This window comes from Nelumbo lutea, chromosome 1 (assembly GCF_056320005.1).
Source record: "Nelumbo lutea isolate HS-2025 chromosome 1, American lotus-T2T, whole genome shotgun sequence".
In the NCBI taxonomy this organism is placed as follows: Eukaryota; Viridiplantae; Streptophyta; class Magnoliopsida; order Proteales; family Nelumbonaceae; genus Nelumbo; species Nelumbo lutea.
Window position 1 is genome coordinate 217819352 of NC_142684.1, and position 72089 is coordinate 217891440.

A 72089-nucleotide genomic window follows, 5' to 3' on the forward strand; every position below is an offset into this window, starting at 1 on the left:
TCGGCTTAGTTCTTCATCTTTGGCCGAGTTCAGCTTCAGTTGGGGCAAAGCCAATTCGAGCTCCCTCTATTGCCTTGCATTGAGAATATCTCTGTAATTGTGTTCTTTATTTCATGGGGAGATATTCCCAATGCAAAGGTGAAAAATGCTGTTAGAACGGTGTAGGCACAGCTTTGTCCTGATAGAAGCCGATCTCCCTTTGGCCTGGGCTTACACGTGAAAAGTTGTGGAGCCTAATATTAGAGCGTTGCATTTTAAGAGCATATGACATAATATTAGAGCGTTCTCATGCTGCCAGATGTAGATGGCCAACACATTGATTTCTAAGAGCTCTGTAATGTCATGATACATTTGGTAAGAAAGAAATAGAGAGTCGTCTTTGAGAGGAAAATCTTTAATCCTCACTCAGTTATCCGTGCTGCCCCAACCCCAAATCTCTTCAACAGACCCAGGTGCTGAGAAGTGAGAGAGATCAAATAACATGCCCGGCATATTCAGTAACCCATCACATCTGTATCATCAAAGTTGACGTTGATGGATCGAATAGGGATAATGCAGCTTGGGGTGGAAGTGGAAACTTTAATTCGAGAACATCAAGGTGATTTTATTGCAGGAAGAACAAACAATGCACACACCACCCACACCCCCTTGCGACAGTGATTCAAGTGCTCCTAGGCCTGAGCCTGGGCCTAGGCCTAGGCCTAGCCCAGCACAAATACGGTAATTGAACACACACCACAGCAATGCTGTGCTTTCTTTCCATCAACAATCTAGAGTGCCGACGTATTGTCTACACCTATAACCTATTGTGCTTGTAGGCTTGTAGCTAAAGCTAGGATTGAAAACTAAATGCCCAAATCCAAGGTCCAATGTCAAACCATTGAATATGGACTTCTTTTAGGTGCCATAGTATCAGTGCAGAACCCAATAATATCACCGGCTGGACGTCTTTGCCTTCGAAGGTATATATATATTTAAAGTATATACCTTCAGTCTAATATAAACATTCATTGGCTCAGATTAGCTGGTTAACACAAAATATGGACCAACTTAGAGGTGTCATGAGCTGACGTGGCATCTGTTTTTGTTCTAAAAATAAAATCATGCACATTGGCAAACACCCCCTTAATAAGGAGGGGAGAGGATTAGCTGAACTGAACACAAAAACACACACCCGGCTGAATAACCTATCACTAAGGTTCAAAGTATCAGAAATGCAAGGTGTATTGGAAAGGTAATTTTAAGAGACGTATCAAGATACGCTTTGGAAACGTATAGATACGGATGAAAAATCAAAATATGCATGGATAAACTAAAAAATCCAAAAAATATGAACAATAATAAAAATGTGTTTTATGTGATTATAACTAATTTATTTAAACATAAAAAATCATTCTTTAATAATTTATATGAAATATTAGGATATAATTAGAAACCATTAAAAAATAATAGAACTAAAATGTATGTGTATATATATTAATATTTATTAGTTAATATTTTTTTGAAATCATTTATTAGTTAATATTTATTATATATAGATTTAAACAACATTTATTATGTATACAAGTTAATATATTCCTTAATTTTTAATAAATAAATTTTAACTTGTATCCATCTTATTATTATATAAATATTAATAATCAAATTTATAGCATTTGTTGTGAAATCCACAAGGCAAGAAAAGTCCATTTAAATATAAAAAGACATGTTTTAATAAGTAATTGAGGTTGGCATAATGGTTAATAAATTAGTGTTGCAAGCAAACGACTTGGGTTCAAAACTTCTTACCTTTGGTTTGTGATTTTTAACAAGTTATTTAACTTAAATAACATTTAATGACATATTAAATGCTATAATTAAAGGTAACTTAAACGTGCATTTAATTAAATTATATTAGCATTTAATGACGTCTCAGACTTTAAGGCTTAATTAAAATTGATATTAATGAGAAGATATAAATTAAATTTAAAAAGGAGAGGAAAGTTAAATTCAGCTTATACATAATGCATATCGGCCCGTTTCGGGTATACATCGGCACGTTTCGAATTGTATCGGCCGATATATACCCGAAACGAACCGATACAAATCCGTTACGGACCTGTATCGGTTCGATACGGACGAAAAAATACGAAACCATTTAATTAGACATATTCCATGTATCGGAACTCTTCCGAAACGATACGTATCGGCAGATACGTTACGAAATTTAAAACCTTGCCTACCACGGTTGAACACGCGAGTGTTGAGCACGCACTGGCGTGTTCAACCGTGATAGGTAGACTGGTGATTTTGTCTCCAGCTCAGTTCAAATCAGCCCCCATGAGATTGCCCCCCACAGCACATCTCCGCTGTGTATTGAGAGCATCTCCCGATGATGACATCATTATTTCTGGGATTATCATCGGGAGATGTTTCCAATACACGGTGGGGATGTGATGTGGGATGTTGTGGGGGGCTGATTTGGTATCTGAATACAGAGAGCCTGGGATTTTGCAACGAGAGAAGGGTGCGGGGGGTTGGAATAACTTTTGGAAGACAGCACTACCAACAGAACGAGTGGTAGCATTCATCATTTGTATTTTTTTTTTCTTTTGAGATCCCAACACTCCAATATAGATTACATATGCAACCGCAACATGGCACATTATCATGAAAATAGTTAACAGAAACTTTCCTTCTGTACGTGAACTATGACATCATGTAACAAACACTAGTATTCAAGATCATCCAAATTGGAAATAAATCAACAAAATAGCATGTAGAATTTCATTAGTGAGAGTGAACGAGGATATACCTGCAATCCATTATAGGAGGGCCCTAGTAGCTTAAAGGTCTCTCAGATCCAATAGATGATCATCCTCAAGGACCAGAAGCTATGGTGCATGACAATAGCTTTGAACTTTCAGCCCAGACTAAACATGGGGTTCCTTCGGTTGAAATCATGAATCCATTCACTTGAAAATTACCTACTACACATAAAGCTCATCAAGGAGATTCATTACATCCTTCAGAGGCACATAACTGGATCATTCAGGACAACCAACAGATTGAAAGGTGAACCCCCCCCCCCCCACTAAGTCATGAGAAAAAGATGTGCTGATTCGCTCAAGGCTCCACATGCACCTCAATTATATGCATAAATATCTCAGTATACCCTCACATAACCCTGGATTTCTTTGATAAGCAGGTAACCATCAACTTCTCACAAAAAAAAAATTAAAGAATCGTATAATTCAGCTGGATATCCAAAATCCAGATAAACAAACTCCAGCCAATCGTTCATGCAGGGCTAGATTGTAGTGGTAGTACACAACCACTTGTATGTTGTCATCTTTCATGATGTAATTTGATTATGATACAACTTCAAAATGTAAGAAGAGGGCCATCAGAGAACTGAGAACCCAGATTCTCAAACTTTATCCACACTGCACATGCTAAAAAATTAATGAATCTATACCTTCTGTAACAGTGGACACTGCTGAAACTCAGCCTTGTGGCCAATCCAACCAAAATCATATGCTTTAGGTCCCACATTCAGATTTAACAAGCTGCAAACCATATTCTTTGCATGGACCAGACCAACAAGATGTTGCCACATCCATTTCAACTTGAGGAACACTAAGCATGTTCAAATGCCCAATAATGATCATCTCTAAGACCATATTCTGAACCAGTTGCTTGTCAAAGACGAATAGGCAATCCATAATTATGGAATGATCGGATCCGCCCATCCCAGCCTGCAGTAACAATCACCAGACCCCATGCATGAGAACTGAGTGCACCCTGGCAAGATGCCTTTAGAAATTTATACTGAGATTTACACATTGTAGATGACACAGTCAATGAGCCCAATGTGGGAAGCTTTTCCTCTGGCCACGTTGCGGAACCCTTGGGTAAGGCCTCCGAGAATAACCCATGACTTGGAGAAAAATGATCAGGCGAAGACAGAGGCAACACATTATGTGAGTTCCCATCCAAGGGGTAATGTTGCCATTTGTTTCCTTGTCTACTTATTGCCGATTTTTCTGGAATTTGAAAGGTTGATTGAGTTTCCATTGTGGTTGACATAACACCACACCAAGGAATTGCAACAGATGCATTGTCAGAGATGAAGCGCTCACAAGACCAAATGCTTTTTGCTTGGGAAGGAGCAGGTCCATCCTCACTGATGAAGTCCCAGATATATATGTTAGAATCCTCACTTGCTGAAACAATATGCTTCCCATCGGATGTGAAAGATGCAGATATCTGACTTCCTGCATTCCGTAGGCCTGAGGACAGAAAGATAAATGTTAAGGAATACAAAAATGATTATGAGTGTCCAACACCATGGATTCAACAACAATCAAGATTGTAACAGGCAGCTCCAAAACTGCTAATGGCACAATATAGGAGTAGAACACCCACCCCTGTACTTGAAGATCACATCAAATCCATCAAGAATTCGGACTTGTGAATCAGCAGAAGTGACCATTAATTTGGTTGGATCACTTGGGGAAAACTGAAGAGCAGAAGATATAAAGCAACAGCAAATCATTAAATTTTTACAATTATCTAAAAAATAAAATGGTAGAGAACTCACAAGGAATACAACAAACGTGGGGACTACCTGAAAGCCAGTTATCCTCTTGCCAGGTGATTTCTTTTTACCCTGTAAACATATTTGCTTTACTAGTTGTAAGTGATTATCTGGTCCATTAAAGGGCATAAATGAGTTGGTTTTCTACAGGGAAGTCTTGCTAAAAAATAAAAAACAAACCAACAGGATAACACAAAAAATTAAGATAGACTTCAGCAACAAGCGGATTTCCTATTTCACCCAATCAGCATTACAGGAATGTATTTGATATTTTGATGGTAATGCAAAATTTTCAATTTATAATCCTCATGTATAGAATGGACATAATGACACCTTCATATAAAATCAGAGTTTTAAAAGATGTGCCTATACTCACAGGCAAGGTGCATTTTGTAACATGCATCTAACCTGAACCTAGGTGCACCTCACCTTTCTTGTTACCACGTGGGTGTTTGGTACCATGGCATTGCATCCATTCTATACAGAATATGAAGTTTTGCACCATGGATATTTGTGCTTCTTGCTTTGTTCCTTTTCAACCCGGAATGTTTAAGTGCTATCGTTTGCAAAAGAGGAGAATAACACATATGCTTCCACCCAGTCTTATAAATTTTTATTATTTCAGAATTATGGGAGAACTTGAGATGAATATATAGAATCCCAATAATTGGATGAAATCATAAGATTGGAATGTGGACACGAACTGATGCAGAGCTACTTATGCATCAAAATTTGCAAATAAACTAGAGACTGTGGGACGAGATTATATAGTCTTAATCATAAATATGTTAGTCCATTTCAGTTAGCCACCTGATTAGCATTATGCAAAGATATGAGGTGACACAGGATGTCAGAAAACCATGCAAAGATACCTTTCTCTGTTTGGTGCTTCAATGTGCTCACTTACAGAAATCGAAACATCACACTAAAACATTCCTCGATGATCTTAACTGCCTAGGCAGAAGTATCTATCAAACTGTATCCGAGGAGCAGGGGGATACAAAAAAGTAATATACCATGTATAATTTTGCAGCATAGAAAGAAAACAAATTATCAGTTCATAATACAATGGGTACAGAATGGGAATAAATTTTAGAAAATAATAAATGCTATCAGTGCAATACAATACAATCTTCAGAAGTAAATCACTATAAGTAACCACATGGTTGTTCTATCAGTTACAAAACAAAATATTGTTCTGGTACAAAGTGTACCTGATGCATCATAAAAGCGACAATTGCCTGTCATCGAGCCAACAATTCCTCCCTAAATGGATCAAGTGCACAGGTTGTTTAGTGATAACCCCTTTCTGACTTCTCATGTTGCACTTTCAATTAACCAAGATAATAAAGCATGGAAATTGACAAACCTGTCCATCAGGCTGATAACATACAGCAGTGACTATTTCTCGTACATCAGTCCAATCAACAACTTGACAATGTGGAATTTCCCAAATGCGTACCTTTCCATCTATTGAACCACTGATGAAGTATTTATCATTGACAGGGTTGAATTGAACGCATGTCACTGCACAATATAATAACCAACAAAACAGATAAATGAGAAAAGATCAAAACAGGAGAACATGAATAAACTGATCTTAACCAGTATGCCAACAAGGGGTAACTGCCAGTGAAAATCAAACAGAAGCCATCAAGAACACACCATAGTTATTATGGGAGAAAACCTTAAGGCAGTGGTGGCAACCCATTTGCCACAAGCGGACAGTTTTATCAACAGAGGATGACAGTAGATGCTGCACAAAGTATGAAGACAATGAGGTATTTCTGCATGGTCAAAAAAGGAAAAAAAAAAAGGAAATTAGTTGCCTCTAGATAATCACTAACCTTATTATTCGACCACGATAGATCCAAGACCTCACCACTATGCCCATGGAACTCGTGCAGAGGTTTCTCAGATAACCGAAAGATTCTTCGAGGTAAAACGACACAAACTGATTCTGACATTCTACCTATACTCTTAAGCTTAACCAATCTTTCTTTATCAGGAAAAAGAGGAGCTAATTCAGATGAACTATTCACCTTATACTTATAGTATACATACGAAGGATCAATATCTGCAATATCATCCTCATTTGTTCTCTCACATTCCATTACTTGCCAAACACGCACAACACCATCTTCACCAGCCGTTGCCAGAAACCATCCATCAAGACTGAATTTCATGGTCAATATTGAACCATCATGGGCCGGGATCTCTTGTCCCATATAAAGAGCAGAGAATTCCTTTGACCGCTTCCTATAAGGACGAACCCTAACTCTTCCAACCCTTGCTCCAAAAGACAAATCAGGATCCCTAGGCTCCAAATTACAACCTTTCTCTTTATCAAAAATGCAAGCCACAGCACCTAATCTCCTCAACCAGCCATTCTTTGCTCTCTTTATCATATGTGCGGAGTTGGTTGCTCCTGCAACTTCTTTACGCATGAAGTGCTGGGCCAGAGGGGATAACCCAAGATCCCTCTGAAACTCTTTTACAGCAACTACCTGATTTGAGCCCATTTCATTAAGCCTGCTCAGCATACCATCCCGCCCCAATTCATCCACGACAAACTCGGTACCAGCATCCAAGTTCTTGATCCTACAAATTAAATTTGCCTCAGACATTCCATCTTCTGACAACTCTGAAGCTTCATTAGACCAACAAGATATGGAAGAACGACTGGATGAGAACCGATCTTCAAAGCCAGAGTACCTCAGCACAGCCCCACTATTTTCTGTAATTCTATCCATCTCTACTTCAATGTTGCTGGTAGAGGGATGTCCACAGTCCTCCATGACAGTCCGATCTGAACTTAAGCCCGTCCATTTTAAGAACTTCTTACGGCGCTCGTGAATGCTTCCTGGGTTCTGAATCCAAACATCGTATAGGAAACTACCCGAGGCCAAACCAAGAAACCCGGGATTTGAATCAAAATTTTCCTGGCAATCCGAGCCGGAATCGGACAAGGACGTAAGGTCTTCCCGGGAGTCAAAGAATCTATCCTCTTCCTCTTCGCTGCAACTCCCCATCATTCTTCGAGTTCAACCCATGAATGCCTATTGCCTACCTTTAAAAGGCCATCTTTTTAAAACCATAGGCTATGTCCTAAATTCCCTCCAGGATAGAAGGGGCAAAAAAAGAAAAACACAATAATCAAGATTAGTCCACCATCATCGACCCATAAACTAAAAGAAGAAGAACAGAAAATAAACAATTAACACGGATCCTAATCCAAGTTAATTATGACAAGTCTACGATAACAAAAGAAATCACAATTCAGAATAAGGAAAATAATAGAAACCCTAGTTTGTAATACATCAATAATCTCAAACACTAAGTTCACACAAATCAAACCGCAGAGTAAACACAAAAAACGTATAACAAGATACAAAAATTAGATAATAGCTTTTGAACTAAAAAGGTATCAAAAGGAGAATTCAACAAATAGACAATCCTATCCAATAAACAACAAGATTTAATCATTTGAAGGGACTGAAATGATAATGAAAAAAAAAAAAAAGAAAGTTAAGGCCGAAAGGAAAATGAAAGGTAAATTCATTGTTGCCCTCACCTGGGCTTTCCATGAAATTTCCGTCAGACCCGAAAAATCCATTCATCTCGGCTTTCGGGGATTTCAGCTCTGCAAGTCTCTCTCTCGAAACCAAAGACAGATTAAAACTAAACAATTTAAAAAAGAACTATAAACCATAAAGAGTAAAAGACTTCGGTATACGTGAATAATAGACGGCCCGAGAAAAGAGATTGAGAGGGGAGGTGTTTTGTGCGTGCGTACAGTGCTCTGCGTTTGTTCTCTCTCTCTCTGTAACAATAAACGAAATCTCAACCAATTTCGGTTTTCTTTCCTCTTCTTCACCGACTCTGATGGACTCTTCTCTCTTTCTCTCTCTTATTCTGCTGTTACTGGTTTATTTACAGTTTTACCCCTGGGTCTTGAAACCAGATGAGCAGCAGGAGGCCACACGACCTCCCCTGACAACCGTGGCCGTTTTTAAAAAAACGGTGCCACGTCGGATTCACGTAGGCGTTTCAACAAACGCTCATGTGTTTCATTTTTCAGTTCAGCCAATTATTAAAAAATCGAGCATATTTCAAAAATCGGGACTCCACTGATGTATAAAATGTCAAATTTGACGGTAAACTATTTCCCCCAATGTTTAACTGATATGTATCTTATATGGTGCTTATCTGTCAGCATATAAGTGAAAAATGGTAATAAAAATTACCTTACCTAACAGTATAATTCACTGCCTACATGGCAAAAACGTTATTTTATGAAAAACGGATTTTAAAAGCATGGACATTTTCTTTTAAAAATCCATCTCAAAAAATACCCACGCTTTCAAACACTATCAAAATTACAAATTATTCTCATCTTGTATTATAAGTTGGTAACGCAGACCTGCAGACTGTATACGGAAAAAAGAGAGAGGGGTACAAAGTTGGATCTTATTCCCACCATAGCCTCTACTTCATTCCACTTCCACCTGACCTACGTAAACTTTACTCCACTACATACATAAACGAACATCCTTCATGCTGTTAGATTTACTAGAATACCTCCTATTTTGTATTTTTGTTTGACCACAAACATTCACGTTATAGTGTATGTAATACACTATTCCAGCCCGCGGGCGTGTAAAAAGGTATTTCAGTAAATATGGAAGAAGAGTAAATAAGTGAGAGTTAGGGGGTATTGGTGACACCTAAAGACACTAGTTAAGAGGGGTCAACGCCGGAAGTTGGACTCTGGCTTCTGCATATAATCCAATAATTTCTATATTGACGGCCATAATTCAACAATTAATTAGTCGTGAATTTCTGTTGCGTGAAGATGAATTAAAGTTGATTTTTGTCATTGAAATTGGAATTAATATTGTGATTAGATGATAACTGGAAGGGAGAGATTGAGACAAAAAATCTATGATACGGCCTACGGGTTTATTAATTGAATTTTGGGTGTATTGACGGAGTTCACATCTCCGCCCTACAGGGCACCCCCGCCGTGTACATCATCGATATACGGCGGGAATGTGCTGTGGGGTGTAGTGGGGCGGCTCCTTGTGGGGCGGAGATGTGATGTCGTATTGACGTGAAAATCACACAAACAAATTGCAAACCGTGAGATATAAGAGGGCGGTCAACGGTCGGGATTGGATCAGAACAGCAAGTGGACGTAGGAAGACGTCGGCTGTCACGCCTACTTTTAGTACTTCTGACTTGTCGAGCAAGAAGTAAGAAGGAGCAGAGAAGGGCATAGGGTTGGACTTTGGCTTTTCTTACATTTTTTTCTCTATCCTGGCCCGGTATCTCCAACTCTGATTTTATCCCAAATCTCCAGCTTCAACCACCAGCAGGAAATCTTACCAACTAACTAATCAATCAGGCTACAGCGTTAGATTGTTTCTTATTTTATAATTATTGAATTAATTTTAATTTAATGATTAGTATGGTCATTCTTTAGGTTAAAGAGGTTTTACATATAAAAGCTTCTTTTTTGTATGTAGGATTAAGATTTAAAAAAAAAAAAAAAGTGAAAAAAGTACAAAATGCTCTTAATGGAGTGGGTTTTTTTCTTGTTTTGTTCTTTGGATTGAAAAGAAAGGGAGAATGGGTGTACAAGGGTAAGGACTAGTTTTTTTTCTAATCAATAACAGAAATTTTATAAAAAGAGATATAGAAATTACAACGAGGAGGGAGGGGTAAAAAGACTTAACCCTCCCTAACAAACTGAAAAAACATACTACATTATAGCCCAAAACAAATTTGTTCTTCCCACCTCTGTTTGGCCAAGGTATCAGCCATGGAGTTAGTGCACCTCTTGGCCCATTGAACCCTTGTAGACATATTCTGAGTTAATTAAGTAATTTTCTTTTTTTCATTAGAGAACTTTTACAAGCTGGACACTTCCTTCTGCAACCATTTAATAGTCAATTGAGAATCTCCTTCCACCAACAACTTACTAATATTCGGTTGTTTAGCTCCTTTAAATCCTTCTAGAGCTGCCAAGATTTTAGCTCTCAATGAGTCCCCCTAGCCTATAGGTCAAGAGAACATAGCAATGGTTCTACCTTCCTCATCCCTGAAGATACTGCCTATACCAGAATGGCCTGGATTTCCTTCACTGCTACCATCGAAGTTCAATTTGATGAAACCCAGATCTAGTGGAGTCCAAACAGGTCTAAGAGTTGTGAACATGGGAGCTGACCAAGTCATTTCATCCCACTTTCTAATGATGTCTCCTACTGAATAATCTTCAAAGAGCTTCAAAGGCTTAACCCAAAACCACCCTAACATAAATAAGTTCTATAATGGCTTCTTTGCTTTTTTCTTTATTGTGAAAAACTCTTTGATTTCTTTCTTCCCAAACCGTTAAACAAATAGTAGTTCTGGGGTAAGGGCTAGTTTTGGCTACAAGCTATAAGATATTTGTATTGTTCTCAATTTTTCTTTCATAGTGAAAAACATATTTCATTTCTCTCGTGGACATAGACACTAAGGCCAAACCACATAAATCTTTGTATTCTTTGTAATTCTTGTTTTATTTGTGTTTGATTGGATTTCATTCTTTTTGCTACTATTAGATTTCCAGTACTTGTTATTTTAAATACCTTGTTATTTTATATTGTGGGTAGTTGTTGTAAGGTCCCCAATAACTAGTAATCCATTCAAACAATTTTTTTATGGTCAGTTTGGTTTGTCGAGAAAAAATGAGATGAAAAAAGAATATTTTTTTTTCCATTTTTGCATCCAATATTTGTTTTCCAAGAAACATAATAATCAAAATTCATTTTTCTGTGTTTGTTTTCTAAGAAAATTTAATAGGAAAATCTATGACGATACAAACCCATAACGATACATCCCAATGTGCAACCAGATTTGGAAGACACTTATTCAAATAAGCATGAGCAAAGACCCATAACGATGCATCCCAATGTGCAACCAGATTTGGAAGACACTTATTCAAATAAGCATGAGCAAAGACCCATAACGATATAAACCGGAGAAGCATCAGATACAGACCAGAGAGGTAGGGGAACAAGTAAATCAAATATCCATAACGATAAATCTTAAGAAGAGAGGGAATTCTTACCTTCCTACAGTTGAATGGAAATACTTAAATCCTATAAACAAAAAAAGTGGATAAGTATGTTAGATCTACAATATCGCAGATCTGTAAAAAACATAGCTTCATACCACCCAGAACAATGGTGTTTAGTCGGCAAACGACTGTGTATTACAACGAACGGGAAAGAGAGTGACAAAGCCAAAAAAAAGGGAAGAAAATAATCACCAAGGTTTAGGGGTTAGATCTGGCTTTACCTTGGCCAGATATGACTAAGACATCGTCGAAAACTCGACCGTTGTCAAGATGTTGAGGTAATGAGAGGACGACTCTAGTCACAGCCGAAACAGCCCGGGGTCACACCATATCAACGTAACCCCACATCCTAATTTTGTGAAATCATATATCACATTTTCGCATCCTATTGCAACAACGAAACGTATAAAATTAAAAATCTTATAAAAATATTCTCATTTTCCCATCCCAATCACACAGCAACCAAACGCAGCATAAACGTAAGTTAAGAATAAGAATGAATGAATCCATGAGGGCAACTAATATTAAATTAAGTAGGTTATATCAGGTTAGATTGTAAATTGATGATGAGCATCTATCCTACTCCTAGTAGCAAGTACTACAGTGCCATGTGGATACATCCCTGGCCTACCCTTCCATTTTTGTTCAACACTACATCTGAAATTAAATGAAAAACTGACTGTTGGCACTGTGCAGTTGAGACTTGAGAGTGATTTTGGGAATGCCACATCATCATGAGAGTGGGTAAATTAGTAAATGCCCCTAAAACGTACCAGCCTAAAACGCTCTAAAGGGCCTATGCTATTGGGTCCAACGGTCAAAGTTATTATTTTTTATTAATAGAACACATGGCATCAAACCCATATGACATGTGGCATGTTTGGTGACGGCATTTGAATTTAGGAGGGGCCTAAGATGGTGAATCGAATTTTGTTCCAATCTTCTTAGAGAAGGAGGTGTTTAAGTCCAACCACCACCTAAACCTCAATTGGAGGATTTTCTCAGTAGTACATCGTTGAACTAAATGGGGATGGGGTATCCACTTACCGCCACCTCATGCGAGTCTGACTGTGGACTCTAGATCTGTCGTATTATTTATTTATTTATTTATTTATTTAGTCACTAACACTGTATTATAATAATAATAACAAATAATAGCAATAAAGTTTAAAAGTAAACTGAAATGTCGCTTCCATGTTTAAGACTTTGTCCACATCCTAAAGCCTACAGGCTGACGACGGTCCTCTTATAACTCCATTCTTTAAAAAAAAGTGAGTAGGAAATTTGGGTTGTGGCATAGTAAATGATTGTTGGATTCAATTGGATTGGTTAAATTTTTGCAACAATATTGAAAGGAAATAGAAGTAATAAAATAAAACAATAAGCGTGCATTAAAATTTAGATATGGTTGGGTTGTTGTCTCTCAGTCAAGAAACAAATCTTGAATTGGGTTCATTCCCACGTTTGGCCGTGATTCTTGTCTTTTAGGCTTTTAAATAAATTCCCAGTTCGTAGTTGCACGCAGGCTGCAGCAGACCACATCATATTTTATTCCTCTTAAAACTTTAAAACCCTTAATGCAGCAGCGGACCAAAGGCTGTTAACAGTTGACTTTTCTTGATTTAATTTCTTGTAGGCCCACCCCTTCTCCACATGTATGCTTCCAACTCCTAACAATTGCTAACTCTAAACCCACTAATCCTGTCTCTTTATATTAATTCTGACTTAAGCCTTTTAATTTTATGTATATATTATCAAAATCAGTTATATATGGTTTTGCACTAAGCTTTACAATTCACATCCATGGATGGCTCCTTCAATCACTCCTAAATATCGTTCACCGACCAAATTATTTAATTATAATAATTTTCATTTTTCACACATTCTTTGTTTGATACAATTAATATAAATATTAAAGATATGCTAAGATTTTCTGTAAATTTTATGATTTTTTTTTGTTTTTTACTAGGAGAGAAATGTAGTTCAATTTTTTTTTTTTTCAATTAGTGGTTTTTATCTCATAGCCAAATCAATCGGTTCAAATACATCATCCACTAAAAATTCTAGGTTCATTTACCAAACTTGTAAAGGGATTCTAGGTTCCAACTCCTCTAAATGCATATAAAAATAATAGAGCTTTTGATATGATTACACATGAAAACAGTAAAACTGTATGATGCAACTACTCCCTTTGGATTTCCAATGGTGCCATGGACCTTTACAAGGAGACTTATGATGCTACATAGTACCTTGTATTTGTGCTTATTCTACGAGTTAGGTTTCCTTCTTACACCCATTTCATAGCATATTGTAGCTGCATACCAGTAACATCTCGTGTACTTGTACAATTGAAGAGTATTGACGGAAAGTAGAGATTTTGGCTTATTTCTGATGCATGATATTTCATAGCATATTGCGCCATAAAACCAAGGAGGCTAGAGCCTCTCTCATTTCAGTCTCACATGAAGAACTAAAACAACCAACTAAAAGAAAAAGAACAATGGTAAAAACAACAAAAGCAACCAAAAGAATATTGATCATAGCCTTTTAAATTTCATGGAAGAATTGTTCTTGTACATTATTTGAATTTCAAATCAACGTGACCCCCCCCCCCCCCCCCCTTTCTTTTGGTGATGAACTAATTTATCAGCAAGGAGCAAGAAAATGAAAAATGCAAGAATTAAAAGACAATATACTAGGGCGTTATTTCACCTATTTGAGTTCTTCAAACAAGAGGCATTGGTGTTGTTTGCTGAGCGGTCAATGTGGATATATAGAATTTCCTCATGTCTTCAATGGAATACATGATTGCTCAAGATGAATGTCCTCAAAAGAAGATGGAGTCAGAACACTTTTCCAAAGTCATTCATTTCCTATTTCTATTGGGATTTGTGGTGAAGAGTATAATTAGACAAAATGCTGTGTTGGATATTCATGTTCATGTCCATTATAGTCATGGTACAACCTCTCCCCCTTTGGTATATCTCTGCTTGCAATCAGAAAAACTCGGCATTCACCATTGACATTGAATCTCACACATTTCAGATTTTGCTTCTTTTTTCCATCATTTTTCCTATAAAATATTGAATTCAGTCAAAAAGCAAAGCCTTTTTTGCTCTTGTCATTTCTTCTTCCAAATACCTCTAGCGAAGAATTTCTTCTCAAGTGGGAATAGGTGCCTTTTATAGGCATCAGTGCTCAGGGCCCTCTTAGTAACGGGCCTCAGCTTTTCATGGAGCTGTTTTCGTTTTATTTGGTTCGTTAATGTGTTAGTTGTGAAATCCCCGTGGAGGTTACGGTATGCTTGAGTAAAGTCGAGGTGTGCGACACGACGGACCATTCTAACGGTCGGGGCATCGGCACTCTTGGCGGCATACTGCTGGAGTGGTTAACGAGCTCTCCCTTGTAGGTCGTTTTGAATCTCTGTAGCTCGGCCGGCTCCTAGGACAGGTCGCTGCAATTTTATGAGGTCTACTAGTTCGGTCTTACTGAGGAAGAGGCCGTCCTAGGTGAGGTGCTCCGAACTAATTTGCCGAGCTGGTTTGCTGACTCAGCGCTGAGGTATCGACAGGAGGCCACGTGTCATTATTCAATTGGGAGGATCAAATTATCCCTCATCAGTGCTATACACCAAAATTGCTGCATCTAGTATAGGAAATTAAAGGTCATAAATCCCTATTCCATGAATTACAAGTGTCCGGTGGATCTTAAAACATCTAACCTAAAGGACTTTCAAAGAATTCCCAAAAATTTTTCAAAGTCCCTTTCATTTGAGCAACAACTTGAAGAAACTTGTAAGTTAGCCTGAAAATGACAACCACAAAGAGGTTAGTTCATACAGGAAGTAGGCATCATTAGTATGGAATTCTCATGGTATAATGCCTTGCTTGATATTGCTCAACATTCCTTGGAGAGAGAGCATGTAAACTCAGTACATAATCCAAGAGCTCACCTTAAACCTACCCTCCTTTGCTAGGCAAAAAAAGCAGCAATTACAACTACAGTGTTTCCTCTAGTAGTGTCATGAGCAACTTCTTCACAGGTGCTTTGAACCCCTATTTCCAATCAAGTACAACCATAGAAAGCATTTGCCAAAAATGAAGTCCAAGGCAATTTCTAGCCTCTTGATAGATTAAAGATCATGAAGGACTTCAACTAAAAGTCACTTTTATTAGTCCAACAACCTTGTGAAACATTTATAAAGTTAACTTGAGTTTATAGTTATAGTTTGTTGCATGTGGCTTGATAAGTGAAGCTCTTATAACCATCATTTTTAGCCTTTTCTTCCATTTGAGGTATTAAATAACAGGATTTCTGAATTGTTTTGATTTTTTGTGCTTCTATGGTGCACTTAAGACATGAACTGGTAAAGAGAAATCTGTTTATCTCAAGCTTTCTATAGAATACTTCGAAGGATTAGTCGATTAGACAATTATAGGTGATCTCAATGTAAAGGATTTGCTGTAAACCAATAGGTCCATGAATACAAGCTAGGAAAGCTTGCTAAGAAGATGATGTTTGATTTTCAACATTAGCCATTGGTTGTTTACAGAATTTCAAGTTTAAACCTTCTATTTAATAAATAGACATAGTTCAAAATCAACTAAAATGTTCAAGTTTGTCTCTCCTTGAAATTGCAAAGTGAAAAGAAAATTAAAATGTCAAACTTCAAAGTCTTACTTGTTCTCACATTATCACACTTATATTTTCATTTCTTTTCTTGGTCTTTATATATTGTTTAAGGGGATTGAACGTCAGCAAAAGCATTTAGCAGATTTATAAAAAAAAGGCATTTGGCAGAACCTCACTAATGACACTTTCTTATATGTTCTAGTTTTTTCTTAATAGGTTCTTTGTATGAGTTATTTCACATTGGTTGTATTAGAGTTTAATCATGTATTAATTTAGAGTATGGTTGAAGCTTATGCAATGAATTTAGAGTATAATTTTGATTCTTAATTTAGGTCATAAAAGTTATGTAATTTGTGAATGAGAACCTTATTTGATATGGAGAATCCTTCCACAATTATCTTCTCCCATGCCTTATTGATAAGGTTAAGGGTCCAAATTAAAATTAGGGTTGTAATCAAATTAGAGACAGTAAAATTTGAATTAGATTGGATTGATGTCTAAAATCCGAATATGATCGTATTGGGGATTTTGAGTTAGGATTTGGATTTTGATAACCCTATATCTAAAATCACCAGGATGGGGAAGAGTGGGGTTATGAGAAATTCCATGACATAGTCCCGGATTTAAAAAGAGATTTCCTTAAACAAATTGTCCTTGGATGAAAAATCAGAAGTTAATTTGTCTGGCAACATTGGGGTTTATAGTCCCTTTTTTTGCTTAAACTAATGACATTATTGTGCACAAATTTTGGCAAAAGGAAAATATGGAGATTTCTCATTACTCTCATGTAGTATTTACAAAGATGATAAAAAGAGCATCTTCCATATGAGCTTTAGTATTGGCCTTTCATTCCAGTTGCACTGCTTTGCTTACTCCAAAACTTTGCATTGTGGTCTACCTTTCTACCTTTGCTCCTGTCTTGTGATCATAGTATTCAACAGCGGCAGCCTTAATTACTAAGATAGCCAATGTAAGAGCCTAAACAAGTAGCCTCTACAATCAATCAAATTAAAATAATCACTCTATGGCTAATAACTGTAATATAACAAACACCATCTGACATGCCAATGCAATTTTTTTTATCTACTTTCTAATAACCTACCAATGCAAATGCACACTCATTCAATATCATATAATAGACAAGTTCCCAAGTATTAGGAAGGCTCAAATAATGAATCAACCTAGGTCTAATTAATCTCGTAAAAAGCAACATTTTAAAAAATGATTCGGAAATGAAATCATTATAGTCATCGGTTTTCGGGTCAATAGTCCGATTGTTCGGTTCGAACGAATGGTTTGTTATGATAGTAAAATTAAAAAAAATGATCAAAAACCGTTGAATGGATCGACAACTCGACTGCCTAGGTCAACGGTTTATTGACTTTTTTAATGGTTTTTGACCAAATTCTAAATTTTGAGTAAAACGGAACCAATTGCCTAAATGATTCCCAGGCCAAACGATCTGACCGTCCGATTCAACGGCAGTTCAAAAGCATTGGTAAAAAGCTTAACGAAATCAACATTGCAACAAACCTCACTTTCTTAATGACATCTTTTGTACCATTGAAGTAGAATAAAAACTAAACTACAATGTTCACTTGGACTTGCCATAGTTGAATATAATTACATAGGATCTAAAAAGACCATTAGTGCCCCAAGGCTATTCTCCATGTAAATCATGTGCTTTTATCAAAATACCAAAAAGAGAAGTCAAATGGTGATTCATGATTAGACTTTTCAAATGGCCAGTTCAACTCCCCTAAGTAAGACATCGTCTTTATGCATAGAATGAGGCCCAATCTCCATAGTCTTTTCTGCCATGGATGATATATAGTTCATCAATTGTTAAACATACGAGAGCGCAAAAATATAGAATAACTAATCCGAACTCGTTCAACCTCATTCCCAAACGAACTGTATTTTATTATTTTTCAGTTGTTTCTGTTTCCCGCTAAAATGAGCCGGTTAGTGATTATTCTTGATTTCTTTCGGTTTCGGTATCAGATAAGATTGGAAGGGTGGGAGACTGGAGGGGTAAAGGATTAAGATACAACCCCCTGTCGTTGTTGTGTCTGTGTCACGTATGGATCCGAAACGGCCGAAACCTCTAAAGATTCACTTTGTCTCCTCGACCGATTCTCCTGAGTTCAACCGGCTGAATTGGGCTTTGAATCGTTCTTCAGTAATAGGACTCGACGCCGAATGGAAGCCTATTCGCACTCAACAGTCATCTTTCCCCACCGTTTCACTTCTCCAAATCGCTTGTCGAATCAAAGATGACGGTGCAGAGGAGACCAATTCGTTGGTTTTCCTACTCGACCTGTTAGCGCTACCTCTCCCTTCGGTATGGGAGGTGTTACGGGACATGTTTGTGTCTCCTGATATTTTGAAGCTAGGGTTTAGGTTCAAACAGGATTTGATCTACTTGTCCTCTACTTTCAATTCTCATGGCTGCGCTACGGGCTTCGATAGGGTAATGTCGTATTTCCGTGCTTTGACCCTTTGCATCATGAATCTTCTCATTTCTCCTGATTTTTAAGTCTTATTTTTCTGCATATGTAAGGCATTTTTCTTGAATTTCTTTCTTTTTTGTATTCTTTGTAGGTTGAGCCCTTTTTGGATATTACAAGCATTTGCCATTACCTGCAACACAAGCAACCAGGAAAGAAATTATCAAAGGAAACCAAAAGCTTGGCAGCCATATGTGAAGAAGTGCTTGGTGTTTCACTTTCAAAGGTTTGGTTAAGGGACACATTCCATTTACTTAGTTTCAAGATTTTAGCATGACCCAGTTCGCCATCGTTCTCTTTATTTATTTATTTTTTCAACTTTCAGGCTACTTAGTTCAGTAATTAATTATTAATTGTTTATAATTATGTGACTGAATACTCATTTATCAAAAAAAAAAAAAATTATGTGACTGAATACAGAACACCAATTTGATCATGTATGAATTCATTAGATTCACTTGCCTTATAAATTATCAAATCTGCAATCTTAAAACTAAGTACAATGTTTCACAAAGCTGGGATAGGGGACTACTACTGGCTTGGCCCTACACTGAGGAAATCAGCCTTGCTTTTATGAGTGCTCTTAAAAAAGAATCCAGAGAACAGTCATAAGCATGGAATAAACAAATGACTGTTCTCTACGTGGTGAGTTTTTTAAAATAAATAAATAACCTAAATCCTATTGTAACCCCTAGGCTTCATAGCAACCAGCTATCATTCTCACTAGTAATTACCAATAAACTTCATTAAAATAGTACAGCATTTGTATCAAAATGTAGAAAATCAACATATTCATGGAAGAAAGAAAAACATAAAGAAAGAAAGAAGGAATGAAAGAAAAGAAAAGAAACTACTTTGCAATTTGACTGTGCCAAAAGAGATATTCATGAAGGTGCCAGCTAGCTTTCCAGTAAGGTCTGTAGCTGGTTGTACAATAGACTTGGGGTTAGGGGAGAGCTATGTGTAGCCCATTTACCTAAGGAAGGGGTGGAAGATCCTGGTAGCTATGTAACTATTGTAATTTCTTATTGATAGGCATTAGAAAAAGAATATAGTGTAGGGATTATTATCCAGAAGAGAAAGTGAAGAGAAGAGAGAAGAGAGAAGGAGAGGAGAAAAGAGAGATCTGTGAGCAAAGCTCAGTGGTGGCAGCGCTAGCTTTTTTGGTATTTATATTAGGGTGATCATAACATAATATAAAAGAGGGGGAATTACAATAGTACCCCTATGATACTAAACAGAAATAAAACGAAAGACAAACAGCCTATAAACAGCCTTTTAACACTCCCCCTCAAGTTGGGACATAGATGTCAATCATGCCCAACTTGTCACATAGATCATTATGCTGCAAGTGATGTAACCCTTTTGTGAAGATGTTTGCAAGTTGATCTTCGGACCTGACATAGGGGGTGCACACTTCTTCTTTGACAACCTTTTCTCTAATAAAATGCTTGTCTACTTCAATGTGCTTGGTTCTATCATGCAGTATTGGGTTAGCAACAATATTTATGGTTGCCTTGTTATCACAATATAGAGTCATAAGTCCATTGTTTTCAAAACCGGACCGGACCGGAAAAACCGGGAACCGGTCACCTGACCGGTTCCGTTTTCCTCCAAAATCACTTTTTCCCCCAACACCGTTGATTTTGGTCAGCAAACCGTTGAACCGGCCAGTTAACTGTTCGAACCGTTCAAACGGTTTTGATTGTATTCCAAATTTTTAAAATTTTTATTTATTTTTTATTTTTTTGTCAGAACGGGCCAGTTCGGGTCGAACGGTCCGACAGTTCGAACCGGTAACCGGACTCCTGACTGGTTCGTTTTTAAAAACCATGCATTTCTCTATATTCAACTTTAGCACTAGACCTAGCCACCACATTCTGCTTTTTGTTTCTCCATGTGACTAGGTTTCCTCCCACAAAGGTACAATAGCCATTGGTAGACTTCCTATCATCCAGTGATATTGCCTAGTGTGCATTAGTATACACTTTAACTTCAAATGCCCGTGCTCTTGGAACAATAAACCTGCACCTGGGAATTTCTTAAGATATTTGATAATTCTTTCAGTTGCTTCAAGGTGGGTGGTCTTAGGGGCATGCATGAATTGGCTAAGAACACCCACTGCATAAGCAATGTCTGGCCTAGTCATGGAGAGATATAGCAGTCATCCTATAAGCCTCTAAAATTGCTTCACATCTTTGATGAATTCACCTTGACAATCACTTAATTTGTGATTATGATCAATAGGAAAATCAATGGGTTTCACTCTCAATTTTCCTGTATCCTGTAACAAATCTAAGACATACTTTCTCTAAGAATGAAGATACCCTTTCGTGAGTGGGCAACTTCAATTCCAATGAAGTATCTCAAAGGACCTAGATCTTTTACCTCAAACTAAGTAGCAAGAAATCCCTTCAATTTTTGAATTTCATCTTTCCAATCACCCGTGATAACTATATCATCAACATACACTATTAGGGTTGCAATTTTCCCTTTCCCTCTTTTCACAAACAATGTATGACCGGATTGACATTGCTTGCAGCCTTTTTGTTGTATAGCTACATAGAATCTGCTGAACTAAGCACTTGGTGATTGTTTCAGGCCATATAATGACTTCTTCAACCTGCATACCTTTTGTTCATTACCTTGAACCCGGAAACCAGGGGTTGTACCATGTACACTTCTTCTTCAAGATCACCATTTAGAAATGCATTCTTGATATCTAGTTGGTGAAGGTCCCAATTGAAGTTAGCAACTAAAGAGAAAAGAACCCTAATGGAGTTCATCTTAGCAACCAGTGCAAAAGTTTCTACATAATCTACCCCATAACTTGAGCGAACCCTTTTGCCACTAAGTAAGCCTTATACCGCTCCACTGTGCCATCAACCCTATGTTTTACTATAAATACCCATTTACATACAACTGCTTCCTTCCCCTCATAAAGATCCACCAATTTCCATGTACCATTTTGATGTAATGCATTAATTTATTCCTTCATTGCATCTGTCCATTCAGGCACCGAGAGAGCTTTTGCCACATTCTTAGGAGTAGGAATAAGAACACTATCAATGGAAGAGAGGAATGCCCGAAAGGAAGGTGAAATGTTTTCATAAGAAACAAAATGGGAAATGGGGTGCTTAGTGGTGCAAGACCTAACACCTTTTTGGTGAGCAATAGGAAGGTCAAGATCATAAGCACTGGAGGTATCAATAGCAATAGGGTTAGAAACATCAATGGGAACTAAGGTTCCTGGCTGGGTAGGATTCATCCCCGGAGAATTTGATGGCATTGGTGGTACAACTTCTAGGTGCTTTACAACTCTTGAACTTGGTTGGCTTTTGTGACGACGATAGAAAACATGGAAGGGAGGAGGATCAGGAAGAAGAGGGATCTAAATCTGAGGCAGAGGAGGAAGCTGAACCTATTTTTCCTCGTGCCTACACTCCCCCTGAGGAGAAACATGAAAGAAAGGTTTACTCTCAAGAAAGGAGATATCCATAGAAATATGATATTTTCGAGAGGCGGGATCAAAGCATCGATACCCCTTCTGAGTTGTAGGGTACCCCAAGCAGATACAAGGAATAGCACGGGGATCCAATTTCCCATGAGTGGGTGATAGGTTTTGGACAAAACAACAACAACCAAATACACGAAGAGGAATTGACAAAGAGGAGCCTTGGGAAACAGAAGTTGATGTGGGGCTTTGTACTCTAACTATCGAGAGGGCATGCGATTAATGAGATAAGCAACACAAATGATAGCTTCAAGCCAAAAACATTTGGGCACATTCATATGAATCAATAATCCCTGAGCCACTTCAAGAAGGTGGTGGTTCTTTCTTTCAGCTAAACCATTTTGTTGTGGTGTTCGGGCATAGGAGCTATGGTGGAGTGACCTACGTGAAGCAAAGAACTTCGTGAGATCATTATGAAAGTATTCTTTGGCATTATCGGATTGAAGATTTGGATTTCGGTTTGAAATTGGGTGAAGATCATCTTTTGAAAATCTTGGATAATTTTTGGTACTTCATCCCTAGTTCGCATGGGATTCACCCATGTGTACTTGGAGTAGTCATCAATAAAGGTAATAAAATACTTGTAACCACTTTCAAACGGTAAAGTAACTGGGCCCCAAACATCTGAATGAACAATATGGAAAGGAAATTCAGATTTATTATTCTTTGAAGAAAAATGAGTTCTGTAATGTTTACTCAACTGACAAGTTTGATGTATCAATTCTAACACTGACACTGGCTTAAACAACTCTTGAAACACAATCGTTAAGGAATCAAAGGATAAGTGACCAAGACGACTGTGCCATAAATAGGCTTGACTCTTACTAGACTGACTCTTAGACTCAGTGACTACAAGACCAGCCTTATTCTCCAGCAAGTAGACACCATCCATCATATGTCCTCTACCAATCATCTTCCCTGAGGCCAAATCCTGAATCACACAATAAGAAGGGAAGAAGGTTACTGAACAATACTACTAACAGAAAACAAATAAATAGGGAATTGTGGAACGTGTAAAACATTAGAAAGTGTAGGACCAAAAGGAAGAGAAATGATTCCTTGACCAGCTATGGTAGAGAATGAACCATCAACCAATCTCACTTTGTCTCTTCCTGAGAGAAGATGATAGGGCTAAAAGTAAGTAGACTTACCAGTTATATGTTTTAACGCTCCAGAATCAATTATCCAAGGAGAGTTAGAGGAATGAGACGATACATGGAGAGTTGTGGTAGAATTACCTGATGTAAACACATATGAAGTTGATGGAGGAGGAGCATCCATCTGACGAATTGCCCTACTATAGAGTTCTAAATGGTCACGTAAGGAATTAATGATATCCTCCCTAGTGTCAGAACCTGAGGTGTATGTCTGAGTTGTGGTAGTAGTTAGGGCTGGTTCTCCTAAGTGGCCATGTTTGCTGTAGTGAGCTTTCTTGAACCTTGCTGTCCTAATTTCTTATTCAGATCTGAACCCTGTTTCTTACTCAATTCCTGAGCCCATTTTGGCTTCCTATGAAGGTCTCAGCATGTGTCACGAGTGTGTCGAGACTTCTAGCAATGGGTGCACCATAATTTTTCTTTGTCATCCACCCTTTTTTGAGAGTCTCCTTTCGTTGCCAACACAACTGCATCTCCCCCAGAATTATTCATAAGATTTCTTCTACTTTCCTTTGATTGTACTAGAGCATATACCTCTTGGACAGATGGGAGATCCTTGGTTCCTTGCTTCCAAGGATCTGTGCTCTAGTGGATTCATACATAGGGTTTAGGCCAAGGAGGAAGGCAAAGACTCGCTGCTGTGAAACTTCCAATCTACACTTTGATAGTGATCCAACTCCTTCCAAATGGAAGACAAGCCTGAATAGTACATAGAGAGACTCCTCTCCCCTGTTTACAAGTAGAGGATTCTGCCTGTAACTGATAAATTCTTGCATAGTGGCACAATTCAGAATGGGTTGACTTTGCTTGTTCCCAAATCTCATAAGTTGTTTCAGCCCACATAAAATTTCTTCTCACCTGAGGTTGCCTAGACATTAAGAGCCATGACATTACTATGCTGTTTTCTTGGTTCCATTTGTCATGTTCAACACTCCCAAAATTAGGTTCTTTAATTCTTCTATTTATATATCCTATCTCTTTCCTTGCAGTAATGTATAACCTGATCCCCTTCGACTATTCTAAGTAATTGAGACCATTAAGAGGTATGACAGCCATAGGGAAGGATAAATCCATACCCCCACTCAGTCCATTCTGCATTGAGGAAACACCGGATTTGGCAGAATCGTCACTATTCATGATAATTGGTTCAGATCACACTCAAAAGAGTTCCAAAAAAGAACTAGAAAAAAATACAGTCCAACCTGTTTCCCTTTCACACACTGTATTATTTCTGAAAAAAAATTTGCACTAGGAAGCTCGAGACAGCCACCTTTTAATTTGAACATCTTGACAGGCCGGCCAGAATTAAGAGGAAGAAAAGAGAAGAGAAGAGGAGAAGAAGAGAAGAGAAGAGAGGAGGGAAGAAGGGTTTTGCAATGTAACAGTGCTGGCGCCCGCCAGCCTTTATTTTAATATATATAGGGCGGAAAAAATAACAAGGGAAAAGACCCTTGTGTCCCTGAGTACAATAACAGACATAACAGAAAGAAAAAATAAAATAAAAAAACACTTTAATTAGCCAAACAGGCCCTAATATCAGCAACTAAATTATTTTAACATTATTTTAACAGAACACAGTCCTTCAATCACCAAAAAAAATGTTTTACTGCTGTTATGGCACCTACAGGTCATCACTGACCTACAAACTAACACCAGACTGATGTCACAGCACACACAGGTCATCTTGGACCTACAAACACACCACAAAGCTGCTGTCACAGGCTCACAACACATACTAGTCACCTCCGACCTACAACCACCACAAGGATCACTCGATCCTACAAAAAAGGAAGGTACAGGTGCTGATCACCTCACATCAGTTGATCGATCCCCTTGTTTTGGTTCTGTCCTGATACACGATCAGGGAGAAGACAAAAGAGTGCTTTCTCGATCTCCTTTCAGATCAAATGGGCCTGATCTGATACCATATTATCCAGAAGAGAAAGTGAAGAGAAGAGAGAAGAGAGAAGGTAGAGGAGAAAAGAGAGATCTGTGAGCAAAACTCAGTGCTGGCAGCGCCAGCTTTTATTGGTATTTATATTAGGGCGACCATAACATAATATAAAAGAGGGGGAATTACAATAGTACCCCTACAATACTAAACAGAAATAAAACAAAAGACAAACAGCCTTTTAACAGGGATGTCCATGAAGGAGGATAAGGTGTGCTTACTGGGTGTTACTTTATCATAATACCTGGCATAATTTGATATATGCCTAAATAGAAGTCTTTAACAGCATAGACATTTCAGATGGTGAAGATTTCTTCAGTTACTAGAACCAGTTTTACTCTTTAGGCAGGCAACAGAGATTTCTCCATCATCTGGCTATTCTGCAATAAATGCTAATTGGTTGACAATGGGAGAACCATTGATTTGGTGCCAAACTGACTGCCTAATAAAAGATCTAATTTGTTTTCTGGAAGTGAATATGTTTTTATCTTCACGAACTGCTTTACTTCCTAGAAAATACTAACAATTTCAAATTTGTATATCTTGGAAAAATTGGATATTAAAATCTTATTAGAAAAAAAGAAAAATGGATATTAAAATATCATTATAGAACTATATAAATCAATCTGCTTGTTTGAATTACCAGAATTTCTTTGTCTGACTCCCTATGTCTTTGCTTGACTTTGCTCACTTTACTTGGTTGAAAACATCTTGCTTCAATATTCCTATGCCTGTGATGTTTGACGGTATTTAAAACCTGAAGGAGGATAGACTAACTGTACGTGGGCTTCTTGATTAGTTCCTTCTGTTTTCAAGGGCTAAGATGACCGCTACCGAAATTATCCGAGCAGGTCTGATGTAACCTGAATCTTCCTCCAGGAACTCCAATGTAGTGATTGGTCATGCCGCCCCCTTACAGAAGAGCAGAAACTGTATGCAGCTGCAGATGCATACTACCTATTGGAAATATTTGATGTCTTTCAGGGAAGCGTTGTTGAAGGTATACTTTTTACGATGCTTGTAACGTTTTTAATCGTTTCACCTTGTTAATCATATGACATAAAACCAATTATAGAAAAAAGGCTACGGTATTACTGTCTTGATGCTTGATGCCCAAAATTGTGTTATCTAATAAAGTGGGAGGGCCTTGGAGATTAAGTCACTATCTTGATGAGGCCAGGGACTATTTGGACTTCCTAAATGTAAAGTTAGTTTGGATTCCAAGGGAATACAATCATACAGCAGATGGCTTAGCTAAATGTGGAGTGTTCTTAGAGCAACTTAATAGTGACAAGCTTCCTCCTTTGTAATTTACAGGGGTTCTTCCCCTGCTTTGTACATCTTCCCATGCCCCCCTTTTTTTATTAATGAATCTTAGTTAACGTTTCTTAAAAAAAAAAAGTTGCATCCAGTTTTTTTTTTTTTTTTTTCATGTGCATTTTAGTTGCTTGCAATATGGAACAGACATGGCAAACTTATGCATGTTGAATTTCTATAGAAAATGTCTGTCGCTTGCATAGTAAAAGGTTACAGAATGATTGCCCGTACAACTTTGACGATTCCTTTAAGCCTTAATGCAGATCAATTTGTATGAATTATTGTTGTGATATCTGGAGCATCAAGATGAGCGAGTACTTATCTTGAGAATGTATCTACTCTTACTGATTTTGAATCCTCATCTTATGATTCCAAATTTTAATTGGCAGTTAGGGCCTGTGCTTGCTTTTGTGGCCCTATGAAATGTATAGTTTTTGTGCCTGACACTGTGAAATCACTGTAAATTCGTTTTGTATATGATCTACGAGGGTTCCTCACCTTCTTTACATTAATAGAATACATATTCCCTTATTACTTGTCAGAAAAAAAGGGCCATGTGACTGCTTTAGCATCATCACATGAAGGAGGCTAGATCTTTGGCTTCTGGTGCAAACACTTAATTCCACTGGAGACAAATATGAGTCTCTTTTGAGAAGATATGAATCAATTTATGAGCCCACAGTTTGATAAATGAAGGATTTTATTGGAGATAACTATATTAGGTCAATAGTCCCAGGATAGGCTCTAGACAAAATGGGGATTTTTGGATCACTAATGGTAAATTGTATTAATTATGAAAGAGGGCCACCTAAAACTGGTCTACCTTCAGTCTATCAAGGTTCTTTTGTGGAATGTAGGCAAGTTTTGGATTTGGTGTTGATTGCAATCACGATTTTTGGAAGTGTTGGTTCATTGAAACAACACCATATTTGATTGGTTCTTTGCATGTACGGTCATATTTCTGCTGTCTATTTTGACATGAGGTAATCCTAGAGGCACCTGACTTTTGTCATTATATCTTGCATTAGCAGTAATGGGTCTACAACCATTTGTTGGATTTTGCCTACCAGTCCCAGACCAATTTTAACTTGTTTTCTCTGATGGATCTTCCTACTTGTATTTTCATATTGTGAGGTGCTGAAAAGCTCCACTGTCTTTTTACAACTTAATTTCATAATTTGTAATCCATTTTGTACTTTAGACTGAGTTTGGTAAGATGTACTTTAGGCTGAGTTTGGTAAGAATGCAAACCCTGAATGAACTGTTACAAATATGAGTTCTGGTTCAGGTTTGCAAGCGTTTGTTAAGAGTGTAAATATACATTGAAAATCAACATTTATCTGCAATCTTGTCAGAGTTTACTTCTAAAACGTGAGCAAAGTTTGCATTGAAAAATCAATGCATACTTTGCACTCTTCGGTCAATGCATACTGTGTAAATTTTTGCTCCCATCTTAGCTTCTTCTTCCATAGAATTCCCAATGATCAAGCCAACAATGGATATTTCTGATCATCCTTCACAAGTGACAGTGACTGTTGAGAAACTAAAATCCTTGCAAGATGTTGCATGTTAGGTCAATCTTGGTTCTCATCTTCTTGATTCTGGTTCTAGTGTTATCCTAACAGTAACATCCATCTCCAAATCTTGGTTCTCATGTGCAAGACGTCATGTACAGCATTAGACACAACCTTCAACTTTCATCCCTGGAGGAAGCATTGCAGATGCGCTTTAATCAACTCTCTCTCTCTCCCTCGTTCATATCTGAGATCCTCTTTTTTCAGATCAGGGTTTGTTTTCAGATGAATCAGATCTATAGGTTTGTCTTTTGTGTTTTATGTTTTGGACCATCTAGAAAATATGAATAAAGGTAGGTTTATTGAGTAGTTTGGCAAATCAAGGTAGTTATTTGAGATCCTCTTTGATCCTCTTCATAATGATCGCTGAATTTATGGTTAACCATTTGGACTCCTTCCTTTCTTTTCTCTGTCCTTGCAATTCATATACAACCCTTTTGATCAAATTGACCAAGATCTCCATCGAATGGAGAGCATTGAATTTGTGGTTAATCTTTCTTTTCCCCTGTTCTGTTAAAACCAGAATGTCTTGAGATTGCAGTAGACTAAATCAGGAAAATAAAGCCTCACTAATTTCCATTTGATGCCTCCCCTACAGGATTGTGCATTGCATTTGTAGTGATTTTTTGTTTGCAAACAAAAGGTGACAAAAATGCATTGTTCTTTTGCATCCTTCCAACCAAACAACAGTGCAATCTGCCATTTAAACCAGTTTGCATTTTGCATTTATATGAACCGAAGTATTTTGTATTTGTACCATATAATTTTGTGTTTACACTTTTGCCAAACATGGCCTTAGACTCATTATGCAACAGGACCACCTTTCTTTGCTTTCCTTGCTTGCAATCTTAGCTTTTCCTTCTTTGTGAATGAACATAATTCCTAATGGAACTGCACAACAAATACAGAATGCATCAATGTAATGTTGCATATATCAAATATGCAAAGCCTCTTAATTTTCTTTAATCTTTTAAATCAAGGCTATATGGTATTTTTCACTTACAAAAACCTCTTGCAAACTGTATTTCAGGAAGTTCTTTGCACAACATAACTGAATTGCGGTATCCAAATACAGCACTTGGACTGAAAGAGGTCCTTCAGAAGCCTGATGTTGTTGATAATGTTTTAAGGACAAATTTTCGTGAGGCATCAGATATCATCAGATCTATTGCTATTTCAGAGATACATCTACAAAATCATACAGCAGTGGCATCTATTTCTAGGTCATGTAGTACCAATCCTCTAGATGAATCACTATCAAAGATCGTCAGGAAATATGGTGAAAAGATCTTGTTGAAGGATTCTGAAAGAAAACCTAGAATGACTAGAAAAAAGGGGAAACGACATTCCAGATCAAATGTAAGTTGCAGAGATAAGAGAGTTGAAAATAACAGTGATTGGCAAGGTCCCCCACCATGGGATTTATCCCTGGGGGGTGATGGATGCCCCAAGTTTCTGTGTGATGTGATGGTAAGTGATTCTCCTCTTTAGCTCTTGTTTTTCTTTCCCCCCTTTTTTTTGTGGGGGGTTGGGGGGTTGTGATGAGCCTTGTATTTCGTGGTGGGTTCTGATAATCCTGCTCTTCTTATATTGGACATGTTTTAATGGGGAATATATTCAATGAAATTATTGCATGAGAGACAAATTTTGAATATGTATTCTGTGCATGCTGGGCCATAATCTTAGTTCTTGAATATTATTCAAATAAAAACCTTTCTTTCTCTCTTTGACAAAATAAATATGTAATGCATCTTTTATATTTGTAATTTTTTCCAAAATTCCACATCCACAATGTAGTTTGATGGATTGAACTAACATTGTATGCATAATGCTAATGAAATGTTTTCCAGGTAGAAGGTTTAGCAAAACACTTGAGATGCGTTGGGATTGATGCTGCAACTCCAGCTTCAAAAAAGCCTGAACCAAGGTGTTCTTCCTCTTGTGAATCGTGATAAACTTTTTGCTTGGAGTTTCTGTTTAATGTTCTATAAATGTGATAATCCATTGTTTTGGTTGTTAGGCAATTAATAGATCAAGCATACAAGGAAAAGAGAGTGCTCTTGACACGAGATACTAAGCTGCTGAGGCATGGATATTTGATAAAGAATCAAATCTATAGAGTAAACAGTCTTCTGAAGAATGAGCAGTTGCTCGAGGTATGCATCTTCCTCATCTCAGTGATGAAGAGTTGACTTCTTGGACTATACATTAAGAGTTATGTTGACTTATTTAGGTTGTGTTTGGATAAGCTTTAGGATTTATGCATTTAAAGCACAAAGCCCCATTTTTAATGCCCATATGGGAGGGCTGTCATGCAGTGGCTTATGGCGTTCCAAGGTAGGCCCCATGCGGAAAGCTGTGAAGCTATGTTTAGTGAAGAACCTGGAAAGCCTAAAAATGCCTACAATGAGCTGAGAATTTGACTTTCCAATGAAGCTAGTCTTGGTAGCTTCTTCAAAGCTGCTCGGTCAACACAGCTCAATCAATGCTGAAGCCCTCTCAAATGGGCCCTAGGCTTTACGCTTTAGGGATTAAAAGTATTTTGGCTTTGGATTGTTATGTTTTTTTAAAAGCACTTCTTTTATCCAAAAGAAAACTTAGTTATTCTTTAATTCAATCTGATACTGAAGGTGTGTGCTAGATGGTCTAGCAAATTTGGATTTTGAACTCAAGCTTTTGATTACAGATGAATTTTGTGTACAATTCAGTTGGACTAGCAGTGATCCTTTCCATTTGTCTCTCTTTCTATCAGAAACAGAAAAGTTGGTTTGACATTATTTTGGAATGACGCAAGTACAAATTCCACAATAATCAATACAAAAATAACCCTGGAGGCTATTCAGTGGCCACAATTAAATCCCTATACAAAAATGTATGAAAAGTTACATCTCAAATTAGGAAAGAAGTTCCCTAAAAAGCTTACTCTGTAGTATTGGAAGTCTACCTAATTGCTGATTTAGGAAATCATTATTAGCATTCAAGGGCTTTTTAGACATATTCTTGTCTGTCATCCAGCCTATCACTACCTATTGGTCGGCCCCTCAGCTTATATCTATTAACAGCTTACAGAAACTAATATTCACTTGACAGAAACACTAGTCTCACAGAATCCCTTTCCCAAGCCAGTCCTAAGTATGTAATAACCATCATATGGTCATGCCATCTATGTTTCTGTAATATCTGATTCCCGATGGTTTCTGATTTTGGTTGTGGAACATGACATTACCAAAGCTCCTTATGGAGAAAATCTAACAATCCATTGGATGATGTATTAACTTTTCTGAAACAAGGAAAGTGATATTATAATCTATTGGGGAATTTTCATCCTCCATTTTCAAATGGGGACTGAATAAGAAAGAGTGCAAGTACATAGATTCAAGCTATCTTCATCTACAATGCAAACAAACAAAATAAATCATAAGCTGAAACAAGAACAAATAAGAATTTACATTTAAAACATCTGCACTACTGGACCTTGCAGTAGTGCAAATGAAATTTCACTACAAACTGAGCCTTAGTAAAAAACCAATGTCTTTCAAAAACTCTGTTTTTAAGGCTAGGGTAGAAATCAAATTGCACCCCTTGCTTGTATCACATTATCTTATAATTTTTCTTTTTAGAACAAGCCCTACATTATGATATTAGGAAAACCATCTTTAAACATCCAACATCCTTCATGGTGTCATAGCAGTTCTCCCTTGGGAACTTCTACTTTGGTGATACTTTTCAGATATTCATCTGATAAACCTCGGTCAAAGGGATTCCCTTCGACATATTTTAATAATCTCTAGTCATATTTAGAAACTGAAATATAGTTAAGCTACTGATTTAACACTGAAATTTGAAAGCTTTCAGCATTAGAAACTATTGGGCAGGTCATCATGTTAGTTGTTTTGAGTTGTGACAGGTCCTTTATCATGGCAGGTTTTTCATATTGATCACATATCCTTTTCCCTAATAAACTGTTGCTGAAAAGAATTCCAAGTCTGACAGATTAAGGTATTTATTGCAGGTGATCGAAACTTTCCAATTGAAGATCTCCGAGGATCAGCTAATGTCAAGGTGCACCAAATGCAATGGGAGGTTCATTCAGAAGCCACTAACGACGGAAGAAGCCATTGCAGCTGCAAAGGGATTCCAAGTAATTCCTAGTTGCCTTTTTGACCGGAATTTAGAGTTTTGGCAGTGCACAGACTGCAACCAGCTTTATTGGGAGGTAAGGTCCTATAACTTAGTTGTCTGCCATGTGATGTATGTCCTGTGTTTCATTTTTCCATATTGCCGTAACTTATCTGCTCTGCTAACATGTAGCGTCCGTTTGTATCACAGGGAACACAATACCACAACGCGGTTCAGAAATTCATTAACATTTGCAAATTGAACGGGTAGTCTAGCTGAGAGAGAGGCGTACACGTAAAGTGGTGTTTGTTTTGTCAAGCACCATCGTCAAAACCCACGTTTGTTGAGACTTCATGAAGATCCCTGAACCAATTTCTGCCTGGGTGTAACAATATTTGTAACTTGTATCTCAATTTTACATGTATGAAAAGAAATTGAATCATCAAGGAATTTGATATTCTATACGGCGGGGGTGCTGGCTGGTCCATATAAAGCCGGACGAGGGGAAGCTGTCAATGTTGAAATTTATTGTTTGGTGATGGTTGGAAGCCTCAGAAACTGAGTGTTTGTTTTGGATCCATCATCCATGTGTTTAGTGTTACTACTTATCACTAGTCCAAGCCATGGGCCAAGGGCTATGCTGCGCTTCAAATCAATGCAATGCCCCACCACCTTTGAACCCACAGGTCCTCCCACATCACAATTCACATGTGACATCTAACAGCCATTCTGGAGGGTTCACCCAACAACAAGCTTGTTCTTCAACAAAATTTAGCCCTCTGAGATTAACCCACGAGTAATGCTATTGTCCTTTTTCATGACAGTGATAAAACTTTCTCAAGTTCGTAGGGATGGATTCAATAAGCAAAGAACTCCAGCCCATTTTATTAGCAAAAACAATCACCAAGAGCATGTTTTGGTATTGTGACTTTATTTAATAAATGTTTTGTATTTAATTTATCTTGAAAAACAAGAAAGTGGATCATTCATCAAGAAAAACAAGAAAGTGATTGATAAATGTTTATTTAATGTTGTTCGACAGCTAAATGTCGTTAAGCGTTATATTAAGCTAAACAGGAAATAAATGGTTCGGTATCGGAGAAAACGTTAAAAATGGTAGTTGCCCTACCGTTTTGGCTATCAGTTTTTGGGTCAATAGTTCGATCGTCTGGTTTGAATAGACGATCCGTTTTGACAAATAAATTAAAAAAATGGTCAAACATCATTGAACAAGTCGACGAATCGATGATTCGACCGCTCGAATCAATAAATTGTTGACTTTTTCAACGGTTTTGACTAAAAAACAGATTTTGAATAAAATAGAACCGATTGCCTGGATGGTTCCCACGCTGAACGGTCCAACCGTCTGGTCAATCCCAGTTCCAAAACCTTCTGTATCAACCTGTGATATATGTCATCATTACGTGATTGTCATGTGTCATAGATTAGATTCATGTCATTATTTGATGGCTATCACATGTCATATAACAACACAAGTTCACACATGTTAATATTATACATGTGTCATTAGCACATGTCAGTCACGTGTTTTTTATATGTATTTATTATGCTTTTGCCAAATGGTAAAGGCTGCCTTTATTTTGAAAATTATACTTTACAATTTTTTTTATCTAAATAGATTTCAAAATAGAAGTATTGAGTCAAAATATTATATGTACGTTATACTTCAATACTTTTAAAAGTATCAAAGTGAAAATATATCCAAACATCTCTCCAGTTGTAAGTGGGTCGCGGGTCCACCTAATCGGGAATGAAGGGACACAGGTCACAACTACTCCATCCATCGCTCCCCACTTCATGTTGCCCTTGTCTTCTTCCCCCTCCCTTTTTCTTGTTTGAGTCTCTAAGGAGGTGTTCTGTAGTGTAAATGAGAAATTGGTAAGTGTGGACTAGTCCACACCACACCCTGTGATAGAGACCAATCCACACCACACCACACCATAGTCTACAATTATTTTGAACTGTGGACAAACTGTTAGATTGGACTAGTTTACACCCACAATGGTGTTCTATGATTCATTCCATTAGGGCTGTTTATAAGAAGATACAACCCGACCAAACCAACCAACCCAACCCGAATCGGTCGGGTTTTCTCTAGCACCAGTCGGTTTCGGTTGTAAAAAATCATAAACCAATGGTTCGGGTCGGTTTCGGTTTTCATATGTAAAAACCAAAACCGACCCGAACCGAACTGACTTAGTAGTTAGTAGTTAGTTCGTAGTTAGTATTTACAACCTACTTAGTTCCTACTTAACTAAGTTGTCTCTATCCTAGTTACAACCTAACTTAATTTCTAGTCTTTTAGTTAGGAATGACATTAATGGCAAGTATTGTAAGACAAGTAGACAAGGAATTTTTTTGAAAAACTTTAAAAAATGAATCAAAGGATCTTAGTTTTTATGGTCTTTTACACCCAATAGGCAACCAATTACAATTAGAATTATGTGTCCTTTTTTACTTAAACTAGTAGGCTTCTTGAAATATACAAGTTTCAGTTTTCTTGATAACTTCTATTCTAACTTGGTCCGCTCCCTACCAATTTCAGTCTTCTTTCTCTAATAGAATTAGGTGTCATTTTTTACATCAAATTTCAGTCTTCTTTCTCCAATCTACCAATTTATTACAATGGTTGAACTTAGAGTCGAAACCGACCCAAACTGACCCAACCTGACTCAAACCAACCAGGTCGGATTTGCTTAACATAGGGTCGGTTTCGGTTTCAATTTCAGGTAACCCGACCCGTGGACAACCCTGCACACCACACTTTTTTGATTCCATGTATCTCATGTACATGGAATGAATGGTATACACAGTTAGTTGTAAATATCTAATTTTTGCATTTTATAATAAGTGTTTTAAAAAATGCATCAATGAATTAATATTAACCAACAAATATCAATTTATTTATAAAACAATAGTAAAATAATTATAAAATTATAATATATATGTTAAATATTTAAAAAAATATTATTTCATTGATAAAAACATTAAAAAAATTAAAAAATTAAAAAATTAAGTAATGATTTTGTGCAAGAAAAAACCTTAACACGTATTGACTGAATATACTCGCGAAGTTGCGGTGGCCGGTGATTAACTGATTACCAACAAGAAAATAAATGAATGGAAACAACCCACCTACTTTTCTACACTATGTTCCAAGGACCCTTTTTCATAAAAACAAAAACTGGTGTTTGGTTTAAAACATTGGCGTGTTAACATTTGATTGGGTCGCAGGAAATCTTTTCTTATCAGGGAGCATTGATAGAGTTGTCTGGCATGGGGACAGATGTCCTATTACGTACACATGTATAAATCCCATGCATGCATATAACAAATCAAATAACATATCTAATGGAACACCTGTTACAGACCAAATACACAAGCTCGAGACTGTTAGAGGATACTGACTTACAGCCTAGTAATTTTCAAAATATAAAGGACATTGTTTAAGACCCGGAAAGTTCAGTATCAAGTAGCAGCCACAGCCTCTGGGAAAGTGGTCACAGTTGCAGCCTTAGGGGGTGCAGCAGTACCGGTCTTAGCATCTTTGGCAGGTGCTGGCGCCGGAGGTGGAGAAGGCTTCATGTGAGGAGGCGGGTTCTGTTTGACCTTCATAAGTATCTGGTGCATCCTTGAGAGATTAGTCGGTTTACTGGGCTTTGGCCCTTGAATCACAACGTTAGAAGTTTTTTTTTTTTTATTGATCCTTCTTCCCTTTCTTCTTCACTATCGCAGGTACTTCGTGTGGGATGAGCTCCACAATTCCCTCTCGTCTTCTCTTCTTTTCTATCGCCAGTATTTCGGTGGAGTACAGCAGAGGAGACCTTTGGTGGAGCGATGAAGAGCTTGGACAGAGGCGAGCTTCGGTGGAGCACAGTAGAAGAGACTTTCGGTGGAGCAGTGAAGAGATTGGACGAAGGAGAGTTTTGTTGGAAACCTCCCGTTGAGACTTTGGCGGAGGAAACCTTCAACGGTAAATAATGTAAGTTTTGGAGAGTATACGTGAAACATATTAGTAAATTGTGGATCATTCACGAAAAAAAAGCCTTTAAGACTGATCCACGAGATAGTATGAACAACTCCCATCCACAACAAACCGAATCCCGCGGCATGGACTGAAATGATCCATCTACGATAAACACACTGTCTAACAACACCTATGACCGAATAAAACTGAATGAAACCCACCATTTAACGTTTACAAATAAATTTTAGTGATTTCTTTGGTCAATTGCCCCTCAGAAATTGAAATATCAAATAGGCTGGTACGGAAACCGAAACTCTTCGCCTTCAGCCAGCAAATATAAAAAAATTTTCAACTCTTCCCCCCACGTCAGCGAAAAAGTTGTAAGCTTTTTACTGTTATACCCCTGGATACAAAAAAGATGGGAGAAGAAAACGAACTCTGTTCGAAAATGATGACTTCTTTGTTGCTCCTTAACGTTTTCTTCTCCATTTCGAACGTTGAAGTATTTCTCAAAGGAAGCTTCTTGCATATTTGGTAGAGATCCCGACCATCTTCCCACTTTGACATTGGTCCATTTGTTTCGAAACCGAAACTCTCGCCTTTCTAACAGTCTTTTTCCCCATTTCGAACATAGGAGGATTTCTCAAAGGAGGCTCCCTTCTCCAAAAGTTTCGACTGTTGGAAATTGAAGAAAACGAAAACATCTGTTCGCTCCCGACCATCTTCCTCATTTCGAATGTTGAAAGATTTTTCAAACACCCTTCTCCCAAGTTTCGACTGTTGGAAGAATTCTCAGAGCTGAAGAAGAAAACGAAGTTCCTCCCTTCCCTCAAAGTTTCGACCGGAAAAGAAGAATATATTCATTCTCTTCCCTATCCCAAAAAAATAGTAGACTCACTTCTTTCAAAGTTTCGACCGTTTGAAGGATTCTTAGAGCCCCTTGTGTTCACCGGTCAACATCCATCGACGACACTCTACATTCACCATTCGGAGGAAGCTCGAGGGTCAGTTTACTGTACACCGGCCGTCAGAGGCGCTCTGTGTTGACTGTTGGAAGGAAGCTCAAAGCTGGGTTTAGAGGCCATTGGAAGGATTCTCAGGCCCCTCCGTTCAACTGCCTTGGAGGTCCCTATGTTCCCTGTGTTTCTGGCTCAAGCTTGACTATAAGCTAGGTTTTTTCTAAGAAATAAAAAGTTATACATATAAAAATATATTTATTTTATATACAAAAAATTAAGAATTATAAAAATAATTTATTTTTATACATAAAAAATATACATATAAAAATAATTTTATTTTACATACAAAAAAAAAAGAATTATAAAAATTTTCTATTATACATAAAAAAAAATATTATTATATATAATAAAAATTATTTATTATATATATTTATATATGTATATGTATGTATTGATATAATAAAAAATTATTTATTTATTATATTAGGTTTGATTAGGCTCGTGAGTTGAGCTTCACTAAGCTTGAGCTCGGCTCGATTAGTAAACAAGCCTATATATCAGGCTTGAGCTTGGCTTGAAGCTCAGTTTAAACCGAGATGAGCTGAGCTTTTCACGAGTCGAGCTCGAATAGCTTGTGAGAAGCTCAGCTTGTGGCCACCCCTAGTCATAAGTCAATGGTTCAATTATTCGGGTTGGACGAGTCAAACTGTGACATGGGGTCCATTTATATATATAGAATATAAGGGCTATTCGTTTTTAATGTTTATAAATATAAGAGCCGAAAATTGAAATTTGAGGCCAACAATTGATTTTTTTTTTTGTATAGTGGAGCTACAAAGTTCACAAAAAGTTATCCAAAATAATAATAAAAAAGACAATTCCCAATCAAGCAACTGAGAAAAAGTTAAATCCACCAAAAGTTTTCAATACATAGTATATTGTAACCTATGACCCAATGATTGGGACAAAAGGGTCAATGGTTCAATTCAACTACCCAGGTTGAATAGGGTGGTTTTTAGGAAACCCAAAATTAGAAATAGGGTCAAATGATAGTTTGAATGGTAAAACTATTCTGGGTCAATGACAAGTTAAAAACATTAATAAAATATCATAAAAATTATAATCCATTTTTATTTCACTTGAAAATAATAAGAATTGATTAACCATAGTAAAAAAATTTGTAAGTTACCTAAATAAAATAAAAATATCAATTTAAAATTATTAGTTTTTAATTAATTTTTCCTCTTTTAAAACCAACTTAAGTTCCACTAAAGAATAAAAACTTAATATAATTAATTAAATTTAATAAGAATTAATAAAAATTATTAATTTTAAATATAGTGTAATTAATTTAAAATCAATTTATATTCTATTTAAAAATAGGGAAAATTATAAAAATCATCTTGGGTTTCCTAATAATTCTTTGAATTTTCTTTATGATTTGACCTTAACGAAAACGTCCCTTGTTGTTTTGAAAAAGGGTGCAAATACCTTCCTTTCATTACCATTCCAAATAAAAAATGTTGATGTAATGCATTATTTTTTTATAAATACCATCTTTGTTCTTTACCAACTTCATTACATGCAAATTTACTAAAATAATGCCTTAACAATGACAAGGGTATTTTGATAATTTTAATGTATTTGTTACTAAAAAGCTAAGGGAAAGGAGGTATTTACACATTTTTTCAGACTATAAGGGAGGCCTTTGTAAGAGTCAAAACACAAAGTTGGTTTTTTTATAATTTTATCTAAAAATAATACAAAAATAATAACTAACCAGGAAATTGGCCACTCTCATGAAAACACTAATTAGATTGTAATGGGATAAACTAGATATAACCCCCAAAATATTACTTGAATTGGACTTACATGGGCACTGTTTAATCGGAAATATCATAGAACTCCATCCACAATTTTACAAGATCGGCTTCAGTGCTCACAAGATCATGCTCAGAATATTCGCACAACTTTTTACAGTCATGCATTGGAAATAGGGATGGCTACAAGCCAAGCCTTTTACAAGCTATTTGAGCTCGACTCATGAAAAGGTCGATTCGACTCGATCAAAACTAATCTTCAAGACGAGCTTGAGCCTAATATATAGGCTCGTTTGCTAATTGAGTTGTGCTTAACCCCAATAAAGCTCAACTCATGAAGCTCACAAGCCTAATTGAGTTTTTACATATATGCATATATGTATATACATATACATAAACATACATGTACACATACATACATACATACATACATACATACACACACACGCACACACACATATATATATATATTATACACATAAAAAATAATAAATATCAAAATATTACACATAATTTTTTAATAAAAATATTATATATATTATAACTAATTTTTATAATTCTTAATTTTTTATATGTATATATATTTTTTATAGAATGTTTGGCTTATAGTCAAACTCAAGTTGAGCTGAGTTCAAAGTTACAAGTTTTTGACTCGATCTGAATTCGAACTCAAGTCTTGAGCTCGAGCCCGAACCTGATGGTTTATTGGCGAGCCAGGTTCAAATAGCTAGATATTCGGCTTGATTGGGCTCAAATCCACCCCTAATTTGAAATATCTTCATATTTGTGTGCTTTTTTACGGAAAGATTATCCAAATGCAAAGCTCAAAGTTGCAAGGGACTGTGAAAACGGTTTGAACATGGTCTTATAAGGACCAAATCTAATTTCCAATTTTACTTATAAATAAATATCGTGCACTGCATGTGACGGGATCTGCTCCTCACAAATGGGCGCCTCACAGGAAGATCACCGTGCATTGGGAACATCTCCCATAAATAATAACTAATAAATACAGGAGATGTTCCCAATGCAAGATAAGATGTGCATGTGAGGTGCCTGCCTATAAGGCACCAGGTGTGAGGAGCAGATCCGGTCTCGCTGTGCATGGGGCTTGACTAGTTTTTCCTAATAAATATTCATTGCATGTGATGGGTCCAAAATATTCATTGGATTGGATTAGACCTTGTCCATTTATAATGGACTCACATTGGGCTAGATTGGATTAGACCATATCCAATCCAATTGACACCCCTAGATCCCCCCATCACCTCAATCAGACATCTTCTATTTGCCACCAATCTCCTCCCTCCTAGTCCTAGTTTGGAGAGTATTGCTTCCAACTTTCAACTGTGTTTTTGATGGCTTACGTTATGGGATCTATCGATTGCCATTTGGCAACTTAGACAAGGGGAGATAAAAAGCACATCTCTATCTCTTTTTCTTGTATTTTTGTGTAAGCTAATCAGGACCCATGTAATGCACACACTTTATTTGTAGGGTATGCAAAATTGAAGATGGAGAATTGGAGCTTTATGACATTTATAATTAAACGGTGTCCATCTAAGTTCAATTCAAGTATTATTTTTTGGGGTTATGTCTAGTTTATCCAACTACAATCTAAGTTGTGCTTTAGTGAGAGTGGTCAATTTCCTATTCTCTAAATAAATTTATATTATTTTTTGTATCTTAATGCTATTTTTATTAATTTTTATTGGTTTATTATTATTTTTAGGTAAAATTATAAAAAGCATCCTCTATAACAATTCTATAAACCATCTTTGTCTTTTAATCCTAACAAAGGCCTCTCCTATAGTTTTGAGAAAAAAAGTGCAAATATCTCCTTTCCCTTAGCTTTTTGGTAACAAAAACATTGAAATTACCAAAACACCCTTATCATTATTAACACAGTATTATACATAATTTAAAGTTTCAACCTTACCTTTCATCAATTTATTTTGCAAGATAACTTTCAAAGAAATATTCTCTTTACTCTTCTTGGACAAAGTAAGGTAAAAAGGCTGAAGTGAAGTAAAATTAAAGCATTACGTTTATTTGGAATGCTAACAAAAGGAATGTGTTTGCACCTTTTTTTTAAAACAATAGGAGAGGCTTTTAATAAGGTCAAAACACTGGGGAGTTCCATAGGATTGTTAGAAATCCCAAGGAGGTTTTTATAATTTTTCTTATTTTTAAATGGAAGTTAATTTGATTTTAAAATAATTAAACTATACGTAATATTTTATGGAACTTAAGTTGGCTTTAAATTAATAAAATTTAGTTACAAACTAATAATTGTTTGATAATTTTGTATTAGTCTTATATTAATTGTATATTAATAAAAATGTTTTTATGAATAACAATATTTAATATATTTTTTATTTATTTAAGTATTATTTTAAAATGGAATATAAATGGATTATAATTTTAATTTGAAGTAGATTTTTTAGTGCAATATTGAATATCTCAATTTCAATATAATTAATCTTTACTAATAATTATAGTTTGATGCAAATATATCTAATATATATATATAAATAGATAGATAGATAGATAGATAGATAGATAGATAAAGTTAATGTATTTTATGCAATTTAATGGAGTTATGGAGATGAGAGAGAATTAGTGGCATGCATTATCGGAGGAGAGAGAGTTAATTGCATAATTAATGAGGAGAGATTATTAAAAGAGCTAAGGAGAGAGAGAGAGAGAGAGAGTTAAATGTGTATTAATGAGAAGCGTTAAAAGTCTTAAAAGGTGATTATTGGTCATTTGAGTTATTTTGTTCAACTTTAAAATTAGAAAATTCAAAAAATAACCAGAAAAAAGATATGTGCCTTTAAGAATAAACAAAAAAAAAAAAGTGACTTTGAGGCCCTATTCGCTTTTTGGTAAGTTACTTATCCGAGTAAATGTAGTTACCTGAGTAAGTTTTCCTAGGAAACACTTACCCGGGTAAGTGCATTTACCCATGTTCTTTTATTTCTCATGTAAATCAGGCAATGACCATTTTATCCATAAAAATCCATTATTAAAATGGGCATTTTTGTCCCATTCAAGTGTTGGCAACTTTCTCCCTAGGTGGGAAAGTTATTTGCCCACCTAGGAGATGGGTATCACTTACCTGGGTAAGTGGTACACAAGAAAGTAAGCTTTCCCCGGTCCACACATAAATCTGAAAAAGGAACATGGGATTCTTGGTCAACGGGAACCAAAATCCTATTGACCAACTTTTCCCCCTCTAAAAATTCTAAAAAAAAACGCCCCTGAAAATAATCCACAAAACAGGCAAGTGCCAGCTTGGTACATTCCATTTTAATATATAAATATAAATTTGATTTTTTTTAACAAAATACCAAAAGCCCATAAAGCAATGTAAATTTGAATTTGTATTGAATTATTAGTGGGTCCTGTTCTGTATTTGTGAGATCACATTGGCGCCTCACATGCACATCTCAGCGTGAATTGGGAACATCTCCTAGACTTATCATGGGAGATGTTCCCAATGCACGAATTGGAGGTGCTGTGGGGCACCAATATGATCTTTGTATTTGGGACCCCAACACCAAGTGGGTCCCAAATGCAATATTCTGCACACGTGGTCTTAAATGCAATGATGAGGGTACCAAGATACTATTCCGCTTGCCAACTTGAGTGGTGGCTTGGTTGGCAAGTTAGTTGGTAGTCTCGATAGAGACGGGGATTCAAGTCCCACTATTTCCACCTACATTGAAAAGTTAGTGTGTTGTTTTAAATATTAAAAAAAAAAAATGCTACTCCGTTTAATTTTACAAAGGCTAACACCCTTAGTTAGAGATAGCGGTGGTAATTGGGTGGGTTGGATTGGATTTGGTTTAGGTTGAACTTCAACCTAATTCATCTAATCTGCCAATCCATTAATGACCTAGTTATGTAAAATTAAATGGGTTGGGTTCAATCTAAATCCGCTTTAATCCAATCCAATCCGTTCAAACCCATTAATTTTATATTTATGAACATAAAAAACAAACTCTCTCATAACAAATAAGTTGGTCATAGCTTGGTGGTAATTATAGTTATTATTTGCACAAGTGGTGAAGGTTCAAATCACATTATATGTATGTTATTTTTACACAAGTAGCGAAGCCATTTGACTATGTTCAGATTTCGGGTTTGACCGAACCGCTTGAGTTCAAACTAGTCAAACCAACTTGAACTATTTAATTGGATTATCTTTGAGCTAATCATATTAAGGCTGGGTGAACCGTTTAGATCTAGATCAGTCTAGTCGGACGGATCAGACCGGTTCAATCAATGGGGGATTGACTTGGACCGGGCCATATCAGGTTTGTGCACGGGTTTGGGACCGAACTGACTAACTTGAAACGGGCAATGTAAGTAAATTGGGTTAGTTCGGATTCAAGTCGGGTTGTGCGGATATTGGTCGGTCGAACGGTCCGGACCAAAGTATGCGGACATTGAACAATCTTGCTTGGAAGAGTTTCGGATTCGGGGCGACCTAGATCGGCTTGTATTGGGTCAGACAGGACCGTGTGAATATTGATTGAATCGATCAACCCAAATCGGGCAGAGCAAGCAGTACCGAACCATTCCGCCTGGGGATCTATTTTGGATTCGGGTTGACCCGGATCAACTTGTACCGATCGGGTCAGACCGCGTTGGCTTGGTCTGAATTCAGATCAAATTGATTTGGATTTATGTTGGTTGAAGTGTGTTGATTCAAGACAAAACTAAATTTAGTGAATAACTAATAGAAAATTAATACATTAATTATAAATTATTTAATTCAAATGAAGAAAATAAAAAAAAGGATAAGGAATTAGTACTTATGTCTATAATGGTTAACCCAATGGTTATCCTCAACCCAACCCATTTGAATGGGCGGATTGGGTGATGGGTTGACCACACAACCTGCTAAGTAAATGGACGGGTTGGGTGGGTTCAGCGGGTTGGGTGAAAAATTGCCACCCCTAGCTAAGGATGCAACTTTGGCGGGCCCAGCTTGAGCTCTAACCCACTCAACTAGAAACTTTACACAGGTTGGATTTGGATTTTCAATCCTCAGGCTATGCTAGGGCCCAAGAATTTGGGCTTTATTATTATTATTATTATTATTATTATTATTATTATTATTATTATCGTTTTGAGCTAGCCTTTAGGTAGCTTGAACTCAGCCTGAGCCCGGCCCAACTATACACATTCATTCATTCATTCATTTATACATACATGCATAAATACAAATATACAAATATACAATATACATACATACATATATATATATATATATATATATATATACATATATATATATATATATATATATATATATATATATGTATGTATACATACATGTATAATTTTAGAATGGGTTCATTGACCAACTTGAGTACATCAAATTACAATACAGGTTGATCTTAGGTTGGGAACATTGGACTTGACCTCGGACTCGGGTGTTAAGCCCAAATATATATACTTGTGCAATGCATGAGATTTATTAAGCAAACAACAAAAAATATATATAGAAAAGGCATTTATTTTTTGTTAACTTAATATTGATGGTGCGCAATCCGGTCACTCCTAGCTTGCACTTGCGTGGCTCCTGAAAGGTACCTGAGATGGAGAAGATGAATCCCCGGGGGCTTACCCGGCAGGAACACTCTGACGCTTAAGTTAGAGTTCTGTGAAAGATGCAAAGAGAGAACGAGAGCTAAGAGTGCAGATAGCGCGAGTATATGGAAGTTACCTCTGTCCTTTGGGATTGGGCTACTTATAACAGAACTCTATCGAATCAGGCCCACCTGCCTTTGACAGGGTAGGTATAACCGCCACTGTCGTCTTGCCGCAGCCGTTACAGCAGGACTGAGGTGGCACGTGAGGGGTTGTCCCTTGTAGGGTATGTACCTGTCAAGTGTAAGACACCTTCTAAAGGTGGCAGGCACAACATTGTCTGACGAGAGACGTGGGTGCATTCTCCAGGTTTGTCGGGTATGGTGGTTGGGTAGGAGGCCTTCCTGTGATGTGCCGAACTGCTCTTCTGCGAGCTACCATGTACTGAGCTACCCTGCAAGTGGCGAGCTGCCTGTGGCAAACTACACCGAGCTGTCTGGCCCGAGGTGTCTCTACCTCGGGGGTATCTAGAGACAGATCATGGTGTTCCTGTTTGAGAGTGGCCTAAAATCCATTGGGAGGAGCACGAGCATTAGAGAAGGTCAGGGGGCCCCAAGATCGGAGGTAGCTCGGAGTGCCTCAGCCTTGGGAAGGAGGTGCAAACCAGGTGGATCTCAGCGAGTAGCCTAACCCGTCGAGTTGCCAGACTCAGCTCGGTGAGCCCTTTCCACCGAGTTACGGTTGCGCTTGTTGTGCTGTCATGCTGAGTCATCGCTTAAGCAAGGTCACGCCCATGTGTACCCGTGCTACGAGGTCGGGCCAAATCACTCTCCATCAATTGCCCCCCACTCCTTGTGCTGGCGGTGTTGACCCAGTGCGGGGAGTTCATGACGTGCTGGGTGGGTTTGGCTTCGGTACTCATGCCACTCCATCGTGCACTTCGCCTAGCTGGACCGGTCCAGTGCCTGGCTCGATCAAAAGAAACCCAAGTCGCGTTCAGTTTACAGGCGGACGTCACGCGATTTGGATTTCACGGATGCCAAAAAATGCACTAAACTAATTTCACCTCGAGGAACTCGTAGCCGGTTTCTTTGAGAGCCATTGGATCATCTCAATCTTGACCGTTAGTGCCCAAATGCAGTGGCTATAAATAGTGGGGGACCCTTGGTCATTTCTTTGCCACAAAGTCTCCAACATCAGTATTGAGCTCGCGTCTGAGGTTCCTAGTTCGGGTCTTCTAGCTCTATTATTCCCTTAGTTTGGTTTGTGTTTCCTGCGTTGAGTCCCCGAGCATCCTTTTCTTTTCTGAACATTCTTTCCTTTCCGCATTATCATGTCATCTAGTGTAGATAGCCTTATCGACGAGCCCAAGGTGGGTACCTCGGCTCGGGTGCCAGATCAGTTCGGCCCTTCCACCATGACTCCGAAGAGACTCTAGGACCTCATTCAAAGGTTCCACCTTCCTGGGGAGTACTCTTACAATCTTCCTACCGGCAGCTTTCCATGGGAGCACGGTCCCAATGAGATCATGGTCTTTAGGGAGCAACTGGTCGTCGGGTTCTGTCTTCCTCTTCACCCTCTGATTGTTGAGGTGCTGGAGCACGTTAACATTACCTTGGACCAGCTTCACCTGAATTCCATACGGAATGTGGTTGGGACCATTTCCCTCTGCTTTGACCGCTCCTTCCCCATTGACCTAGATATCCTCAGTACCATCTTGGCAATAAAGAAGAGTGCTTCGGGCGCTCTCCCCGGGCACAGGTGGGCTTACTATCTGTCTCCATTTAATGCATAAGCTCCCCAGTAAAGTCCCGGCCTGGAAGCGGGACTACTTTGTAGTTCGGAGCAGCACGGAGGGGCCCTTCTCTACTGACTGGAGGGTGGCCGTTCAAGACCCCAGTGTCATCCATGATGGGAAGACTAAGAAGTCACTTCAGTCATGGGCTCAGCTCGGGTTGAATTACAAGGACTTCACAGTCGAGGAGAAGCTCATCCATGCTGGCTTTAGCCCAGGTAGGTCTTGTCCTTACTTCGACTTTCTTGTTCGCATACTTGTTTCAGGGTTACTAACGCCAAGCTTCACTGCAGGTCCCATGGAGGTGGAAAGGATAGACGGTCAGAGGCTCTTCCACCAGATGAAGAGGAAGAAGCATGTAGCCAAGAAGGTGCGCGTTGAGTCCCCGCAGGCCTCTGCCGAGGTTCAGCCTCCACAGGCCCCGGCTCCGGAGACTGAGCTCCCCGATGCTCCACCTGTTATCGACTTGGAGGGGGACGTGGCGCCTCAGGGGCCCGAGATGGCAGTAGAGCCCACCACCGAGCCTATTGAGACTATTGCTAGGGACGCCACTAGAGCTATCATCGAGGCTCGCCCTGCAAAAGCTACAACCGGAGCTCGTCCTACTGAAGTCGCCGTCGAAGCTTCCGAGGAGTCCACTCATGCAGCCGAGATGTCGGAATCCAGCTCGGGGAGTCAGGGGGGTCAAAGCATTTTGAAGCCCCAATGCAGCCTTCAGAAGAGTAAGGAGGCTGCATACCCGAAGGAGGTCGCAGAATGGGCCGATCTTACTCCTGATCAGCTCGGTGCCCGAGCTGCTTCTCATACCATGGTGGTGAGTTCCTGTGAAAGATTCTCTTTCTGTCTTTCTTTTTTTTTCTTTTTTTGATTGGTCTCCTTTTTGTAGGTGAACTCAGCCGTGCGTGCCTTAACCTTTCAATCTGATCGGCATCTGAAATGGGCAGCTCGCGGCTAGATCCACCACTTGCAGAATGATGCCTCAGCTCAGAAGAGCTTCATCGAGGTGCTGCTGACGGAGAAGAGTGAGCGGGCCCGAGACAAGGACAGATTGAGGGCCGAGGTGAACGGGTTCAAGGTTGGCCAAGAGGCCTTAAGGCTCGAGGCAGACAGTCTCAAGGCAGACCAGGATGCCCTGAAGCTTGAGGTGCAGGGTCTCAAGGAAGCAAAAGAGAAGTTGGAGCACGAGGTGGAGTACCTCCGAAGCGACATCAAAGAGAAGACCGAACTCTTTGAGGATGCCCTCAAGGAGACCAAGGTTCAGGCTGTCATTGACTATGTTAAGTCTTCAAGGTTCGACGACGTGATGACCGAGGCCTACTGCAAGGGTTTCAAACTCAGCCGGTGGTTAATTAGGCACATCTACCCTGGTCTTGATACAAGCGCCATCACTACTTCGTGGATTACTGATGACATAGTGCATTAGTAAGCAAATGATCTAGACTCTGAGGATGAAGGCACCCATGATGCAGAGGCCACCGGCCTGGTTAATGCCCCTGAGGAGGTCCCTAGTAAAGACGATGAGCCTCTGAAGTAGTTCAGCCCCTATACCTGCGAGCTTGATCTACTTCTTTTTTTTTTTTTGTAACAATCTTTTGTAATGGGATATTTGTAATGAAAATACACTTCGCTAATTGTTGTGCAATTTTACTTTATTTGCTGAAGTAATTATTTTACCCCGAACTATTAAGCTATCAAGCTAAGTACCCGAAGCGAGGGTTTCTCGACTGTTGTCACCTTGGACCGTCTCCCAGTACTTAACAGGGATAAACTTATGTACATCGAGGTGAGCAACGTAGTAGGGTATATGCCCAACCTGTCTGCACCTGGGTTAAGTTGACATTGGTTGTCCCTAATGGGTTCAACCTGTTGTATGCCAGGGCGGAATATGCATCACAAGGTTTGTACCCAAGCTGCTTGTGCCTTAGGCATTACAAGTACTTAGCCTATGCCGATGAGGTGGCTAGGTCTTATATGGTGCTGAGGTCTTTTATTAGCTCGACGTTTTAGCCCTTAGGATGGGGAGCAGCTTATAGTCCGCTCTCCTAGAGTTCACCCGTGCCGAAGAGACGACAGGGTCTTATAGTGCCGAGGTCTAGTTAGCTCGGCATTTTTTGGCCCTTAGGCTTTGGGAGTGACTCGTAGTCTACTCAGTTGTTACAGGTAATACTATCTTAAGTTGACAATATTCCATGCTCGAGGTATTTGTCTCCCTTTGAGGGTTTCGAGCTCATATGTTCCTTCCCCGAGCACTCGTTTCACTCGGTAAGGTCCTTCCCAGTTAGACCCGAGCTTGCCAGCACCGGGCTCAGGTACCATAACTTTACGAAGGACCAAGTCACCGACGCGAAGGTTCCGTTTCTTGACCTTGGCGTTATAGTACCGAGCTACTCTTTGCTGGTAAGCTGTAGTCCTAATGTACGTGAGGTCCCTTACTTCATCGAGTAGATCGAGGTTAGTACATAGTTCATCTTCATTTGTCTTGTCATTATATGCTTCCAGTCGCAGCGTAGACACTTCGATCTCTGCTGGGATAACTGCTTCAATGCCATAGGTGAGGTTGAAGGGAGTCTCTCCTGTGGCAGTTTTTTCCGTGGTTCGGTAAGCCCATAGAACACTGGGTAGCTTGTCTGCCCACAATCCTTTAGCTCGATCCAAACATGCCTTCAGTCCGCAGAGGATGGCTTTGTTTGTGACTTATGCTTGACCGTTTGCTTGAGGGTGTGCAACTGAAGTGAAATTCTATCGGATCCCCATGTCTTCGCACTAGTTCTGGAATTTGATGTCCTCGAACTGCTTGCCGTTGTCAGAAATTAGTACCCAGGGTAGCCCAAAGCGGCACACAATGTTCTTCCAAAAGAAGTTTTGGACGTTCTGGGCTGTGATCATTACAAGAGGTTCAACTTCTACCCACTTGGTGAAATAATCCACTACTACTACTAAGAACTTCCTCTGGCCTGCCGCTGGTGGGAATGGTCCAAGTATGTCGATGCCCCATTGTCCAAAAGGCCACAGGCTGGTGAGATACTTGAGGTCGGCAGGAGGCTGATGGTGAACATTGGCATGCTTCTGGCATTTGTCACATTTTCTGACGATCTCGATGGCATCTGCCTTCATTGTTGGCCAATTATACCCCTGCCGTAGTGCTTTTTGGGCGAGGGCCCTGCCCCCCAAGTGTCCACCGCACAGACCCTCATGAGTGCTGCAGAGTACGAGCTCGACTTCGGTAGGTCGCAAGCAACACAGGTAGGGGAGCATGTAGGATCTCCGATATAGCCGTTTGTCTATCATGACGTATTTGGCTGCCTAGCGCTCTACCCTTCTGGCCGCATTGCGATCTGCAGAGAGGGTCCCGTGTAGCAAAAAGCTCGCGAGAAGCTCGCGAGCAGGTCGATCCAACTCGACTCTACTTGAACGACGGGAGCGACCTCCTCTGCCCCCCCAAGAATGCTAGGCTGAGGTAGGTCCTCTATGTACACAGTTCTCATGGTGATGTCATTGGTGCTGGTTAACCGGGATAGGGCATCAGCCTCAGTGTTCTCCGACCTCGGGATTTTCCTAATGAAGTGTGACTGGAAGTTGAGCAGAGCCTCTCTTACTTTGGCTAAGTAAGCAACCATGGTTGGTTCGCGAGCTTCGTAATCTCTTGTGACTTGGTTGACTACGAGCTGGGAATCGCTGCAGATGACGATGTGCTTGGCTTTTACTTCTCTGGCTAAAGCTAGTCCAGCTATCAACGCTTCGTATTCTGCTTCATTGTTGGATGCCGCAAACTCAAAGCGTAGTGCGTACTCCAATTTCGTACCACTTGGGCCATGCAAAATTATCCCGGCTCCGCTACCCTACTGGTTTGAGGAGCCATCTATGTGAAGGATCCAGGGCTCCTCATTCCAGTTCGTGTTTGGCCTAAGTAGGAGAGATGCCACACTGGCTGCTACCTCATGGGGCCCGGGCTCAACTGGCCTAGGAGCTCTGGGCTCGCCCGGACTCGGGGCCTCGTGCTCAACCGGCCTGTTGACTTCAGAGCTGAAAGTGCACTCGGCAATGAAATCTGCTAAGGCTTGGGCCTTAATAGCAGTTTGCGACTTGTACCAGAGATCATACTCGCTGAGCTCAACGGCCCACTTCGTCAATTAACCAGAGACCTCGGGCTTAAGTAAGACTTGCCTCAAAGGTTTGTCGATGAAGACGATAATAGTATGAGCCTGGAAGTATGGACGGAGCTTACGAGCTACGATGACCAGTGCGTAGGCCAACTTCTCTATCTCTGGATATCTCGTCTCTGCTCCCTACAATACTTTACTAACATAATAGATGGGTCATTGGACCCGATCTACTTCTTTTATTAGTACCGAGCTGACCACTTCATCACTTGCCGAGAGGTACAACTCTAAAATATCACCCTTTTCAGGCCGGGTTAAGATTGGCACACTAGTGAGGTATTTCTTGAACTCGTCAAATGCAAGCTAGCAGTCTTGGGTCCATTCAAACCATTTGCTTTTAATTGCCTTGAAGAAAGGCAGACAGCAGTCCACTGACTTGGACATAAAGCGGCTTAGGGCGGCTACATGGCCATTCAACCTCTGAACCTCCTTCAACTTCTGAGGTGGTCTCATATCTAAGATGGCCTTAATCTTATCCGGTTGGCCTCAATGTCGTGCCAGTTAACGATGCATCCTAGGAATTTTCCCGAGGTGACATCGAAGTCACACTTGTTTGGATTCAACTTCTTGTTAAATTGTCGCAGAATTTGAAGGACAGAATGCAAGTCTTGTATTAATTCGTGTGAGAACTGAGTTTTAACAACCATGTCATCTACATAACACTCTATTTTCTGTCAATTAATGGCTCAAATAATTTATTTTCAAGCCTTTGAAAGGTTGCCCCAGCATTTTTCAACCCAAAGGGCATAACCTTGTAACAATATAGACTGAACTCTGTGATGAAAGCAGTCTTTTCTTCGTCAACCGAGTCCATCCTGATCTGGTTATAGCCTGAATAAGTGTCTAAGAAACTCAGCAACTCGTGCACCGAGATCGCATCCACTAAGCGGTCGATTCTGGGGAGTGGGAAGTGGTCTTTTGGGCAGACTCGGTTTAGGTCGGTGTAGTCGACACACATGCGCCACTTGTTATTAGCCTTCTTTACCAGAACGGGGTTGGCTACCTAGCTCAGGTAATGGACTTCTCTTATGAAGTCGGCTGCGAGGAGCTTCACGACCTCCTCGTCAACTGCTTTCCATCGCTCCGGGGCTAGGTTGCATTTCTTTTGTCTAACAGGCCTAACTACAGGATCAGTATTGAGCTTGTGAGTTATAACACTAGGGTCTATACCGGGCATCTCTGCCGCGGACCATGCAAAAACATCTAAGTTTTGAAGTAGGAAACTTACTAGTTCGGATCGCAGGGGTTCCTGGACGGAAGCACCGATCTGAAGGATCTACTACTGAAGTCGGAACAACAACTATTCCTTCTATGGGTGCAGCTCATTCTTCAGCTTGTTCCATAGGCCGCTCCAGTTCGAGGTCGTCAGCCACCTTGGTCTTTCCCTTGAGGGCGGTGACATAGCACTTGGGAGACTCAAGCTAGTCGCCCCGCACTACCCCTACTCCGAAGTCTGTAGGGAACTTCATTGCCAAATGATAAGTGGAGATCACTGCCCATAGGACATGGGTGATCGGCCGGCCTATTATGGCATTGTATGGGGAGGGGTCGCAACCACCAAGAAGTCATGGTTGAGTCTGACTACGTTGGGCCATGTGCCGACTTCCACAGGTACTATTATTTTCCCGAGGGGACTAACTTCTTCTCCGCTGAAGCCCACCAAGGGAGTATTAGCGGGCCTTAAGTCTTTCCCTGCAACTGAAGCTGGACGAATACGGCTTTGAAGAGGATATCCGCTGAGCTACCCGAGTCAACGAGGACGCGCCTGACCTCGAAATCATTGATCCTTACTTTTATGACAAGCGCATCATCGTGGGGGTAGTGGATCCCGTCGCTTCATCCTCCGTGAAGAAGACCGGTTCCTCTGTCTTTGGCTGTTTCAGAGGATTTTGTTCTTTCCTGGCAGCTTCGCGAACTAACGTCCGAGCTGCCGCCGAAGTACAACCTATAACGATTGAACCTCCAACTATCATGTGGATGGTGCCCCGAACTGACCTCTCTTCCGGAGGCTGCCTCTATGACTGCTCTACCAGCCTACTGCTGGACTCGGGAGCATCCTTAGTGTGCTCCCCTTGTCAATCTGCTTTATTATTATTATTATTGTTGTTATTCTGTACAAAATTTCTTAGATATCCGCGATGAATGAGTTCCTCTATCTCGTCGCAGAAATTCTTGCAGTTCTCAGTGCTATGACCGTGGTCTCTATGAAAACTGCAATACAAATTTTTAATTCTTTCATTGAGATTCCTCCTCAAGTGGGGCGGCCACTTCACGTACGGGGCGTCCTTGATGGCCATCAGGATTTCGACCCGCTTCGCGTTCAGTGGGGTGTAATCAGTTCGGTCCACTACAGGAGCTCAGAATGGCTGACCTGGCTTTGCCCCCCAAGATACATCCTTCTTCTTTCAACTGTCCCCTTGGCTGGAAGGTTCTCCTTCTCTCTTTCTCTTCTCAGGTGCACTCTTGCCCTTCTGGTTGATCTTTTCATCTGTGGCTATGAACCTGGCCACAAGCTTGAGGAATTCAGTTATGGTCATCGGCTGGTTGACAACCATGTGCCACTTGAATTATTTGTGCGTCACGCCCTTCTTGGCTGCTGTGAGGTGCACTACGAGATCCATGCGCGGTATCTGCATGCATGCATCATTGAACCACTTGATATAGCCCCGGATGGACTCTCCCTCTCTCTGGACTATGCTGAGAAGGCTTTCCTTAGTTCGTGAGCACCGCTTGCTAGTGATGAAGTGGGACGTGAAGGTTTGCGTGAACTGTGCCCAACTTCTTATAAATCCGGGTGCAAGGTTCCAATACCATGTGTGGGCCACTCCTTTGAAAGTGGTGGAGAAGGCCACATGCATGCAAGACTCACTGGCCCTGACCAGGTGCATCTGTGATTGGAAAGCGTCTACATGATCATTCGGGTTGAACGACCCGTCATACTTGTCGAGAGGGGGGAGCTTGAAGTCCTTGGGCATTGGAACAGCCAAAAGCTCAGGAGACAAGGGGGATGGAACAGAAAGGAGGGGAGCTTTAACTTCACCCGAGCTTACATCTTCCCTACCTCTGAGCTTGGGCAGGTTGTGAGAGGTAGTTCGGCGAGCTTGGTAGCAGTGTCTTTTCTTCTTGGCAAGCTCCGCATTGGTGCTGCTCACCTCCGTACTGTCAGAAATAGTTTGCACAAGAAGTAGCTTGGGCTGCTGGTGATGGCTACGGACAGAGGGGTTCTGCTTAGAGTCTGCAGCTAGGATCTCAAATTGGTTCTCCAGAAGCGGGGCTTCGAACTTTGATTGCTGAGGTGATGTAGACCTGGCGAGCTGGGGTCCTCCCGACCTGACTGTCCGTGGCGAGACCGGAGTGGCTGGTCTTTCCTTTCTACCTCGAGAGGAGGCTTGGCTCTTAGGGGGGTTCTAGGAAGCCTCTTCTTGGCGAGAAGGGCGATCATCCTAGCGGCGAGACCTAGCTTGTCGCGAGGCTGGGTGCCGAGGAGAGAGCTGAGGTTGAAGCTGAGGCAGTTGAGGGAATTGCTGCTAATAGTGATACTAAGAGACTTGGTGCAACACTTGCTGCTGGTAGAGCTAGAACTGCTGAAACTACTGCATCTGGGCTTGCATGGCCCGCACGGACTGCATCAAGCCATCAAGTTGGTTCTGGCTGGTCACCAGAGGGACAACAGTTGGTTCAGCAAAGGTAGTCTCGACAGAGGGGGGAAGGGGAACACTCACTGGCGCCACTGCTCGTGGCACGTTCAGGCTAGGTACTCTGTCCACCGAAAAGGGAATGGTGAACTGCCCAATGCAGACCACGGGGGCTTGGAGTTGTTCCCTGGCGATGTCCATCTTCATGCTACGTCCGACATTGCTTGAAGAAGCCATGGGTGCTAAATTTTCAGAAAAGAAGGAACTATGAAAGTTTAGAGGGAGGCTTTTAGAAGCGTATCTGCCACTTGCGTGGCTCCTGAAAGGTACCTGAGATGGAGAAGATGAAGAATCCCCGGGGGCTTACCCGGCGGGAACACTCTGACGCTTAAGTTAGAGTTCTGTAAAAGATGCAAAGAGAGGAAGAAAGCTAAGAGTGCAAATAGCGCGAGTATATGGAAGTTACTTCTGTCATTTGGGATTGGGCTACTTATAATAGAACTCTGTTGAATCAGGCCCACTTGCCTCTGACAGGGCAGGTATAACCGTCACTATCGTCCTACCGCATCCGTTATAGCCAGGGATGAGGCGGCACGTGCGGGGCCGTCCTTGTAGGGTACGTACCTGTCAGGTGTAAGACACCTTCTAAAGGTGGCGGGCATGACACTGTCTGGCGAGAGACGTGGGTGCAGTCTCTAGGTTTGTCAGGTACGGTGGTTGGGTAGGAGGCCTTCTTGTGATGTGCCGAACTGCTCTTCTGCAAGCTACCCTGTACCGAGCTACCCTGCAAGTGGCGAGCTGCCTGTGGCAAACTACACTGAGCTGCTTGGCCTGAGGTGTCTCTACCTCGGGGGTATCTAGAGGCAGATCGTGGTATTCCTGTTTGAGAGTGGCCTAAAATCCACTGGGAGGAGCTCGGGCATTAGAGATGGTCAGGGGGCCCTGAGCTCGGAGGTAGCTCGAAGTGCCTCAGCCTTGGGAAGGAGGTGCAAGCTAGGCAGCTCTTAGCGAGTAGCCTAACCCGTCGAGTTGCCAAATTCAACTCGGTGAGCCCTTTCCACCGAGTTGCGATTGCGCTTGCTGTGCTGTCACGCTGTCATCGCTTGAGCAAGGTCATGCCCACATGTACCCGTGCTACGAGGTTGGGCCAAATCACCCTTCAAATATTATTCTACTAAATTTCTCTTATATTAATATCTAGATTCTAGAAGAAAATATTAAGAGAACAATATGAACAAAAAACATTAAAAATGCATTTAATTTTGTGTTAATATTTTCTGATAATTTTCTATTGATTCTATACCATTTTAAAAATTCTTTATTCTATTAATACTTAAAAGAAATATTACCACAAAAATACTAAAAACGACATTTAAATAAAATGTTAGTTTCAAAATATTATTATTAACGGCCAATAATAACTAAAACGGGTAAGAAACATTCGGATGAACATAGCGTCTTTGGGTTAATAAGAGGGCCCCTGACCAGATTTTGATGCTAAGCCTCCGAAGGAGTACAAATATAAAATACAAAAAAATATGTAGAGCGTAAAATCTTATATTTGTATTATTTTATATGTATTTGTACTCTTTCTCTCTTTCCAAACTAAGGCTAATGGAAAAACATAAACATTAGACACTTTGGATACGAGAGTTGTATACTTATATATTAACGTGAACGGACGGTCCAGACCCGACTCACTTTAATGCGATTGTCAGTTGCAGTAGTAGGACTGAATTTGAAGGATGGCGTGGGAGACCCAGTAAAGAATTTTTGGATCTTATTCATCTCTGGAACTAGTACCAGTGCTAAAGATATTTGCGTCACATGAGGATCGATCTTTCTGTGATTAAAATAGGTAATGGATGAACTGAAAAAGGTGGTGAGGCTTTTATGATTAAGGGAAGACCGGAGCTGGTACCAGTGCTGGAGACATTTGCAGCACATGAGGGTTGATCTTTCTGTGATTAAAATGGATAATGGATGAACTGAAAAAGGTGGTGAGGTTTTTCTGATTAAACGGACAAAAGTAGAGAAGGAGAGTAGGGAAGACTGAAAGAACACCGTTGCAGTTGCCGTTAAAATCTACAGTTGCCGAAGGTTAATAAATTATTAAAAAGGTGGTGAGGTTTTTCGATATCATTTTTTTTAAATTAATAAATTATTAAAAGAAAAAAAAACATAATAGTTTAAATAAATAAAACAAAAATTACAATTATTTTTCAACTATTTAATCATATATATACATGTTTAAAAAAACAATTGGATCGCATCCAAAGATCCAAGATTTCTAAGTAAAGTAGTGGTAGACGGAGAAAGAATCAACGAAATTGCTATGCGCATTCATTATATCAGTATATCACGTAGTTCCGACTTCTGAGTTGCTTTTTAAGCAAACTAGAAAGTATTTGGTACGTTGGTGTTTATTGGGGAGCATTTATCTGATAAATGTTTAGATGATATAACATTAAATTTAAACGTTTTTCTTTATTAGTAATTAAAAATTGAAAATTAATAAAAGTAATAATATGATTAAAAATAAACTCAAATGCTTGTAGTAAATGTACACATGCATTGCATGTGAAAATTTTAAATTACAATAACTATTATTATTATTATTATTATTATTATTATTATTATTATTATTATTATTATTATTAAATTTTATATTCCATTTTTATCATAAATAAAAATAATTTTTATTTTAATAAACACTTTTATCTATTATGATGAATATATAACATAATAAATGTTCTCAAATGCAACAAAATTCTATATTTTTCATTGTTTGAGTTCTATCTTTTTTAAATATTTATTATTCAATTATGACATCATGATTTTTTTTGAAAAGTTGTATCGTTTACCCACCATCTAGATCAGAAAAATAACTTTTCTTTCGGATCAGTTTTAAATTATATATCATCTATATTATATAAATAATTTTTAATTATCATACTTAATTTTTGTTTGATATAATTAATATATAATTTTTTTATATATTCTCTTGATTACTTGTACTTTTTATTTTTTAAATATTTATTATTTAACTATCATATCATCGATAAATCCATTTGACCTAAACCACTAACCCACATGCAACCCAAAAAGGAAAATAGTTTGATTTCTATGTTGACACTAAATTTTGTATTGCATTTCCACCATTGATAAAATTATTTCTATGTATAATACGTAATTCTGTTCAATATAATGAATGTATAATATTAGAGACGTACCCAATATTTATTTTTATGAATATATAACATTAGATATGTGGCCAAATTTTTTTATATTTCTTTTATTTTTGTTGACTATGACTTTATTTCATTTCTCGGTTGACTTTAAATTTGGCTTTCCATTTTAATCACTAATAAAATTACATCTTACATTTCATATGTATTTTTGTTTAGTATAATAAATATACAATTATTAAAGATATGTAATATTTTTATTTTTTGTATTATATATTTTAACTATTTTAATTTTTTATTATTTAATTGTGACATTATTTATTTTTCCATTTGACCCCAAATGGTTGAATTGCTTACCCACAACTGGGAGGAAAGAAAACAGTTTTGTTTTCAAATTATTTTTCAAAATATTTATTTTTATACTATTAAAATTAATTTTGTGGGTTTAATGAGAGAATATACCTTAGTATGAGATTTAATGAGAGAGAATGAAAAAATATTTTTATTTCTAATTTGTTTTAAATTTTACATTTCATTTTCATCATTAATAAAAATATTTCTTATTTATCATACTTATTATTGTTTAATATGTCAAAAATATGGTGTTAAAAATGTTCTCATTTTTTTAAATTTATATATTTATTGCATTTTATCTATTTTGAATTTTCTATAGTATTTAATTTCTTATCACCATCTAGATGAAAACACTATTTTTTCAAGTAGATTTTAGTTTTTATGTTATTGGAATTATTAATTTATTATGCATGAATTTAATTAATAGAATTTAATGATGAGAAGAAAAAAAAATGCCTTAAATATATGATTCAATGAAAGTGAATTCAAATTAATACCTTAATTGTTGGGTTTAATGAGAGAAAATTGAGTGCATTGAATATCTTATAATTGTCTCTTCTCAACTCATTTAATATCAATAATTGATTACTCTTTTGTCCTCACTTTTTATCAATAAATTTAAATATCGAAGGGTAAATTTTGTCCCCAAAAATTTCAGAAATATTCTTAAGGCTATTCATGCTTTTTAAAGTAGTATAGATTTGTTTGGTTGGATGTTTTTTAGGCGTTTCAAGAAACAACCCATAAAGTTACTTTACAACTCAGCAAAAATAAACATTTCTTCATGGTTGGCTATTTGGCTGGGTGTTTTAAGAAACGACCATATGGGTGATTCGATGTGATACTTTTACTTGATATTTAGGACACATTGAGTCAATCCAGTCTTGCATATAATGGCCAATTTTGAGATCCAACGGTGGATCTTGAATGCAAACCACATCCAACAGTCAAAATGTGTGGTGTAGGTCCTCAAAGTGTGAACTTGATATATAGTGACATATATTATATGCAAATTATCATTTTATTTCTCTTAACCATCTCACCAACTGCCATCCCGGTAAGACCCCTCCGTTCAGTTTGGCCATAGCTTTATACAAGAACAACTAAGGCCAAGTTTGACTGTAGCTTGCCTTCCTCACCAAACCATTGCTCCTAATACACATGAAGCTCCCTCTCTCTGTGTTAGCCCCACAAAATGGAAAATGTGACAGATTGTGAATCTATTGTCCTAGCCCACCAGCAATTCCTAGTGAACCCAGATGACCTCTGGGTCTAGATATCTTGTGAGTCTTATCAGAAAAGGAAAAAAATCACTTTTTGATTTTTTTTTTTATTTCCCGGTAGCTAGGTGCTAACATCGTGGTTACTTTCTATTGCTGATTAATTGCCGATAGCAAATGTTCGCCACACAAAGCAGTAACCCAATTTGTCGCTGTGGTATATAATTAATTTCAAATTTTAAAAGTGGTCTAATGTAAAAATGACTGATTTTGAAAGCTGGAAAAAAATATCATCATCTGCAAACAAGTTGCTTTTTTACTAATTATTTTGCTTACCTATAATTCCAATTAATGTGTGACTTGAATTAATCCATTACCGAACATGAAAAAGACAACAAAACAAAAGATGGGTAGATATAGAATTGATCATACATAATGTTAGAAATGTACCCATAATTTTTTAATGCATTTCTATTTTTTAAAAATGGATCATATCCCAACTCAAATTTGCTTATGGGCCTTAGTGTGGACCCTTTCTATTTAGGCCTTGTGGACATAGACCTTGGTATTTGGCCATCGCTATTGCAAATCCATTAACATAAGAGGTGGGTTCATATGGGACCCACCTTGAAATATTATAATTCAAATTCAATTTTGAGCTACAAGTCTTGATGATTTATGGAAATAATTCCAACCAAACACCCTCTCATATCCTAAGAATGAAAAAGAAAATAATTAAGGAAGATTATTGTATCCATATATGGTAATATGCTAAACTTCTTATTTATAAAAGGGAATTAGAGCTAATTATGGTCATGTTTGGTTCAAATCTCATTTTTTCTCATTCTTACCCAAGATGAAATTCTAAAATGGACAAGAATGGGTAGAATGAGATAATATTGTTATAAACCAAACACTTTTATTTTAAAAATGAATTCTTTTCAAGCTAGACAGTGTCCTATGTTGCTTATTTTCATTTTTAAACAAAGCTGTGTTAGTAGTCATAAAGCACCAACCTATGTCTCAAAAATCATCGCATAGATGTTTACCAGTGGATAGTTGATGATCAATGCCAGTTGGTATAAGTTTTCCCGACAGTCCACCAATAAACATTAATGGTGGTGGTTTTGTAGACTTAGGATGGTGATTAATGACCACTGGCATAGAGTTTTTTAAAGAAATGAAAATGAGCAAGGTGGGGCATGATTATCGTTTATGCTACAGGATGTCTCAATTTTTGTTGATTTTTCATTTTGAAAAGAATGATGCCCATGGCAAGAATTTTATAATCAAACACTCTAATGTTATCCATTCTTGCCCATTCTTGACTTAAATGGGTGAACCACTAACTTGCCACCCAAAAATGTTTTCATTTCCTAGTTTTTTTTTTTTTTTTAATTTTGTATTCTCATTTTCATCATTAATAAAAACATGTCTTATTTATCATTGAAGGGGGGGGGGGGGGGCTTATTTGTAAAGGTGTATGGGAGGGATAGGGATAGGCAACATAGGTATTTTTAGAATACCTATGTTTTATGAGATCACATATTTTTACATATAAAAATGCATTTTGTATTTTTATTTGCTAACTTTATTGGGTCTCTCAAGTAGACATGTTCATGGGCTAGATAGTCCAGCAGGCTGGTCCGCCAGCCTAATTTTGGTCGGGTTTAGACAAAATTTTAGGCCTATAGGCTCAGATCTAAAACACTAGGCCCACTTGATATTCTCTTCTCTCAAGTCATAATGAGATTTTTCAGTATCTTCGGGTTTTGAGATCAGTTTTATTGTTGAATAAAAATGAAAAAAATCTTCATACACAACTTGGGCTCAGGCCTAGACATATTCTGTTTATATGGAGGCAAAGCCCACCCTCGCTCGCCTAGACTGAATAAAACCCTTACCTTCATTCTCTATTTCCACCACACCAAGCACACATCTCCCATTCTCTCTTTTCGATGCATCAAAATTGATCTTCTAGTCTACTACTAGAATTTTTGCACCGGACTTGAGTGACTCTGTTTGACAAATTAATCTAAGAACTGTCTTTCACAAACCAAAGAAAGAAACTCCAATTAAGAAGTTGGTCCTAGCCTTTTCAAGTATCATTGGAGGAGATAAACAAGAATGGTTAGGTATTATGTTGTTTCTATTTCTTTTCTTAAATACCATAATATCATACTAATATTTTCGAGAATGTATTTACTCAGATTCGATCCTCCCCAACTTTTATCCGATTCCACCATTCCGGCAGTCGGAGGTCTACCGATAGCGACGAGCACTTGCGAGGAGGAAATCCGGATTCGGGTTTAGGAGGAAGCAGCAGCCGAGCCGAACAGTCAAAAACGCCACGTGGATTAACATCGGTGCCTACATTCTGTTTACGGTTCAGAGATTACACCTTACCCTTCCTCACCAACTTTTTAGGGTGGTGGGGGCAGCAGCCAAGATCGCCACTCAGATTTGGCGGTTTCAATAAATTCAACCTATCCTTGTCACAACCCCCTCCCTAAGCCCTAATTTTTATTTCCTCCTCTATTCCCACTCAGCCACTCTCATTAACTGGGTCCCACCATGGTTCTTTTGTCGCCTCTTGCCTTCCATCTTCCCTTTCTCGACGGGACACATGACAATTGACACACCCTCTCCTCGTCTTTTTCTCATTTACTAAAGATTCAGGTTCAACGATCTATATCTCTTGTACCCCACCAATCCAGTGGATAAAAATTGATGATGGGTTTCCTTGTTGGGCTTGGACATCGAGGTGCCAACATGACTAAAGGTCTAGGAATGAGCCTGCCTGAACCGAATTTCTACCAAATACCAAGCTGAAGAGAAACCCCAATCAGGCAATTCCCCAAAAGGAGAATGGGAAGGGAAGAAGAATCCTGACTTGCCATTGCACTATAGACGATAGTGTATATATACACAACCCACCCCATAAGTCAACAAAGAATAAAACCCGCATGTGAATAAATTTTATTTATAAGATAACAAAAGAATAAAATATGCTAATAATATCAGGGTTCATGGTAGGTGTTTGTGAAGAAATGTAAACAACCCATCTCTCTCTTTCATTCATATAGATATAGTAAGCCAATGCATAAAGCCACCGCACAAACCATATCAGACATTCTTTCTTGCTCTAAGACCCTTTTCCACGAATTAAAGAAGGTGATTTCTTTTCTTTCTCGGAAGACACGAAAGACTCTTCTTCTTCTTCTTTTTCTGCCATGGATACTGCTCAATGGCCACAGGTATGGATCTGCTTTTTAGTTCCTCATTTCAATGAAATTATATATAGGATTTCTTTTCTGGGACCTGGTTTTCTAAAGCTACTCCAGATCAATTTGAATTGTTTTGGAAGAAATTGTTGTGGATGATTTCTTCTTTACAAAGAGTTCCCTTTTTTCTCCAAAAGGGGAGAAAGAAAAAGGAAATAAGATGATGGCTGTTTGCATCTAGTGCAAGTCCCTGCTTTTTTTTTTTTTTTTTTTTATTTTATTTTATGTGGGTGTCATTTAAATTTTTCACTTGTTGAAAGTAATGCACTTTATCTTTCTTTTCGCCAATGTGCAAAAGCAACGGAAAAGGTAGTTTTTGTTATTGTTATTTGCCTTTTTTTTCTCTTTTTCTTCTCTCCTTTCTTTTTGCTGGTGTAATCTTGAAAGTTAATGCACCATCGTTTGGTTCTTTTGTCTGTTTGTTGCTATTATTTTCTTGCTTTCATCTTTTTATTAGATGTTTGAGTTATGATCTAGATATGTGTGTGTGTGTGTGTTGTTTTTATTTTTATCATTTCATTTTTTTTGGGTTGTTTGGGTTCCAGGAGATTGGACTGGTGAAACCAATGGAGGAGGTGGTCTCTAATGCATGTTCGAGGCCTATGTTAGAGAGGAGAGCCAAGCCTCAGAAAGAACAAGCCTTGAATTGTCCAAGGTGCAATTCAACAAGCACCAAATTCTGTTATTACAACAACTATAGTCTCACTCAACCAAGATACTTCTGCAAGACTTGTAGAAGGTACTGGACTGAAGGTGGATCACTCAGAAATGTTCCTGTTGGAGGAGGCTCAAGAAAGAACAAGAGATCTTCAAATTCGTCAGCTTCAGCCTCCTCAAAAAAGCTGCCTGATCTGACCCCACCAACCAGCTCTACATCCTCTTCTCAAAACCTAAAGATCCATAAAGGGCAAGACCTCAACCTGGCTTTCCCATACCCGCAAGATTTCCAGGCTATCTCCGAATTTGCTCGAGTACCCAAGATTGAGACCACCACCAACGAAGACAGCCCTAACCCTTGTTCTTCTTCCACTGCTACACCTTCACTTTCGGCTCTTCAGTTGCTGAGAAGTGGAATTACTTCAAGGGGGTTGAATTCTTTCATGCCGATACCAATTCTAGATTCGAACTCGTTTTACCCAACTGGATTTGCTTTGCAGGATTTCAAGCCAAGCCTTGGTTTTTCTCTTGATGGGCTTGGAGTTGGAGGTGGGTATGGAAATCTCCAAGGGGTTGAAGAGAGTAGTGGCAGACTTTTATTTCCTTTTGAGGATCTGAAACAAGTCTCAAACACAAATGATACTGAGCAGAATAAAGGACAAGGAGATCCAACTGGGTATTGGAATGGGACGTTGGGTGGAGGATCATGGTAAAGTAGAAGCTGAGGTGAAGAAAAAAAAAAAAAGAAAAAGAAATCCATAATTGCACGAGGAAAGGAAGAAACTGGTGTTTCTCTTCTTCTTACATGGCTGGTGACTTGTTTGGAGTTGTTCAGACTGCTAACAGATGGGATACACGGTTTTGTTTATTTCTTTTTCTTAATTATTTCTCTGTACTCCTTAGCCATTGTGAATACTTGAAGCTCATTTTAGGTTGGCTTCAAAATGGGATACTTGCTAGGGCAAGAAGAAAAGGTCCAGGAGAACCGGGATTTCTTTTTTCTTTAGTCCTGTTTCCTTTTGCCGGGCAAGACTACTACTACTGCTTCTAGGGCTTGCACTAAGGCCTAAGATCATGCTTTCTCCTATCACAGGAGGAGCAAATGGGCACTAATAGTTTTTTCTTGTTTTTGGTTATTAGGATTACAATTACTACAACTTATGTTCATGCATGTTATAGGTAGGAAGAGCTTGTGAAATGTATGTGGAAATTGGTAACCCTGATGGACAGAAGAAAAAAAAGACTTGTTAAATTTGAATGGATGATGGCTTTCAATCGTTTGTAGTTTTTCTCTCCTTTTGCCCCACCTCGCCTTTCTTTTGAAGACAAACAGGCTTCAGTGAATGTCAAGTCTCATCAGCACCACTACTAGATCGAGATTCCTCCAGCCCAGAAAGCACCTCCATTAAGCAAAGTATGTAGTAGGAGTTATATTGGAGGAGAAGTAGAACAAAACACAGCTACAACAAGGCAAAGGTATGTGACCCATGATGATCCAAATTCTTGCAATCACATTCACATGGTACAGTAGTAGGACAGAGAGCTGAGCTAACGCTAATGCTAATGCAATTGCAATAAAAGAAAGAAGTGGAATGTGAATGTGCATTGGTTGTTTTGAAAACCAGCCCACCGGCCTCACCCAAACGCTCACCTAAACCCTTACTTCCATTCCATTCCACTGACTGGGAGTTGCCCGGTTTCTTCGAAAGATATCATTACTTTGATGCCATCTTTCCCTCCTTTTCCATATTTTAAACATTAAAAAAGGAAATTCTTCTGACGGATCAATGTGATTTGGTCTTTGCAAGGGACCCACAAACATTCTTCTGGGTAAGCGTGTCCAGGAGAATAATCTTCTCCATTCCATTTCCACTCACTCACCTAATCCAATTATATTTAAAGGGCACCCTTTTGTTTTGTGTCGTTCACCGCTTTGTGTACGAGGCAACGTGGAGATGCACCAACCTGGTCGGTCCGGATCTGCTACACGGGCTAGTACGACAACAAATTGCAAATCAACAACTTAGCCATCCCTACTGCTACCAGGTGTAACGGCAACTGATGGGTTTATTTGTGCTTTGGTGTACTACTCCGGATTATATACATCTTCGGCTGGGTAAGCCTAAACCCAACTCGGGGGTTGGATTGGGTCGGATTGATGGTTCGATTAGGGTTAGGGTTAGGGTTGATGAAGTTAGTCTGATATTGTATATATGTAGGGCCTATTGGGATTTTGAGAGGGGAAAATTGATCAATTTTTTAGGTGAATAATTAATTTCCTCACCTTGGGGAGAGTTATCAACGTTTGGATGAAACAACTTTTAATAATGTACTTTTATGATAAAAATGGCGATTGTCATATTTACTTAGAATACGATAAATGCATTTACCTGGATCATAGGTCATAAATACCAATAGACAATATGGTTAGTGATAAAGGAAGATTTGGCCCGACCTCTTTATTATGAGACACGTGGCAGCAATGACAGCTCGGAAAAAGGGGCCAAGCCTAGGCGGGAACAAGGGGACACACTTCGCCGAACTGCCACCTTGTAACAGTTCGGGATAGACCGCCGAACTAACCCACCTTGTAACAGCTCGGGATAGACCGCCGAACTAACCCACCTTGTAACAGCTCGGGATAGACTTCACCGAACTGCCACCTTGTAACAGCTCGGGATAGACTTCGCCGAACTGCCACTTTGTAACAGTTCGGGATAGACTTCGGCGAACTGCCACCTTGCAACAGCTCGGGATAGACTTCGCCGAACTGACCCACCTTGTAACAGCTCGGGATAGACTTCACCGAACTGACCCACCTTGTAACAGCTCGAGATAGACTTCGAGCTCAAGACCGCCTCGCTCAGCACTTCGCATCATCTTGTGGGCGCCAAAGCCAAACAAGTCGTACCATGCCTGACACCAGGGAAGTCCGTGCCCGACGGCGCCTTGCCTGACTGACTTGGGATTTGACGTTTGGCAGCAGCACTCTAAACAGCCACCTGCCACCGCCACTGACGCTGCCATCTCCGGTTAGACGGTTAGGCAGTGACGGTACTGTCTCAGCAGAAGGGACGACGGCCGAGTTGACAAGCGCAAGGGTAATCATACCCGATCTGACAAGGGCCTCGGGACGAGTACACAAAGTGACTATAAGAGCCCCCTGCCCTCCGACAACGGAGGTATGCAAACTTTGCGCTATCTGGTATTACCTTGCTTTTGAAGGATTCTAACTTGAGCTTCGGAGCCTCTACACCGGGTTCCCCCCGGAGCTTTTCCATCTCTTCCGTTTCAGGATCCCTGCTACCCCGTTCGGAAGAAGGCAGCGGACAGCTAAGATCAGCCGGATCGTGCTCCATCAATTGGCGTCGTCTGTGGGAAAACGCTTCAAAAGGCCTCCCTCCAAACTTCGATACCCCCTTTCTTCTTCAAAAAACCCAACACTCATGGCCTCCTCCAGCAACACCGGAGCGGCACGGAGACAAACGCCACCAGGGAGCAATTTCAGGTCCCCGTAGTGTGCGTTGGACAGTTCACCATCCCCCTTTCGGCAGATGGGATCCCCATCCTGAACACGCCACAAGCAGTGGCACCCGTAAACCCTCCTACCACAAACGTCCCCTTTCCTCTCCCCATTGAGACAACTTTCACTGAACCAACTGCCGTCCCCTTGGCAACTAGCCAAGACAGATTGGAGGACCTGATGCAGTGCATGCGGGCAATGCAAGCCCAAATGCAGCAGTTCCAGCAACACCAGCTTCACCAGCACCAAGTGCTGCACAACATCTCCCAGTATCACTATCAACAGCAGTTCCCCCAACTGCCACTGAACCAACCACTACTTCCACCTCGCCACCCCGCTCCGAGACCGGTCAAGGCCTCCACGCAGGATGGGCGCCCCCGCCAGGCGAAGGCCTCCCGGCCCCAAAACCACCCCAACAGCCAAGCCTCGTCCCCAGGCCGAAGACAGAAAAATGGCATCCCCGCCTCGCAACCCACGAGTGGGTCGGGAATCTCGCTCACGAGGTCGGCACCCCGGCACTCCAAGCCCGAGCTCCCGCTCACCGAAAATCGATTCAGCGCCCTGGCGGCGGACTACCAGCATTCCGGGCCCATCGAGCTTGGTAACACGGAGGCCAGCAGCGCCAGCACAAGGCCCGCTCAACGGCGAAGGCGCCGGCGAAGTCGCCAAACCACCACCCGCGCCTTGTCGGAACTCAGAGGCAAAGCCACGAGCTCGGACGAGGTAGGGGCTAACCCGGCTCTCTCCGTTCCTTCCCCCCTCGCATCGGAACTCCTGGCGGTCCCCTTACCCAGAGACTTCAAACTCCCACCTCTGGACAAGTACGACGGGTCCTTCGACCCCAACGACCACGTTGATGCCTTTCAGTCGCAAATGCACCTCGCCAGGGCTAGCAAATCGTGCATGTGCGTGGCCTTTACCACCACCCTCAGGGGGGTAGCCCGCACTTGGTACAGGAACCTGGCCCCCAGGTCGATAAAGTGTTGGGCCCAGTTCGTTCAAGTCTTCACCACACACTTCGTCACCAGCCGACGGTGCCCCAGAACAGAGGAAAGCATCTTTGGAGTGGTCCAAAGAGAAGGAGAGTCTATTCGGGGCTACATCAAGCGGTTCAACGAGGCATGCTTGCAAATACCGTGATTGGACCTCGCAGTGCAGCTCGCGACAGCCAAAAGAGGGGTGACGCACAAAGAATTCAAATGGCACATGGTGGCCAACCAGCCCGCGACCGTGGCCGAATTCCTCAAACTCGCGGATAAGTTCATGAGGACAGAGGAAGAGATCAACCAACGAACTGAAGGCGGGAACGAGAAAAGAAAGAGAGAAGGCGACCTCTCCAACCCGGTGAGTAGAAAAAACCCGACCCGAGAGCCGAAGCCGAACCAGTCCTTCCGGGCCCCCCTAGCAGTTCGGACGGACTACACGCCGTTGAACACGAGGCAGACAGAGATCTTAATGACGATCAAAGACGCTCCGTACGTTAAGTGGCCACCTCGCCTGAAGGGAAATCCGAACGATAGAAACAAGAGTTTGTATTGTAGTTTCCATAGAGACCATGGTCACAGCACCGAACAGTGTAATAACCTCCGGGACGAGATAGAGGGACTCATCCGTCGCGGATACTTGAGAAATTTTGTACAACACAACAATAACAATAAAGCAGGTCGGCAAGGGGAGCAAGAAAAGGATGCACCCAAGTCTAGCAACAGACCTGCCGAACCGTTGCAGAAGCAGCCTCCGGAAGAGAGGCCAGTTCGGGGAACCATCCATGTAATAGTGGGAGGATCGGTGGTAGCGGGGTGTACCTCGGCAGCAGCCAGGACTTCAGTTCGCGAAGCGGCTCTCGAAGAAAGGAACCCCCCAAAGAGACCAAAGACCGAAGAGCCAATCTTTTTCACGGAGGACCACGCGCGAGGAGTCCACTACCCCCATGATGACGCGCTTGTCATTAAGCTAAGGATCAGCGATTTCGAGGTCAGGCGCGTACTCGTAGATTCGGGAAGCTCAGCGGACATCCTCTTCAAATCGGCATTTGACTAGCTGCAGTTAAAGAAGAGCGAGCTGAAGCCCGCGAACACTCCCCTGGTAGGTTTCAGCGGAGAGGAAGTTAGGCCCCTCGGGAAAATAACTGTCCCTGTGGAAGTCAGCACATGGCCTTGTGCGGTCAGACTCAACCATGATTTCCTGGTAGTCGCGACCCCCTCCCCATACAATGCCATAATAGGGCGGCCGATCACGCATGTCCTACGGGCGGCGGTCTCCACCTACTATTTGGCCATGAAGTTCCCTACGGACTTCGGTATAGGGGTAGCAAGGGGCGACAAGCTCGAGTCCCGCAAGTGCTACGTTGCCGCCCTAAAGGGAAAAACCAAGGCGGCTGACGACCTCGAGCTGGAGCGGCCGACGGAGCAAGGTGAGGAGCGAGCTTCGCCCACGGAGGAAATAGTCACAATCCAGACTTTAGCTACGGACCCAACTCGCACACTAAGCATCGGAGCTTCTATCGAAGACCCCCTACGAGCCGAACTGGTGAGTTTTTTACTTCAAAATTTAGATATTTTTGCCTAGTCCGCGGCCGACATGCCCGGCATTAGCCCTGGACTGATAACTCACAAACTTAATACTGACCCTGTAGTCAGACCCGTTAGACAGAAGAAACGCAACTTAGCTCCAGAACGCTGGAGAGCGGTCGACGAGGAGGTTGAGAAGCTCCTCGCAGCAAACTTCATAAGGGAAGTCCACTACCCGAGCTAGGTGGCCAACCCGGTGTTGGTAAAAAAGGCAAGCGGCAAGTGGCGCATGTGCGTCGATTATACCAACCTGAACCGAGCATGCCCGAAGGATTGCTTCCCCCTCCCCAGAATTGACCGCCTAATGGACGCGACCTCGGGAAACGAGTTTCTAAGCTTCCTGGACGCCTACTCGGGCTACAACCAAGTTAGGATGGACCCATCCGATGAGGAAAAAACCAGCTTCATAACCGATTTCGGCCTGTATTGCTACAAAGTCATGCCCTTCGGACTAAAAAACGCCGGGGCAACTTTCCAAAGACTTGTAAATAAGCTATTTCGGCCCCTGATTGGTATGAAGATAAAATGCTATGTAGACGACATGGTCGTCAACACTCAGTTTTCACAAGAGTTAATACAAGACTTAGATTATGTTTTCCAAATCCTGCGTCACTTTAGCATGAAGTTGAATCCCAACAAGTGTGTCTTCGGCGTCACCTCGGGCAAGTTCCTAGGCTACATTGTCAATCGGCGCGGTATTGAGGCCAACCCGGACAAAATAAAAGCCATTCTAGATATGAAACCACCTCGGAAAGTAAAAGAGGTTCAGAGGCTAAACGGCCGCATAGCCGCTCTAAGCCGCTTCTTATCTAAGTCAGCAGACCGCTGCCTACCCTTCTTCAAGGCAGTCAAAGGCAAAGGGATCGAATGGACCCAGAACTGCTAGTTCGCGTTCGACGAACTAAAAGGTTACCTCGCTAGTATACCAACCTTAGCCCGGCCCGAGGTGGGCGAGGTCTTACAACTGTACCTCTTGGCGAGTGACGAGGCGGTCAGTTCGGTACTAATAAAAGAAACATACCGGGTCCAACGACCCATATATTATGTTAGTAAAATTTTGTAGGGAGCAGAGGCAAGGTACCCGGAGATAGAAAAACTGGCATACGCCCTAGTAATAGCAGCTCGAAAACTCCGCCCGTACTTCCAGGCTCACACCATCATCGTCCTAACTAACAAACCTCTTAGACAAGTTTTACTCAAACACGAAGTCTCCGGTCGACTGACGAAATGGGCCATCGAACTCAGCGAGTACGACCTCCAGTACAAACCGAGAACCGCTATCAAGGCCCAAGCTTTGGCAGATTTTATCGCCGAGTGCACTTTCAGCCACAAAGCTCCCCAGGTCGAGCCCGAGGTCCCCATTTGCGGCGAACCCGGAGCTCCTGAGCCCATAGAGTTCGAACCCCGTGAAGTAGCACCCAGTGTGGTCTCTCTCCTGATTAGGCGAAGAGCGAATTGGGATGAGGAGCCCTAGATCCTTCACATGGATGGTTCCTCGAACCGGCAAGGCAACGGAGCTGGAATAGTCTTGTGCGGCCCGAGCGGCACAAAAGTAGAGTACGCGCTACGCTTTGAGTTCGCGGCATCCAACAACGAGGCAGAGTACGAAGCGCTAATCGCCGGGCTGGACCTAGCGCGAAAGGTTAAGGCAAAACACTTGGTCATCTGCAGCGATTCTCAACTCATGGTAAACCAAGTTACCGGCGAATACGAAGCACGCGATCTCTCCATGATCTCATATTTGGCCAAAGTAAAAGAAGCCCTGCTCAACTTCCGGTCACACATCATCAGGCAAATCCTGAGTCCGAAAACACTGAGGTCGATGCCCTGTCCCAGTTAGCCAGCACGAGTCACAACAATATGAGAACTGTGTACATAGAGGACTTACCTCGGCCTAGTGTTCTCGGGGGGATAGAGGAGGTCGCTCCCATCTTAGAAGCAGAGTCGAGCTGGATCGATCCACTCGCGAGCTTCCTGATAGACGGAACCCTCCCTGTAGAACGCAATGCCGCCAAGAGGGTGCAGCACCAGGCGGCCAAATATGTCATAATAGATGAACGGTTATACCGACGGTCGTACACGCTCCCCTATTTGCGGTGCCTGCGACCTACCGAAACCGAGTTTGTACTCCGCGACACTCATGAAGGCCTGCGCGGTGGACACTTGGGGGGCAGAGCACTCGCCCAAAAGGCACTTCGACAAGGATACTACTGGCCAACGATGAAGGCAGAATCTGTCGAGCTCGTCAGAAAATGCGACAAGTGTCAGAAGCACGCTAAGATCCACCATCAACCTGCCTCCGACCTCAAATACTTCGCCAGCCGGTGGCCCTTTGCACAATGGGGCATCGACCTCCTTGGGCCATTCCCACCAGCAACATGCGGAAGAAAATTCTTAGTTGTTGCAGTGGATTATTTTACGAAGTGGATAGAAGTCGAACCTCTGGCAACTGTTACGGCTCAAAACATACAGAACTTCTTTTGGAAGAACATAGTATGTCGGTTTGAATTACCTCGGGTTCTAATTTCCGACAACGGCAAACAGTTCGAGGATATCAAGTTCCAAGAGTGGTGCCAGGACATGGGGATTCGGCAAAATTTCACGTCAGTCGCGCACCCACAGGCAAACGGTCAGACGGAAGTAATGAACAGAGCCATCCTGCGCGGACTGAAAGCACGTCTGGATTGAGCTAAGGGATTGTGGGCCGAAGAGCTACCAAGTGTCTTATGGGCTCACCGAACGACCGAAAAAACAGCCACGGGAGAAACCCCCTTCAACCTCACCTACGGCACTGAAGCAGTGATCCCGGCGGAAATCGAAATACCAACGTTGCGATTAGAAACATACGACGATCGG

General features: G+C 40.1%; 3 protein-coding genes and 1 long non-coding RNA gene across 5 annotated transcripts; 3 read left to right on the plus strand and 1 right to left on the minus strand.

Moving 5' to 3' along the window:
* Positions 1–2696: 2696 nt before the first annotated feature.
* On the minus strand, positions 2697–8644 carry LOC148881038 (uncharacterized). 2 transcript variants are annotated; one of them, XM_088963267.1, is made up of 8 exons: positions 8154–8644; positions 6427–7687; positions 6245–6335; positions 5949–6106; positions 5794–5845; positions 4610–4689; positions 4408–4501; positions 2697–4271 (listed from the first exon to the last, which is right to left on the minus strand). In XM_088963267.1, the coding sequence occupies exons 2-8, from the start codon at positions 7612–7614 to the stop codon at positions 3682–3684; spliced, it is 2253 nt and encodes a 750-aa protein (XP_088819393.1). In that variant the 5' UTR covers positions 7615–7687; positions 8154–8644; the 3' UTR covers positions 2697–3681. The 2 variants fall into 2 exon arrangements, with proteins under 2 accessions (XP_088819393.1, XP_088819394.1); XM_088963268.1 differs by having other exon boundaries at positions 6427–7696; positions 8154–8463.
* A 9455-nt stretch (positions 8645–18099) lies between these two features.
* On the plus strand, positions 18100–33054 carry LOC148881039 (3'-5' exonuclease domain-containing protein). The gene is made up of 8 exons (XM_088963269.1): positions 18100–18807; positions 18939–19070; positions 26346–26466; positions 29388–29827; positions 30208–30284; positions 30378–30513; positions 32370–32573; positions 32687–33054. Exons 1-8 carry the CDS (start codon positions 18418–18420, stop codon positions 32744–32746), a joined length of 1560 nt encoding a protein of 519 aa, XP_088819395.1. The 5' UTR covers positions 18100–18417; the 3' UTR covers positions 32747–33054.
* Positions 33055–35975: 2921 nt separating this feature from the next.
* LOC148881040 (uncharacterized) lies at positions 35976–37504 on the plus strand. The gene is made up of 3 exons (XR_016106489.1): positions 35976–36121; positions 36233–36479; positions 37099–37504. It is a non-coding gene; the product is annotated as an uncharacterized LOC148881040 (long non-coding RNA).
* A 24502-nt stretch (positions 37505–62006) lies between these two features.
* On the plus strand, positions 62007–64420 carry LOC148881041 (dof zinc finger protein 1-like). The gene is made up of 2 exons (XM_088963270.1): positions 62007–62456; positions 63029–64420. The coding sequence occupies exons 1-2, from the start codon at positions 62433–62435 to the stop codon at positions 63851–63853; spliced, it is 849 nt and encodes a 282-aa protein (XP_088819396.1). The 5' UTR covers positions 62007–62432; the 3' UTR covers positions 63854–64420.
* Positions 64421–72089: the final 7669 nt, after the last annotated feature.

What these genes read in the sequence shown, in the direction of transcription:
- LOC148881038 (XM_088963267.1), bottom strand. Translation starts at nt 7,614, where the DNA reads ATGATGGGGAGTTGCAGCGAAGAGGAAGAGGATAGATTCTTTGACTCC. An exon ending in GTTATCAGCCTGATGGACAG is followed by an intron (nt 5,846 to 5,948) that starts GTTTGTCAATTT and finishes TGATCCATTTAG; the next exon opens with GGAGGAATTGTTGGCTCGAT. An exon ending in TCGCTTTTATGATGCATCAG is followed by an intron (nt 4,690 to 5,793) that starts GTACACTTTGTA and finishes TTAATGGACCAG; the next exon opens with ATAATCACTTACAACTAGTA.
- LOC148881039 (XM_088963269.1), top strand. Translation starts at nt 18,418, where the DNA reads ATGGATCCGAAACGGCCGAAACCTCTAAAGATTCACTTTGTCTCCTCG. An exon ending in GCGCTACGGGCTTCGATAGG is followed by an intron (nt 18,808 to 18,938) that starts GTAATGTCGTAT and finishes TATTCTTTGTAG; the next exon opens with GTTGAGCCCTTTTTGGATAT. An exon ending in TCAGGGAAGCGTTGTTGAAG is followed by an intron (nt 26,467 to 29,387) that starts GTATACTTTTTA and finishes ACTGTATTTCAG; the next exon opens with GAAGTTCTTTGCACAACATA.
- LOC148881041 (XM_088963270.1), top strand. Translation starts at nt 62,433, where the DNA reads ATGGATACTGCTCAATGGCCACAG. An exon ending in ATACTGCTCAATGGCCACAG is followed by an intron (nt 62,457 to 63,028) that starts GTATGGATCTGC and finishes TTTGGGTTCCAG; the next exon opens with GAGATTGGACTGGTGAAACC.